The sequence below is a fragment of the Porites lutea genome, chromosome 1 (assembly GCF_958299795.1).
Source record: "Porites lutea chromosome 1, jaPorLute2.1, whole genome shotgun sequence".
Taxonomy (NCBI): Eukaryota; Metazoa; Cnidaria; class Anthozoa; order Scleractinia; family Poritidae; genus Porites; species Porites lutea.
In genome coordinates, this window is record NC_133201.1 from 8752801 (window position 1) to 8820216 (window position 67416).

General features: G+C 38.3%; 3 protein-coding genes across 3 annotated transcripts; all 3 read left to right on the forward strand.

Annotated features, from left to right (window-relative positions):
• Positions 1-16072: 16072 nt before the first annotated feature.
• LOC140942590 (melatonin receptor type 1A-like) lies at positions 16073-17176 on the forward strand. Its single transcript, XM_073391550.1, has one exon. The coding sequence runs from the start codon at positions 16073-16075 to the stop codon at positions 17174-17176; it is 1104 nt and encodes a 367-aa protein (XP_073247651.1).
• Positions 17177-20041: 2865 nt separating this feature from the next.
• On the forward strand, positions 20042-31417 carry LOC140942675 (uncharacterized). Its single transcript, XM_073391670.1, has 8 exons — positions 20042-20132; positions 21309-21562; positions 22492-22606; positions 23058-23132; positions 23295-23369; positions 23534-23608; positions 25948-26022; positions 30763-31417. Exons 1-8 carry the CDS (start codon positions 20042-20044, stop codon positions 31242-31244), a joined length of 1242 nt encoding a protein of 413 aa, XP_073247771.1. The 3' UTR covers positions 31245-31417.
• A 3490-nt stretch (positions 31418-34907) lies between these two features.
• Positions 34908-37632, forward strand: LOC140942758 (uncharacterized). The gene is made up of 4 exons (XM_073391785.1): positions 34908-34971; positions 35365-35618; positions 36034-36163; positions 36948-37632. Exons 1-4 carry the CDS (start codon positions 34908-34910, stop codon positions 37436-37438), a joined length of 939 nt encoding a protein of 312 aa, XP_073247886.1. The 3' UTR covers positions 37439-37632.
• The last annotated feature ends 29784 nt before the right edge of the window (positions 37633-67416 follow it).

The window sequence follows — 67416 nt, forward strand, 5'->3', positions numbered from 1 at the left end:
TGACGCGACATGGTGTTGGTCAAACATTTATTGTTTATTGCAGAAAAGGAACTCCGTTACAACAAAAATCTAATTTAAATTATCTAGTACTGGTGTAAAGGAGAAAAAACAAGCTGATGAAGTTCTCTTTGTTTTTAAACTTTATTTTTCACCAGCTATTAATTACGTACAACTCAATTACAAATTTCTATCCAGCATTTAGCACTCCTTTCCGAATTCCAGGTTGGTGGCGCCATGCGTTTCTTCAAGAACGCATCGAAAAAAGTAATCCAAGGGCAGGAAAAAAAGCGTGTGCGATCTTGGGAGGGCGCGCCCAAAAAGATGTATTCTCATTCACTCGAGAAAAAAATGGAGGTAGAGTCCAAAAGAATAAAAAATAATGATTTTGGACCTACTATTAACTGAAATGAAAAATTAGTTATTTGTGTGTTTGTAGTAAAACACACTGATGTGACATAGTGCCAGTTAATGTGCGTAATTTTGTAAAAGACACCACACTCACAACTCAGTGTTTTTTGGTTTGCTTTATTATCATTGGTCTTATTACCACAAGTATTTTGTGAGATGCCTGCAAATCAAATCATCATTAGTACTTATAACTAATTACTCTATAGTCAACGTGCGTAATTGTGAAAAAGACACCACACTCACAACTCTGTCAGTGTTTTTTTGTTTGTTTTATTTTCATTGGTCTTATTACAACAAGTATTTTGTAAGATACCTGCAAATCAAATCATCATTAGTACTTATAACTAATTACTCTATAGTCAACGCGCGTAATTGTGTAAAAGACACCACACTTAGAACTCAGTGTTTTTTGTTTGTTTGTTTTATTTTCATTGGTCTTATTACAACAAGTATCTTGTAAGATAGCTGCAAATCAAATCATCATTGGTACTTATAACTAATTACTCTATAGTCAACGGGTGTAATTGTGTAAAAGACACCACTCTCACAACTCAGCGTATTTTTTCTTTTTATTTTCATTGGTCTTATTACAACAAGTATCTTGTAAGATAGCTGCAAATCAAACCATCATTAGTACTTATAACTAATTACTCTATAGTCAACGTGCGTAATTGTTTAAAAGACACCACACTCACAACTCAGCGTATTTTTTTTGTTTTATTTTCATTGGTCTTATTACAACAAGTATTTTGTAAGACACCTGCAAATCAAATTATCATTAGTACTTATAACTAATTACTCTATAATCTAGTATTAAAAATATCACACAGACAACGCATTAGGTGAAGTGTTTTTATTGAATTGAGTCAGCTCTTTACAGAAATTAAGTAGTTTATTGGGTGCGCTCCTACAAGAATTTAGCGTCCGGGTTCGCTAGACCGAGGAGTGTGACATGTGTCCATAAACCTTGACACCTCGAATGAAACACACCAGGGTCCCCCGGACGGTACGCAGGGATATTTGGCGGCTTGCTATCGAAACATTGTCGATACCAAGCCTTCACATTTTTTCGAAGCCGAATCCGGAATCAGATCGCTAGTCGAATCGAAAGCCGGAAAAAGAGGAACGGACCGAACCGAAAATTAAATCGCCTAACAAAGAAAAAAAATCCACATACCTTGTGCCACATTGAATAATTGCTTGGGCTGATTGATGTGGTGCAAGGTTTGCATAAGCTACGAACCTTCTTGTAAGAATAACGGTGCCGCCGAAATTCAATATGCCATACGTTATTTCAGACCAAACGAGTCTGCTTTACGCAAACGTTGTACCAACATTAATCAGCCCTACCTTATATGGGCTGCAGCTGTTCTCTGCCGTCATGTTCCTCCAACAAAGGACCAAGGATACTAGGACCAACAATCCACAGTGAATCCAATAGACCAACGCGTAGATATGTATAGTCCATGTTGTTGTTGTTGTTGTAGATGACTTGTAGTTGTTCCGAAGATGAAGTCCGGCCGGCCAATTAAAATTACAATCATTTATTATTAGTAGCAGCTGTCTCAACTAACATTGTGCTATGCCGCAACAAGAAAAACAATTGCCGAACATGGGATCCGAGATAAGATGGAATTAAACTTCTGGGCTCGTGAAAAGTTTTCAAATTTGCCTTTTCAAATTGCTTGATTTTAAGAAAAAAAAAAGATAGATTCGTTGAAAAATCGTTCAAATTCGTTCCCACATGGAAAGAGGGGAGAAATATAGGGCCTTAATTATGGAAATCTCAACTTTAATCAAGACAGCTCTTTAAAGTTATTACTCTATGCTGTCTCCTCGAACTCTACCTTGCCTACCTAATAATGAAGTCGTTTACACTTGGATATCGTCTGCTTCTGTTTTCATAGAAGCAAAATGACGTCCTAGTGTACACGATCATCATCATTATATGGTCATCGTCATCATCATTATCATCATCATCGACATTATTCTGTTTGATCCGATGAGATTCTTCTTCTCCGTTAGTTGCTGCAAAGGAAGCTAAGACCCCTACTTAGGTAACTGGACTACTAGACTATCTTTCTAAGGCTCTCGAAGTTTTTTGGTCTTCTTTCTTCGGCCGGCCTCTTCCCTTGATGTAGCGCTGGACTCACAACACAATATGAAACAATGTAATAAAATGCATTTTATTCACATATCCAAAATTTTGTTACAAGATTCAGAAATACGTCGAGGAAACAATGTGCTGCATAGGATTTGGTCCCAGTCATGACGTACTTCAAGAGCTGTTGGAGGTAGAACAATGCTGACGACGTCTGGAGGACGAAGAAACCAATAACCACGAACTGTCGGCGTGAGGACTACGTACGCCTACCATTTGTAGACGATCTGTGCCTGCGTTGTGCAATGCAGGACTTCCTAAGAAGAAAACCCTCCAGCAAGGCAATATTAACAAGAAAACAAGTCAAATCGTCTTAGTGTCAACGATGCCATTACTAGAGTATCCTCTCCTGCTACTTACTGACGGACTATCTATAACCAGCGAGGTTTTCACCCGAATGCCATTCAGGGGCACGCATATCAAGGTATGGTGGGCCTTCATATGTGTGTCCCCGAAATATGCGGCCCAATAGCATTCTCGTGATCACTTCGCAGGATAATATCTTGTTGGTGCTCCTCCAGCGATGAATCTGCGTCGTAGATTAGTCTCGAAGACTTCCTACGCTTACGATTTGTAAACGATCTAGCCTATAGTGTGTGGATTGTCCCATGTTGCCCTAGTAACTGCAACAAGGCGTTGAACCTTCGCGGGAAGAAACGCCTGGTCGCATGTTACCTTTCATGTACGACTAAACCTGTTAACTGATCTACCATCACAAGCTCGAGGTCTGCAAATGCGCATCAAAAAATTTCACTTCGCGTACACTTGCTCTGTTTTACATTATAAGCCAAATTTGTAGGAGCAGACCCGATTTTGCGAGGCTATAATAACTATCTACCTGTAACCAGAGAGACCACTAAGCTTGTAAGCAGTGACCAAATGAGGTCCTCTCACCGTAGCTGAATGATCTGAAGTCTCTAGTTTACTAAGTTATGTTTTACAATAATCATTGTCTGGTTGAACCTTGCGGATGAAAGCTTCACTTGACCAGCGCATAGACTGTCAAGTGAAGTGTGATTGATCAATTCAAATTTGGCGCAACTAAGCGGGAGGCTGAAGTAAAGACGACGACGACGACAAAGGCGGCGGTGGAGAAGTCCATCTGAAAAAGGCGCAAAAAGATGCAGCCGAGCCGTTTCCTAGATGTCGAACCGAATCCAAAAAGCCGAACCTATTGCTAAAAGCCGAAATCGTATTGCTGACCGAACACCTGCAAAGGAACCCATCTTAAGAAAAACGGAAGGGGAGGCCCTTACCAGCCCAGGGAACCCACTAGCTAATCTAACTACAATTAACTTAAGCCGAAAAAGAGTCCGAAAACTTCCGGCCGAACGTGTGTGGAAAGTATGCTTTGCAAGGTTCATCCAGAGCTCTATATACCACCCTCGACCCAACCCATAAAGAATGCACCTGACCTGTACCATTTCGAGAGGTTGGGTATGCTGTGCTGATTGGAAGCTGAGTAGTCAAGGATGGTGTCCTGTGGTCTGGTGGGGTGATCTGAACTGGTGGTCTGGATTGGCGGTGGTGGTGTGATCTGATGGTCTAATTGGGTGGTCGGGTCGGGACGATGGTCTGTTGTGGTATTCGTATGTGGTGGTCTGATCTGGTTTGTGATCTGATTGTCTGGTGTGGTGGTCTGGTAGACTGGTTTCTTGGTGTAATCTGAAGGTGTGCTTGAGGAAGATGATCTGGTCTGACGGCTGAAAATTGAAAAGATAAAAAGCTGAGTTAATAGTAGTAAAACATGGCTCAATGAAGCGTCAGAGAGCTACGTAAAGACTCAAGAGAGACTGATAAAAAAAAATACGAAAATTATTTATTGTTAAATCCAGTTGCAACTTTGAAAAGCCAGCGGCTTCAAACTGAAAAAGGTTTGCAAACAGGGCTCTATTAACGATGACTGCCATGCTTTAAAATGATACCGATGTCAAACATCTTGGTAACCATACAGACTCTACTACAATCTATTTACGCGAGAGATCACGCGATAGGTCGCGTGCGATGTAGTTATATCATACGAAATGCGGCTCTGATGACGATCTCTGCCAATCTGTTCCATTCTTAATAAGTATCATTAATTTGCAATGCCCAAAATCATAGTAACTACTGATCAGGCTCTATCGCAATTTATTCAAGCGAGAGGTCACGAGTGATGTAGTTATATCATATAAATGTGTCTCTGGTGACAATCTTTGCGAATTTTTGTAAATATTTTTGCCCCATTGTAATTGTATTATTGTATATGTATAGGTAATAGTATGATTTGTAGTGATATTTGGCATAAATACCACGAGTGATATTTCGAAATTGTTATTTGAGACAATCATTGAAATATCACGAGTGGTATTCATACCAAATATTACGTACAAATCATGCTATTATTTCTTTATACTGCCACGCGCAGAAGGTTTGTAATTTTCACATGTAGGTATTTCAAATTAAGCTGAAATACCACTGCTCTAAGCCAATCAGATTGCAGAAATTTCTCATGTAGTAGTATAATTGTTATTATTGTATATTACTGCAGAATAGCCCCATAAAGAGGAGTCGTGAAAAAGTGTATGTTAGATTATGTTATGAATTTTTTCGGAAAAATTTCCGTATAACCCCATACATTAATTATGCATTCTGTGTCATTAATAATGCATCCGCCTTATTGTCTTCTAAGACAATGGTGAATTCCCCAGAGTATTGCATATATACATCGGTAATGAATACTTACTGCGTTAGTAAAAAAGGATTTCAATTTTCGTCTTCTTTTATCTTTTTCCACCCCTCTCTTTCTCTTTTTTCCCCTCTCATTCACCTACCACTCTCTCCAGTGCCCCCCGGTTTCCTTTTTCCCTTTTTTTCTCGGTAGTCGGCGAGATTTGAACCAACGCTTCCCTGTAGCTCCGACGTACCTGTCTCTCTGCCATACCACTAGACCACGACGATTTGTTGAGATTCCCTGGTCAAAAAATTGATATCTTTTTGCGTGCTCAAGTTCAAATATACATAACAAAAGAACTGAAATGTGTATTCATGTAAATTATTCACGCTTTTGCTTGTAACATATCCACGAAAACATGCATCTCTTCAGGCAATAACAAACACGCACAAGCTTCACAAACACTCCTCTCTTGTATTACACTTGTCAGGGACTTGGTCAACTTTCATGCTTAGTATGGCTCAACTAAACTTTTGAAAGGCTCTCCAGAATACTGGTAGATCATGACCGCGACCGGTACATAGAGTGGTGTAAGGAAAACATAAGCTGCCCTCACAACTTCTGTTAAATGTGCAAGAGCTCTGGGGGAGGACTTAAATGAAAGCTGATTGACTCAGTTTCCTAACCCTAATAACTAAACTTCAAGGTTATTCGGCGTTTTTCAAAAATACCCCGGCCGTTGTCCAAGAAGAGCAGGAATAACGCAACTCAGTTTGGCCATCATTCGTGCTCAAATTTTGGAGGTTTACAGACGTGATGAGCGACGAGTATGGGTCTTATAAATATCTACGAGAGGAGGGCTAGGAACAGCCCAAGCTTTGTAAAATACACCTAGCTGACACAGGTGCCGACACGCAGCGCATCGAAAATAGATGGAGGGGCAAAGCATGGTTTGCCCTGTACAGGAACATTCAAAGAACTATTCCGCAAAAGCAACTACTGGCAGGAGTTTTAAATATGTGGCGTAGGCATTACGGTGAAGTTCTCTTTGGAAGCATGATAGTAAAGCATATCGTCGAACTTTACAATGACATTGCGAACGGCGCCTAAAGGGCTAAATAAAACAGGCAGATCAGACGTAGGAGGAGAAGGTGGAAACTCGAAAATATAGTTCAGGAAAAAAAGGAAACTCTGAGGAATAAGGTAGACTTTTTTTTACTTTAATTGTTTATTAAACCCTGTGTTACGATCGATGGATAGTTTACTCAACGCCACTAATTACATTGATTATCACTATATATCTCTGGGGTCATTATAAAGTTAGGTTTCGGAAAGCGAAGATAGTCCGAAATTTGTTCCAAAAAGTTTTTATTTTAGTTCAAAAAGCGCCAAATTTAGCGCGTTTCAAAAAAGACTTAGAAAAAAAATTAAAAATTTCTAAAACAATAGCTGAACTTAGTATTGTTCTGTCTTTTGTTTTCTTTAAACAATGAATGTATGCATAATTAATGTATGGGGTTATACGGAAATCTTGCCATTTTTTCCATTCATAATAAGTATCGAAAATGACAATGTTCGATATCATAAGTAACTATACAGGCTCAGATGCAATCTATTCACGCGAGATTTCGCGCAAGAGGTCGCGCTTGAGTTTCTTTTGTCACACGAATGTAAATAAACGTTTGATTGCAAATATGGTTAGTTGTTTGTTTCACAGCAATTTATCCGAAATCTGGCCAAGAATAATCGATAGAAAACGGATCAATAATTTACTACTATATGGTAATTAAGTCACTCTTGGATTCAACATCAATCTAATAATTAATTTGTCAATGGTCTAGATATTAATCTTGACTGTTTATAATCACTTTGGTTGGATTCATTTGCAACATACGCGTATGGCTGTCGCAGTTGCCTGCTGAAATTTTTTATTATTTTACAAAAAAGTTGTTCGAAATTGCGATGCTCTATTAACACTTTGACAGCCACGGCCTTCTTACATCTCCCATCTTCAACACTTCAGTTTAGGTATATGGTACTTTTTATGTATTCTGTTGAAAATAAACTGCTTTTAAATAAATAGAAATTCAAGAAAAACATCTTTTGCAATTTACGTCGAGGCTTTTCGTAATAGCAAAGGTCCATCTTTATTATTTTAAAGGTGCGGTAGCCTCATTTTATGATATTATCTCCGTCAAAATCTCGCTGTTGTTCACCGAGAAAAAAATGAATCAAATTTGTCATTTCTGCAAATTCATTTCTTAGTAACCAATATATATTTGGAGGAAAAGAAAGACTTAAGTTGGTGGGCCCCTCTTTATGGACATTGAGGTCTCCACTGAGTGTTGCGTGTATTTTAGTAACAGCCACGTGTGCGACCTTGTAACGAAGGGCTTTCAAAATCATGGACTAATTTTGCTTGAGCATTTGCTAACATTTCTACTCGCTATTTCTCCTCTGAGGACAAATGAATTAACTTCAAAATAAGAACATTGGACAACGAAATAACTTATTTTGAAGTTGGACTTGACGGAATACAAATGTCAACCGAATTGACATAACTTTAACAAGTAATTTACCTCAGGCGCTGGTTTTAACATCCCAGAATGCTTCCACCGTTAGTTTTCTTCTAGTGAAGCCAAGAAAGACGGATAGTCAGTTTATGTGAGAGCGTCTCAATTGTTTCTCTTTCTTGAGCAACTTTCGTCAGCTTTCTCAACCGAAGCCATCATGCTTTGAATGCGGCGTGGAGCAACGTTCTGATTTGAATAATAATTCCTGATTGGATTTTCTTAGTGCACGTGCCTATGTACTGCGCAAAAACAAGGGTTGTTTACCACATACACTTTAGGGCATTTGGGACTTGTAAGGTTAATTAACACTTGAAATAAATTCTTTGAAAAGATCTTGGGCGAGTGAACCATTTGTGAGGCAGAAAAACTAGTCATTAAATTTGCCGAAAAAGGAAAACGTAAAGAAAAAACTAGCAAAGTCGTAAAACTTTGCTCCCGCAAACGAAAAACGTTTGCTTTACACATAAAAATTGTAAAGCCTGATTTCTCTTTCACAGGATTATGCCCTTTTAATAACAAATGCAGCTTAACGATAAACTGTACCCAGGGTTTTTTAAATTCTTATTATCAATGTGGGAAGTCTCAAGATTGAACGCATTGATTCAACAGAGACAACTATGAGCTAACCACACACAGTCTCTTCGTTCCGTTCAAAATACGTTTTGTTTTTAACAGAGAAGGCCTTCCCTTCTTGCCTTTGGGCTACTTCTCAATTTTTTTTTTCATAAATTCTACCCTTAATCTTTGCCTAGGAGTGATAGCCTGCATAACAGGCGTTATTTTTTGGCGTTTTTCAGGCGAACGAGGGTAAGCGCAAAGCGAGCGAGGAGCGCTTCCCCCGTCGCTTGTGTCTCTCTCTAATAAATAATAACAACATTAATAATAATAATAATAATAATAATAATAATAATAATAATAATAATAATAATAATCTTTATTTAAAGAGGGTAGCACGGAATAGTTACAGAAACTAGTATACTCGTGGCCCTCTATCTACATTAAAATTACAACAAACATAAGATTCCGAATATACAAGTCTAAATGAAACTAAGGAAATAAAGAAGTTCTACATCAATATAAATGAGTATAAGAGCTAACTACATGGCTAGTGAAATATATAAATGAATACGATAAAACTATGAAATGGTGTAATTCCTGCTGACTTAGCTGGCCTAAAAAACCCGAATATGCAGGCTACAGCTGGGAGTAAAAGAGATTGCGCTGATTTTGCTGGTATCTAAGAGACCCAAGAAGGATAATTGGCGGACGTTTGGGCGTGGCACTGCTGCAAAGGGTTTGAAACCTTGAGGGCTTGCCAAGGGGGAAAAACTCCTAAGATACCTCCCTTGTCACTCCCCACCTACCCCTCCTCTTATCCGACATTAACAATCACGTTGGGGCAAAATGTTGGCTAAAGGGAGGGGTAGGTAGATCGTGTCCCCATAGCGGACTATGGGCCAAGAAATTGTTCCTTAAGATCTGAATCTTCCGATGTAATAATTAACTTTTTTGATGATTTTTTGCAGAAAACTCGATCGATTAAGAACTAAGTCACTTTTGAAATTCCTAATAAATTCACTTGAAGGACCGAAAACCATTTTTCAAACCCATCTCAAAGTGAAATCTGTAACACGTACGAAAAACTCTTGGAAGGTCTAATGTTAGGAAGATATGCATCGGCTGAAAAAGGATCCGTTTATGCGGAGAAAGGTTGTCCCGGGTACCGGCTACTCTAGCTACCCTGGGCGAACCAACATTTCGTACATTTCCTTACAAAACGTGGCGAACCGTCAACCATTCTCGTCCCCAGAGCATCCTGGAGGCCAGAGTACGAGGACCAGGAGGCTCTGGGACACAGGATTTGAATTCCTAGAGTCACTAAGTCTTATTACAAAAGAGTGAACTAATCTCTCCAGGCACTCTTAAACATTAGAGTAATAATACTCTTTCTGATGCAATGACTGTTCAGATATCAAGATTCTCCCACATAAGTCAAGCGCAAGTCTGAGCATTAGTTTTACTGAGCTGCTCTAACGCTTAATGAAAGTAAAAACCCGGGAGGATCAATTACTCTCTAGTTTGAATTTTGATGACGTCACGTGAAAACCAGCAAAACCAAAAATGACTCCAAGTACAGATGTATAGTCGACTTCCGATAACTCGAACCTTCATGGAAAATCGAAAAAATGCTCGAGTTATGGGGAGTTCGAGTTACCGGGAGTTCGAAGAAAAAAGCCGAGAGTAAGGTAAAAAACAGTTTTTACTGCACAGTGAACATTTTAATCACATTTAATTGTAGAAATGTAAAGTGAAAATTAAAAGATACTTTTAGATTATAATAAATCAGAACGTAACGTAACAAAACGTAGCCTAAATAGAGCATGCATTTTACTCTTTTGAGAAGAAAATCCGCTTCACGTTAGCCTATGACAATCAACATTAGCCTCCACTAGTACTGAACTATACTCCTACAACACGTCAATAGGAAAGCAATATTTCAATGTTTCGGACGCCAGCTGACGGCTTTTTTCCCGACTTTTTAAGGGCTCAAAACATGGTTCGAGTTATCGAGGGTAAAATTATATAGAAAATGACCTGAAGGGAAACGATAATTGGTTCGAGTTAGCGGGAGTTCGATTTATCGAGGGTTCGAGTTACCGAGGGTAAGATTACAGTGAATGTATGACGGAAATCCAGGGGAAATCGATTTTGGTTCGAGTTAGCGCGAGGTTCGAGTAAGCGAGGGTTCGAATTATCGTATTTTAAAATGACTGGAAGTGTCAAGATCGGCGTATGTATTCGGTAGTCAGCCTGAGCATCAGTCGGAAAACAGAGTATTTAACCCATTCGCCCCTGAACCGCCTGTAACCGCCCGTGCGGATCCAGGTCCTTTCTACCCTTTTTGACGTCATCAGTTTTAACGGTCAAGGACAACTTTCTTCGCTAACTTGTGCAGAGTGAAGAGATCTTTCAAACCATACCAGAATGAGCACAATTCAGTCAAGGACACCGGAGAAAGAAGCAAAAAACCACCTGACAAGGACCTGAAAATCTCCATGAAAATCTTGTTCCATTACTCACCTACCTTTCCTTTCACCTAATCCTAAGATCCTAAAAGCTTTCCCAAAAACTCCTCCCACCAAAATGAAGCCTACTAAATGCCCAGCAAGAGAAAAAAAAAATGAGGCAAGAAAAGCGAAAAAAGAAGGAAGGAGAGAAAGCGAAAAGTAAAAGTCAAGACTGCTGTGTCACTTTTAAACCCAATAACTGTCGAAATTTTGCTTTCTGCGCATGCCCGAACTTCGCAAGCTCATATTTTGCATCTGGATCAGAAGGCTGCCAAGTGTACGACCTGTAAACCGGTTTGTGGTAAGTTTTAGCTCTTTATAGCACGACAGTGACCAGAAAACCACTCGACTAGCTTCAAAACGCGGTTTTCGTCAAAATCTCCAGGAGCGAATGGGTTAAAGGCTCGCTCACTTAATTCTGGCCTCTTTAGCTCTAGAATTTCCCGGCTTCAGCCGGAAATTGGCAAGTGTTTATTATGTCTTCCTTGCGCCTCCATGTTTGGTTATTCTTTTGTTCGAGGACTTCCGTCGATCTTAATCCTAAACTCTGATTCATCTTATTGACAGATTAACCCTGTAAGTCCCACTATCAACATACAAATTCTCCAAACTGATCTCCATTCATTTCCTTTAAAAATTAGTTGAGACAATTTCATAAAAGATCAGGGCATTTCTTTTAGGTGATCATTGTATTATCGGTTGACAATGTATGGATATTGTTAGGAGGAAATTGATGTTTGTCACTATTGGGACTAAATAACGGGTTAAGTATATAATGCGTGTACGTCGACACAAATCTCGCCGGAGTTGTTCTCTTCCACGCGATCCATATAGTCCTGGCTGAACCCATATCTGGAAACTGTCATTTACTGCAACGGCAAGTGGAATGTCAAAAGGCTCAAACGACAGTGCTGATGAATTAAGACCAACTCCGTGGATGCTGTAAGACGGATTGCAGGAATCACTGCTTACTGAGGCAGGTAGGAGACGGGTTTTATTTTTGAAGGTCACCAGGGTAGTTAGCTTGTCATTGCCTCATCCTGAGTGTTCACATCCCCAGAAAGAAGATGGTAAAATGTCAGAACAACTCAGGGAGCCATTGATATGCGTTCACAGTGATAATCGTTGCATTGGTGATCTGGAACACACGAAGCTCTGTTTAAGCAAGGACGTGTCACACGAGGGCTCTGTACGTAAAAGAAAATGCATCCCGGCATTATATAAAGAAATAAACATTATTTAACCTCTGCAGCGTTAAAACCCCTACTGTAACAAATTTCACATACTATATATTTTTCAAGTTAAAAAAAATAGCTACAATTTCCAGCTCTCAATTTTCCTTAAGGTCCTGAAAAAGCATCGAACTTACCCAGGGGCCCCAATGGTGAAAAGTGGCATTTGCTCGAAGTTCCTTCGCATTTCTGTATTCGTCAGCGATCAACAAATCACATAGGTAAAGACCATTGGAGTCTGGATTCGTCGCAATATTAAAGGAATAACACTGTGGCTCACTAATACAATTGAATGCACAGTCATCTTCATTTTCCGTGAGGACCGATTGAACTTTCACTGCAGATAGATAATGATGCAAAACTTGTAGGAAGTTTCCGTAGGCGAGACCGAAGCCATATTTTTGAAAAGCACCTCTTCTTGACCATCAAACCTGTCTCAGCGAAAAATTGAAACCGCCGATGAGCATTAAAATATAAAACATAATCTTAACATACAAGCCGAGAAGACAATGGGAAAGTGGTGCCGCGCAAGCTTGTCAAACTTATCAAGTATTTATACCTCACTTTAACGAATAATTGTAATGTCAAAACTCCAGTCACATCCTAATAAAGCAGTCGATGCTTATTCCATGTGAGAATCATGCACCAAAGGAGGCTTTTTTCTGGTTTACATTTTCTTTTCTTCTGTCCTAAACCTGCACTACATACAGTGTACAACATTACAAGAAATGATTTGATCGAAAGAATAACAAAAAAAGGAGTAAATTACGCTAACCAAATTCACGATTGAAAGACCGCAAGTTATTAACAATTAATATACCTATATCAAAATTCAATTCAAAGCACAAATAACCCTCAAACAAACCCCTAATCCAGGTTTACCCAGCATTCATTTTAACCATATGCATAACTTTTGGTACTGCATCTCGCTTCAAGTTAAGTTTTGATGAGAAAGCTGACCAAGTTTTCGTAATCTTCCATACCGTTGTAAATTTAAATTTAACGTTTTATTTGGGCATAGTTATTATTAGTGGAATTGTTATACCTGTTTTACGCCTTTGTTATGCTTTTGTTAGCTTTTTGGATCTGACCGTGCACAACGGTCAATAGCATTCCTGTCATTTTTAACTTGCTGACCAATAGAAACATCGCATTAACTTATTCAGTCACGTGAACAGAAAACAAAGGATTGTGCACCGTTGTTTTCAAAGGTAATGTTTGCCTGCTTTCATAACCAGGCTCGTCTACTGACTATAATTTGGCGTTGCATGCGTAGTCTAGTACCTATCGCATATGCGCTCTCAGTAATCACTCTTCGAGCATAATTTTAGCGCAAGCACTGTACGAGTCCCAATAAGTCGAGTCCCAATAAATTCAATTATTAATCAAATCCAGAAAAAAAGGTAAAGTTCTGGTACCATTAAAAAATCCAACAAGCAGGGTCAGGTGTTCAAAGCTGGTTTCATATAACCTAGGGTTAGTGCGAAATTTCAACTCTGATACTGAGGCCTAAAAAAACAAATTCAGTTTGATTCTTTTCGTCCACAATTCGATGATTAGATGCGCTAAGGAAAAAAGACCTTTTTACAGTTGTTGTGGGCTTATTACCTTAGCCTTCGATTGAATGTGAGGCTGAGGTTGACATTGTTTTAGATCAATTTGGGTTTCTGGTAAACTGCCCACCTACCCCATGGTCAATACGGTAAACTCCAGCCTCGTTTCCATCTATAACTGTTTAACGGCCCATAAAAATTTTCCGAGTAAATACTTTTGAACCACAGGAAAAGAAACTCGGATTAAGATTTAGCCACGGGTCAGCGCTAATCGTCCTTCGAACAACTGGGCCCTTCTTGGGTACCTTGACTGGCACGCCAACAGAGCGTTGAATCCACCTTTAATAAGGGTGTCGTCGTCTCTGCCGTGGCCCGTTACTTCATGGTCGTCACGGCTGCTTAGCTTAGGCACCTTTCATCAATTTTGATCTAAACCTTAAAAGGTTTTGTAAAAAAACAACCCCACATAAACTTCGTTATTTAGCAGAGTATACTAACAGAGTAGAAATGTTTGACACTTTAACAACAGTAACAGGAAAGGTCGCTTCCGTTGGTTAATTAATTCGAAACTGAGGACAGGCTTTTATTGCCAAAAAGGACTTTTTGAAATGATTTAGACGATCTCTTGGAAATGAAACAAAGACAAAAAAAATAAAAAATAAAAATAAAATAATAATAATAATAATAATAATAATAATAATAATAATAATAATAATAATAATAATAATAATAATAATAAATAAAGAAAAAAAGTTGAATATATTATATTTATTTTTTTCTAGAAAGGTATTTCAGTCTCCTTCATACCTAGTAGGGATATTCCAAACAATAGTCAAATCACGGCTTTAAAGCTCTTTTTAGAGTTTCGCGACTACGTGTCCTGTAACTGCTAATCCGCGATGAAATTCACCTAGATTTTAAGCTGGCCATACAATCATAAACTGAGCAAGATGCATGCTTCGAAAATATCAATCAAAAGCTTTTATGACCACTAGCAATTCAAGACACTAAGAATTTACTGCAGCCAATTGAAATCATTGAATGATTTAAAAAAAAAGGAACAAATAAAATTGTCTATTTTATCCCTTAAAATGCAGCCTATTTGGCTCTCATAATCAGGTGAATACAGTCCAACTACGTGGACGTGGGCTTAAGGGAAACTTAACGAGCAGGTTCGCGTAACAAGTATTTTGCTCTGTTTTTGTTCATATTGTGCTCAAATAGTTCCACAAGACGCTGAATCGGACTTGCGCGGCTAAATTGTGTTTTACTTGCAGTCTTTGGGTTATCTTTGTATCGCTGTTATCTTTATTGCGGCGCTGTACAGTGTAGATTATCCCTAGTCTACTAAAAAGCCAGAGTATTAGGGAACGGACCACTACGACCCGTCCGATTGGCTTCCGAGAACCGTTGTTTCAGCCTATTTCTACACATTCATATTTTGCAAATACTCCTCTAGTACACAAGAAACGATGAGTAAAATCCTTGTTGTACTTCCGCAGCTTAAGTTTTGTCCAGTCCAGCAAGTTTCCATTCATTTCCAGTTTTTTTATGAAGCAAAAGTAACAATACAGTACTTAATTTAAAAAATGTTTGACTTTTGGGAATTTGCGCAAACAAGCATAATTGATTCAGGTGTAACTCAGTGAAATTAATACAGTTTCCTAAGAGTAATTAGATTGACCAGTGTAAATAGCAATCATCTTGCTGATTACTTATTTCGTTGTGTTCTGTTTTTTTGTGTTGTTGTTATTGTTTTCGGTTGAATTGTGCCGCGACTCATGTTACGTTTTGTGAGAGTTCGTATTCATCTGTCCTTTTTTCAAGTTATCTCCTCGATCCAAACACAACAAAGAGAACGGAAAGAAGAAGAAGAAGAAGAACAAAAAAAACTCGTTTGCTTTTCATCTTAATTTCAAAACAAAAAAAGATATTTACAGAGGATTACATTTCGTTTAAATATATAATCAGCTGCTTCTTAAAATGGAAGTCTTTATTAAAATGAAAACCTTGATATCGTTACAAAAATATGTTTCTAAGATTTTTGACTAATAAAGCTTATTTTGATAAAACGACAAAAACATGATATTTTTAATTAAAATAAGGCCATTTTAAGGAAATGCACATTCTGTAAGTGAACGGGAAAAGGACAAGATGAAAATATCTTAATTTGTTAAATTCAATGTACAAAATCCATGAAAAAGTCGAAGTTCTATGAGACAAAAAGTGCTCAATGATGTAAGTGTCGACACTTTGGTGGAGATTTAACCTAGGTGAACATTATAATGTAGGTGTCGTTTTAATTAGCATTTATGCAATTTGTATAATATTCTTGAATGTAGCTTCGTAGGTGAAATATTATTTAATACTTTTGCCGTGCGGTTTAACTTTGATGTTCAGAAAGCTCTTATTCCCGTCATTGAAATGGAGGTCAAAACCTTAGCCCTTCTTATTACAAAAACGATTTTTGTAATTATTGTGATGCTTTTATCAATCATTGGAAATTCTCTTGTGTTAGCCGTTGTGCGTCGAAATCCACGTCTTCGAACCATCACAAACGCGTACGTCATTAATCTGGCAATTGCTGATATCCTTATGGCTCTCTTCTGTATGCCTTTGACGGTAATCTCTCTGATAACTGTTCAGTGGTCCCTGGGAGAGTTCATGTGCAAGTTCCAAGCCATCCTTGGAGTATCAATGTCTTTTCTCTCCTTGCAAATAATGACTTTGATGGCTGTGAATCGATACTTTCGAATTGTTCACCCAAGGAAATTTCCATCCATATTTACCAAGCGGTCTACAATAGTGATGATATGCACAATATGGATTTTCGGACTTTGTTTTGGTGAAATATATGTTTGGGCGGGCGGCGGAGAGATAGCCTACATCACTAAAGCAGGGACCTGTTTCCCACGTTTCATCCCACTGGCTGTCGCCATAATCGGCTACGTTGTTCCTTCAGGTCTGATGGTTTTGTGTTATTTTCTAGTTTATAGAGTTGTGCGCAAACACTCTATGACAGTAACATGTTCGCTGCAGCGCGGGAACCTGCAGTCTGCAGGCCCAAGCTGCGAAGAACTCAGGACCACTAAAATACTCTTTGTTGTCATGCTTGGATTCATTCTCTGCTGGGTTCCAACGCAAGTCATTGGTATACTTCTTGGTAAATTAATGAAGACTCTCCCACCCGAGTATCCAACGATCTGTTTTACCCTAATCTACCTCTCATCTGCGATTAATCCTATAATTTACGGAGTCATGAATCATAAATTTCGAAAAGAGTTCAAGAACTTACTTTTGTCTCTCAAGGATGGGGTGGCAAGAATGTGCCCTATTTCACTGAGAAGATGGTTCAAAACGAGTACGGAAAACCATGGCAATCAAGAGCTTTTGGTTTTAAGAGCTATTTGTGTGAGCCCCTTGCCTCCTTCTTGCCAATTGCAAAATACAGATGGTCAACTATCGAAAAACTCCATATGGCGAAGATTTAGAAACAAACAGTACAAGATGCAAGAGAGTGTTGCATGATGTTGATGATGAAAATTGATTATGACACATTTCTATCAGCGTTTTTAAGGTGGCTGACGATTTTGCAATTCAAGGACATCATTTTCCCCTTTAGTTCACGAGAGGCAGCTTGAAATTATTCTAGTAGTGGTCGCTTTTACGTTAAGTCAAAACACAAACTCTGAAAAAATAAATTTAACGACAATAAAGCTATAACTAATGCAGAAAAGAGCTTGCATTCTGTTGGTTCGTCCACAATAAACCTTTGATTCCCTGCTAACATCTAAAGAGAGAATGATGCTACCGTCAGTAATATTATCCATTTTCCTTTGTTTGGTCTTGTCTTTTTTTCTTTTCTTTTTTTTTCACTTACTTACTTACTTACTTACTTACTTTTACTTACTAACTCTCCCTTAATTACTTTTTCTAACAACATACGGCAGTAACAAACCATTCAGAATATTATTTTAAGCTAAAAGACTCCGAACAAAACTAAACAAACGGAACAAACAAAAAGACCCCTCGAGAGAATTTTTGTTAAAACAACTCAAAGAATTGTAATAAAAAAGACTGAGGGCCCCTTCATATGAGCCCGGTTGACCGGGCTGGCCCGGTTTCCGAGATCTCGCCTCACCCCTAAATCCTTTGTAAAATTTTCGATGTGTTCATATGAGAGGGCGGGCTGGCTCGGTTCCCGAGATCTCGGTAAGCGGGCTGGAAATTTTGCCATATGAACACTTCATCCCGGTTACCGGGATGAACGGCGGGATGAATTCTGGCGGTCCGGATGACATCGTCTTGCATTGCCTGCTGTATTTTCCACATCAGAAGCATCCCATTTAACTGCAGTGAAACAGCTTTAAGAGTTACCGACGCTAAGATAGGCCCGAAAGTTAAATTTTTTGTGTTTCGCTATGTTTGCTTTCTTTCCTAAATTTGGCGCCAGAACTCGTCCCCAGGATCTTTGACCTTTTCTCATCTCGGAAACCGGGCTGAAATTTCTCATATGAACCCAAGGCAAAATTCATCCCGGTAATCGAGCCAGCCCGGTCAACCGGGCTCATATGAAGAGGCCCTGAGTTCATTTACACGAGGATCAACAAGAGCGCTAGTTAAGCAATGAGCTGTTAAAATTTTATTTCTTTAATGATTTGATTCTTTTTTCCTCGTTTTCCTCCTCTCGATTGTTTCTGATGAAATGTTGTCACGGGCACGCCAGAATTAAATTGAAAGAGGTATATTATCGAAAAAAAAATGGACATAATCAACTGAAGGTTTGTTTTGCAAACCGAAATATAAAATTCACCATTTTATTTATTTTTTTTGCTTTCTTTCTTCATTTTTTCTGTCACTCTTCCTTCCGTAAGGATCAGTTTACCGTTTTTTTATTGCCACCTTGTACTCGGCTTGACTCCTGGCCTCTTTACTCAACATGGCTGTTGTGGGTGCATGGATTCAAACACCCAAAGAACACGCTTGCAATGCACGCTAGTTGGGGAGTGGTCACTCGACATGACAAAATTAATTGTTAGTTTCAACTGACCCCTTTTAATTGAGTTTTTGCCATTACACGTTAGAAGTTGGCCAAATAAAAAGCCTGCGATGCACTTCTGAAGATGATGAAAAAAAAAAATGCATTTAAAGCCGCTACGGAGGACTCTAGTGACAAATTCAGTAGTTGCCATATTGACCGCTATTTCATATTTCATTTACATTTCATTAAAATTTTAGATTTCCGTTATGTCGAAAGAGACAGTTTTCTACCCCCAGTTTGAGTTCTCAAATATATTTCAATTAAACATTTTTAAACTTCTGTACTTAGCTCAAAAATAGTTTTAGAACTCATGTCGTTTATCACGCAATGTCCATGGCGAACTACGCCACCAATTTTTTTGCAAACTAGCTGTGTGGTGCTGTTTCTAAGCCATAAAATGAAAGCTATTTAAAACAGTCCTGTAAAGGAGCTCTCTAATCCTCTTTTTTTCACTGAGAATCAAAAGTCGAAAATAGGGTGATAACTCCAGTACCGCAGTACTGAGCGTGCGTGCTTGCACATTTTTAGTTACAGTCATTAGGAGTGTATATTAGCTATCCGTTGACATAACACAAAAACCCACAAATTTAGGCCACTTAGCAATATCACAGATATACATGATCATAGCGGAAATATTTTGAAACTTGCAATATTACTTCTAGTAGTAAACAGACTTTCCGGCAAAAACGGCCAGAAATTGGCTCTGTCAGTTAATCATCTTCAATTCAAGCAACTGTAGATTTCCCCTGCTTCCCTACATGGCCATAGATAATATATTCTACTTTCACTAACGATGTCAATAGCAATATGATGTTGATGCAGTGACAGGTGGCAAACGGTTCAACCAATGGTTTTCAAATAATGAGTAAACCTATAAAAAACGGAGCTTACTTTGCGGTTCTCTCCTTTAGTAGTACTTTAAAGTAAAAAAAGAGGCACACTTAACCAGCAATTGTAGTGTATGACAACAACAGCAAATAAACAAACTAAGTCATCCGAGCTTGAATCCTCTTCCCAGTCGTAGATGCAGAAAAGCAGGTTGGCAAAATATTCACAAAATGTTGAATAAATTTTCGGTTAAATTTGGTACCTTTTCAGCTTAGGTATATTGCAACAAAAAGACTATTCTATTGCACAAGTAATTCGAATTTATGCCTCAATAACATACAGTTATTGCTTAGGCGATGACTAGGTGTAACTTCCACAGAGATAATTATTGAAAAAGAGTATTATATTTCACTGAGATAATGCACCAAGCATGTATTTTTAAAGCAATATCAGATCTCACTTTGATCGAATTTCAAAACTGCACATTCAAACAGATTGGTTAAATTCGGCTTGGCACCAACAGCATGAATAAGCTGCAACTCTTTCGACTCCATGTTCTCTCGCTTTCGGCATTATGGCTTTGCAAGAACTTCGCAAGAGTGCATGGAAATACAGGTGAGATGCCAATTAAATTAGGTCAACATTTTCCAGCGAGAAACTTTCGAAACTAGATTGCTCATTGTCGATTTCTGTTGATTCCCATAGCAGAATCGTTGATTCGCGGCAAAGTCTCGTTTCAGTATGCCAGCAAAGACAGAATTTTTTATTTCTCTGATGGAGGGTGGGGGAAGGAATCTTTAATCTAAACGAGCATTCTTTGCATCGTGGATGGATACGCCCTCAGTTAGATGCGCGGCATTTTGTTTTTTCGCTACCTTTCTAGCTTTTAAAAAAGAACAGTAAACGAATGTCCATTGACACCACTGCTAGAAATAGCGTCTTAAAATAAGGTAGCTTTCCAAGTTGAAAGGCGATACATTCAACTTTACTGATTTTCGAGGGTTCTTCCCTGTTAATTAAGCTCAGTGTGTCTTTTGTTTATCTAAAATTATTGTGGTGGCCAACTCGAAAGCAAATGCTACTATGGCCACCACACAAATTCAATATACCGATAACTCTATCGATCGTGTAATCCTATATTAAAAGAACTGAAGTGGTCACCTATAAGAAAACAGCTATATCTTAGAAAGCTATCCTGGTCTTCAAATGTGTAATCGGTATAGCCCTAAGGTACTTAAGACGATCTAGTCAACGCTAAACTAGGAGTTTTCAGATACTGGATATTCCGCACATTGAAAAAACAACCACTGGTCAACGTTCATTTTATTATAATATTACCAAAAGCTCAAACTTTGCAAAAACGTTAGCACTTTTAAGTTTGCACTGCGAAAAAAGTTGCTTGAGAAATTACTTAGTAATTAACATGATATATTTTCGGCCATTTTATGCTATCACAGAATTACAATAATAATCATCTGGATACGATAATAGAGATTAGGTTATAAATATTCCAATGTCATTTATATATAATTTTAACCTAGCTTTGTAATATGTGTGCATGTACTTCTGAAAACCCCTGATAACGGATGGAGTATAATAAAGTATGCACTATGTAATACATATGTCTTATTGTATGAACTAACGTCAAAAGGTATTAAAAGCAAAAGAAAATTGTACTGTATATTCACTTGTATTTATTATGAAATTTTGGTATTAAAAAAAAATAACTTTTTTTCTAAATTAATCTTATTTAATAAAATAAATTTAAATTTTTGGTGTATTTTTATGAAGGTGTATGTAGAATACTTGAGTTCACTGCGCCGCAGGACGGAGACGCCCTTATTAATCACGTGTCCAAGACCATTCATCTTCACAGACAAGACGCGTGCCGGGTGGCGTGTTACCTTGACAACAACTGCTTGTCTTACAACTTTGGCCGACACGATCCCGACGGAGATTTCGTTTGCCAATTAAGCGACTCTGACCACCTGCAACATCCTGGTGATCTGAAAAAGAGGAGGGGTTTTATTTACAGAGGAACCAAGGTACACTAAACAGTCTTAAAATTAGCTGCCTTCGCACGCCGACCGAAAAAAAAACGGTGCTTTTGATTACAAATGGTTTAAGGCACACTATTCTTTGTTAAGATTAGCCTGAATTAGTACCTGTCTTTGCAGACTAATCCCTGCCATTGGCTGGTGATTATAGGCCAGCAACGTCCAGTGGTGGCTCAAAGTTGCTTCTATAGTAAAGAGCGCTAGGGTATGCAGCTAGAAAAAATCTAAGTGTCTAAGGGTCCTTCATGAGAAACTTTTAAAAGGGATCGTTAGGGCAGGAGTTCTCTTTAATTCTATTTCCTTTATTCTCAATTGAGTAGTTTGTTCGGTTGCTTGTGATTCTCGAAGAAAATAATTAAATTGATTGAGTCATTGAGGCTGAGTCTCTATACCTTTATGTACTCTACAAGAAGAAATAGCAAAACGTACTGGTCAATATGGCGTTTGAATCTTACTGGAAGAAAGAATTACATGTCAGGGTCGGCCAGGGTTTTTGGGTATACGGTATACAGGGGCTTTTTAAATCGGGTATACGGTATATTGCAGCTTAAATACGGGTATTCGGTATATCACTTTCAGGTATAAAGTATACCTGGGTATAATTTTGGGTATTTTTGAGTATTTTGGCGAATTTTTTTCGGGTATACTGGTATACCACTACCCGCCCTGGCCGACCGTGACATGTTAACTGAATTACCCTTTATGAAACCATCATCTTGTAACGGTATCGACCGTTTTATATTACACGTTTCAACAAAATTTGTCTAGCTTCTGAAGAAAATAGGTTCTCTGATAACACAATTCTCTAGTTAATTTTTCCATCATTTAAATTACTCGTCCTTTTCTTGATTTGGGCGTCTTCTAATAAACTTAAATTACTGACATGACTTTCTAACACTAAAATTATATTTCTGCAGAATGCCTGCGCTAAGAATCAGTGCTCCAAACATGGCAAGTGCAAGATTGACCCCAAATATAACACCTACTACTGCAAATGTGACCACGGCTTTGTAGGAAAGTATTGCGATGAAGGTATATTGAAATAAAATGTTTGTTACGTTTACCTATTCCCACCCCCAAAAGATACGTTTCTCAAGGAATCTGCCACATGTTTGACGATTAATATTTCCAAAAAAATGATACTGAGCTCTTTGGGACCAAACGAAAGCCAAAACAGGCCTGATTATCGGGCATTAACTATGTGATATAGCGCAAAAACCCGAGAATTTAGCGCGAGGCTAAGGAGAGGTATGGGTCCAAGAACGTTGTTTTAACTTTCCCATAGAAGTTCTATTACAGTACGTTATGTTTACCGTAAAAAGGGTGTTGAATTTTAGTCACTGAGTAAACTGACAAACTGTATGGCATTCTAAGCTATAAGAAAGCTGCAAATTGCACTAACTTTTTTTGAAACAGTTTTCGCTCCTTATTGTAATTAATTAATTAATCCATTCGTTCATTTTTATTATCATTATTTTTTCAGCCATAACACCTACAGAAACTTCGTCTCCGGCACAAACGTCTCACCCAATAACAGCACCAACTCAGCCACTACCAGGTAAATATACTGAGATAGTACGCACGTTCTGATTGGTCAAAAGCCTATGGTTTATTAGGTTTATTACAATTAATACCGGTAAACCCATAGACAGTTTTCGCTCCTAATTATAATTAATTAATTAATTGATCCATTCTTTCATTTATTTCATTTTTTTTTCAGCCATAACACCTACAGAAACTTCGTCTCCGGCACAAACGTCTCAACCAATAACAGCACCAACTCAGCCACTACCAGGTAAGTATACTGAGATAGTACGCACGTTCTGATTGGTCAAAAACCTATGGTTTATTAGGTTTATTACAATTAATACCGGTAAACCCATAGACAGTTTTCGCTCCTAATTATAATTAATTAATTAATTGATCCATTCGTTCACTTATTTCATTTTTTTTTTTCAGCCATAACACCCACAGAAACTTCGTCTCCGGAACAAACGTCTCAACCAATAACAGCACCAACTCAGCCACTACCAGGTAAATATACTGAGATAGTACGCACGTTCTGATTGGTCAAAAACCTATGGTTTATTAGGTTTATTACAATTAATACCGGTTAACCCATAGACAGTTTTCGCTCCTAATTATAATTAATTAATTAATTAATCCATTCGTTCATTTATTTCATTTTTTAAACAGAACAATTTACTTACTCAGCCCCTAAAAAGCGTTAGTTTTCACGTTGTATTACTGAGTTCCACTTTTCGCTACTACCATAGTCATTAAGTGTTATCAAATACAAAGCTGGAAAGCAGTTTAATTCATATTTCGCGACGACGCGAAATTGCAAAGAAAACAACTGTGTGAATTTCTTGTCTAGAAAGTTTCGAGAAAAAAGAAAAAAAAAAAAACAATGTACCAACCAGCAACAAATTTAAACTGTTAGTTCAAGCATTCTTGAAGTTTTTCTCTGCTGAAGTCAGTAATTGGAAACTTCACACGACACTACATCACCACGGTTTTGGTGGAAACTTACCTTCTTGGTTTGATTCCCACCTTCACAACCGTTTTCAGAGGGTAACCGCCCTGGGATTTTCATCGAAGGCACTCCCTGTTACATAAGGAGTGCCCCAAGGCTCGATTATAGGTCCTATGCTGTTTCTTTTATACGCGAATTGGCTGCCTAGCGTTGTGAAATCAAGCCAGGAAACACGTAGGAAAGTATTGCGATGAAGGTATATTGAAATAAAATGTTTGTTACGTTTATCTCTTCCCACCCCCAAAAAGATACATTTCTCAAGGAATCTGCCACATGTTTGACGATTAATATTTCCAAAAAAATGATACTGAGCTCTTTCTGACCAAACGAAAGCCAAAACAGGCCTGATTATCGGGCATTTCACTATGAGATATAGCGCAAAAACCCGAGAATTTAGCGCGAGACCAAGGAGAGGTATGGGTCTAAGAACGTTGTTTTAACTTTCTCATAGAAGTTCTATTACAGTACGTTATGTTTACCGTTAAAAGGATGTCGAATTTAGTCATTGAGTAAACTGACAAACTGTAGGGCATTAACATAAGCTATAAGAAAGCTGTAAATCGCACTAACTTTTTTTGAAACAGTTTTCGCTCCTAATTATAATTGATTAATTAATTAAAGGCCCATGTTCACCCAAACGGCTTTGCGCGCTTGTGTTTTTGTTTTGAAATGATTCTTTTGTCAAATGCAGTGTTTTGATTGGCTTCCACTTTTGAAGAGCGTTGCGTGACGATACTAAAAACGACTGCGAGAGAGACTAGCTTTTTTCACGCATAACCCAGACTTAACCGAAGCTTAAAGAGACAGTATCAAAGAGGCCAGTTAAGACTTTAATTCTTTTCCAAATGGAGGAAGATATATCGCCGACTTCGTTAAATGTGGCCGCAGAAAGCAGTTCAAAATTTAAACTGGTAGTGAATGCGTATGGATGCTTTGTTGAGTCCGATGAATACAATGAAGCTCATAAAATTACAAAACGTCTAAGCACCAGGTGAGATTTTCCTGAAGCGCCGATTCGACTGTGAAATGTTTTGATTCCTCAATCTATTATTTTGTGTTAATTGTGAGGAAGCTTAGGTATGTATTCTCGAAAGAATAAGCGAGAAGTTGTGTTTGCAAAGCGTCGAATCAGCACTACATACAGTCTTGTCACTGTAATCGCTGTGTTACACTTTCTTTAGGTTTTGCTAAGGATTGGTTTGCTAATAATAGCTCTCGTTACTTTAGAGCTTTAATCGTGATACGCCAGACGATAAGTTTATGTTAGGGATATCACTCGCTTCATAGGTTAAATCAAATAAAGCATTGTTCATGTTCGATTGTCTAGCTTGTTTTACTTTCAACTGATTTCATCGGGACCTTAGTTTGTTTACAATTGAACATTCGATGTAGAAGGAACTCGGCAAACACGCTGTCTGTAGAACTTACAGCCAAGAGCTTCATTCCCATCTCTTCAGAGATTTAAAAAACGGATTCACGGAGACGAATGTACTTCGGTGACCCCCGTCGACGCGGACTTCCAACCGTACGTTTCGATGGCGCCGCCATCGAAAGTGCTGTAGTGAAAACAAACACTCACAGAAACAAAAAGGCTCGATACCACACCAAAATATCCAAAAAGATGTAAAGAAAAATACGAAAAGAACCTGTTTAGACTTTCTTTTAAACCAGATTTAGCGAACTGTGGAAGATTATCAAAGATTGACTTTACACAATGAAGGCAGCGATTTTCAACTACGCGAAATGTTTTTACTGGAGTACAAGGCGCGCAATGCATCTAGGGTGAACATGGGCCTTTAATCCATTCGTTCTTTTTTTTTTTCATTTTTTTTTTCAGCCATAACACCTACAGAAACTTCGTCTCCGGCACAAACGTCTCAACCAATAACAGCACCAACTCAGCCACTACCAGGTAAATATACTGAGATAGTACGCAAGTTCTGATTGGTCAAAAACCTATGGTTTAGTAGGTTTATTGTAATTAATATCGGTAAACCCATTGAAAAAGGCATCCAGACCCCGAGCAATACAAACCGCAACCAAAAATTTGGAATAGCTCAAAAACAGAACAATTTACTTACTCAGCCCCTAAAAAGCGTTAGTTTTCACGTTGTATTACTGAGTTCCACTTTTCGCTACTCCCATAGTCATTAAGTGTTATCAAGTACAAAGCTAGAAAACTGTTTAATTCATATTTCGCGACGAAGTGAAATTGCAAAGAAAACTGTGTGAATTTTTTGTCTAGAAAGTTTCGAGAGAAAAAAAAAAAACAAACAAAAAAAAACAATGTACCAACCAGCAACAAATTTAAACTTTTAGTTCAAGCATTCTTGAAGTTTTTCTCTGCTGAAGTCAGTAATTGGAAACTTCACACGACACTGCATCACCACGGTTTTGGTGGGAGCTTACCTTCTTGGTTTGATTTCCACCTTCACAACTGCTTTCAGAGGGAAACTGCACTGGGATTGCCACCGAAAGCACTCCCTGTGATCAGGAGTACCCCAAGGCTAGATTTTAGGCCCTTTGCTGTTTCTTTTATACGCGAATTAGCTACCTGGCGTTGTAAAATCAAGCCAGGTCGCCGCCTTTGCCGATGACATTAAGATCTTCAAAACTATAGTTACTCAAGAGGAGTCCTTGGTACTTTGGGCTGACCTAAGGAATCTCGCCTCCTGGTCGTCTTCCGTTGGCCTAGCCTTTAATAACTCTAAAGGTGAAGTGCAACGAATTATCAGAAAGCTCAAACCTGTAACTGCCAGCTATCAATTGAATGAACATGCCCTCGGATCCTACACCGCGGAAAAGGAGTGGGTGTTGTCATTTTTGTCAGCCTCTCATGGGACAGACAGGTTTGTGCGGTCTGTTCAAAGTCCAACAAGATGTTAGGATTTGTCCGGCGTAACACCAGGATTATTAAGATTATTATTTATCTAACGCCGTCAGTGCGGGCCATCCTTGGGTACGCAACAGAAGTGTGGGCTCCCTAATTGATCCAACTGATTTGTAAAATGGGGTGGATTTAGCGACGGGCTTCAAAATACATCCTTAATCTACCATTTTATTGTCAGCAGTTATATAACGATAGGCTTATTCAATTAAAATCTGCTATCCCTAACATACTGACAAGAATATCTTAACACGGTCTTTTTTAAGGCTGTAATCAATCCATCTGTTATTCGTCACATACGCGCTCTAACAATTTGCAAGAGCTACTAGATACACTAGCAATCCGCATATCACTTTATTTTTAATCAGGAACTGTTAAACGACATATTTCTAAAGATCGATTTTTTTTAACAGAACTGGTAGTATATGGAAAGCTCTTACCGCACCCTTGGACCATCTGTTGCTTGTTCTTTCAGCTAATTTAAAGTTCTTGTTTACCGTTATTATAAACAAGCTCTTTTTACTTCTAGCCTGTGTAGCAAGCGTTTCCAATGGAGTTATTGCGCGAAAGTTAGAGCGGGAGCAAAAAAAAAAAAGGAAAAAAAAGGTGGATTCCCCTCCTCTCCCCCGTCATTCCAAATTTAAAAAAAAAAAAAACTCTCGTCCCAACTTTCTCGTCGAACTCGCGAGGAAACGCTTGATACGCAGGCTACGTTGCTTCTTACAACCCTAATGACCCTCTCTCGTTTAAATCTATGTGCTTGACTTGTAACGTAGCCCATAATTTAGGAAAGAACATTACTTGTTGTTTTTAGATAATATTTTATTTTTAAAATATACAGGGTGTTTCAAAAGTTCGTTCCGATTTTTTCTTCGCTCAAATTTCACTGATTATTAAAAATACCTTTTTGTAAAACTTGACTTAGTATGTTATTCATTATTCATTTAACATTGAATAAGCGAAATATCGCCAACCAGAATGTCTTTCTTTGTGTTTTCTTGGATTTTCTAAGTGGTGAGGTATAGAATGTACGGGCTACCAAAGTGTGTCTAAAGACACATTTTTTCAGGCGAAGCATAGTCACTGCCTTAGCTCGTCCAGTTATTTGGGGGCTAGTTCTTTGTATGTTTTCTCGTCAACGATAATCCAGATGGTCTCCAGAGGTTCACATCACGTGAGTTTGCTAGACGGTCGCCCTTTGCTATCAAGTTTCAAATCCTTCTGACACCATGTCTGCATGTGCGTCGCCTTTTTCTCTTCTAGGCTTTCCAACATTTCCTGGTCATATATCTTCATACCGTTGTGCTCGAAACTTTGACATTCTGAAGTTGAAGTTTTTTTTACCTTTCTGTCTTGTAGATTTATTGCGCATATACTTTCAGCTTTGCCGATAACATTTCTCAATTTAAAAAAAGAGGGCCATACACTCCTTGGTTTGTCTTCTAAAGTCTTTACTTTCGACCACTTGTTCACTTATATCATTCAGACTTTAGTCAACAGTCAGACGACGATCGAATAGTATCCCATGATGCACCTCGATTCATGTTATATTATCACTGCGTACGTGACACATCATGATCAGTAATCTTCAGCACGCGCGAAGTGAACATCGATGGCAGTGCTCGATGTGGATGGTTTCCAAACATGTTTCGGTTCAGCAGCTTCTGCTTTTGAGATTATCGAGTTGGCTTATATTCACTGTGCGTTAAAGGAGAATTTCAGCGTTGCTTTGACTGAGAAGGGTTTTACATGTATTTCACTGATCTGTCGAGAAATACTTGTGCCGCGCTCGGTCGCACTGTAAACACAAATTATAAGACTCGCAATTGATAAGCTTCGCTAGGTTCACTAGGAGAACCCGGGCCAGAGGAGAACCAAAACTATGACTGATCTATAAAGTGGTTCCAACAAAACATCCGCTACGCTGTGAAGCTAATTACCAAAGGAGAATTTATTACAGCATCGCGCTCAAAGGAGCTGAAGTTTACAATGGCAGTTACAAATAAAATTTAACCTATCGATGCGACAAACAATTCGCTGAAGCACAGTCTACCTGGTACTGACTCAAGCAATCTTCAAGGAAATTTCCTGGCCAGAATACTGATCTGTTCTTTTGAATAAATAAAGTTTCTGATGTTTCTTTTTCAAATTCTGAGCAGGCTTCAGTTTACGTTGTGCCGGCTTGCATGCTGCGTGGTACCTTTCTTTGGGTTCTTTTCACACTGAAACACACCGTTATACACGCTCCTTCTTCGAATTGAAATAATTATAGTCAAATTCCTTTTAAAAATAACCTCTTTGAAAATACAAAGTGATTGCTTCGGCATAAAGCGCTCTCAAAAGCGCCCAACAGATTGTAGCCTTCATCAGGCTTTACACCGTGATATTATGACACATGGCGTTGAAATGTGATAAAAGATTCGAAATTTCAGCCATCTTTGGTCGACAAAAAAGTCTTCAAAATGTGGGTACTTCTGGGTACTTCTTGGCCTGTACAATATTCAGGACTTCATTTTGCTGGCGTGAGGTCCACATTTGGAAGATTTCAACATATATTCCAAAAAATCTCAAATATTCATGACCTGGTTGTGGGTCACTGAACACTTTGTGATGGGAAGACTAATTGAAACCGTGAAAATAAATGTTTCTAAGTGGAAACTTCGCTCTTAAGCCATTGCAAATCGGAGAAATCATGTCAAAGAACGAAATAATGCAATTCTTTTACTTTTACTGGAAATCGAGTGAGAAAAAAGCCGACGAGAAAACGACCTTATTTCAAGATGGAATCTGCTATGACTGCGATATTGCGTGATGCTTCTGGAAAAATGCATCATGGGATACTATTCGATCCTCCTCTGGTCAACAGTTTAACAATTTCTCTGACTGAATGGCCAGAGAACCAAAGAAATAGATGCCTCATCTTTAGCGCAAACAGTGTAGGCCTTTATTTTAGTGACAGAGTGGAGAAAATTAAAGAAAACGGAAAAAAGACGAAAACAGAAAACCTACAAAATGGGCAGGAAAAATATGGCGGAAAAAAACTCGCGTACGTGCACATTTGGGCCAAAACTTCAAAAATATTATAATTTCTTCAAATTTTAGTTTGAAATTTCTTCGAACGGTTATTTAGATAAATTTCTTACCTGAATCAGTTTACATTTGCCTAAAGAAGCATTAAATGCCTTATGCTCTCTGTTGCGGTGTCCCCGCCTGTATTTATGCGTGTTTATGTATGCTTTAATTTATTCTAGTTTAATTTTTAGAGTGTCACATATCTTTTTGTTTATGTTATTGTTCTGGGTAAGTTAGTTAAAAAAGTGAAATAAAATGAGTCTTGTGCATAAAAGTAAATTATGACAGGAAGGCTTTTACAGTCAAAACTTAAAGTCACTTAATTTTGTGGGTACGGTAAAGAAGTACCGAAGTACCGTAAAATTCCGAAAATAAGCCCCTCCAAATATAAGCCCCCCAAACTCGTAACGCAGAAAGCCCTCCGTTAAATCGCCCCTTCAAATATAAGCCCCCCCCGGGGGGGGGCTTGAACTTGGAAATTGCCCTTAAATACAAAATAAAACAAAGCAAAAACGGTAAATTTCCTTCCAACTATAAGGCTAGGTCAACTGATTTTGTAACGCAAATTTCCCTCCGTAGATAAGCCCCTCCGAATATGAGCCTTTGAAAAAGATGAGCTTCGGGGCTTATTTCCGGAATTCTAGGGTATATCAATATTTAATGATATTTCCTTTTTGTTGTTGAATTATTTAGTTCTTTGGGTCAAGATAAACAACGATCGTGTCTGCTTTGGCTCCAAGGATAACAATTACGGCTCCTTCAACATTTCAAAAGCAGGGTTTCTTGGAGCTTTGAAACTTGTACACCTTTCTGGTACTCTGGTTTGTTTTTCCCGAAAGCTTCCCTCCTATTGGGGTTGTAGACATTCCCAATATGGTGACAAGACATTGATGACATTCCTTTCATACCCAAATCAACGAAGGATACTTCTACCGAGACCAAACATAACCCAAATGGGCGGCCCTTGGCCATGGTGTAAGAACGGCTTCACCTACAAACTAGACGGATTTCATGATACCTCTTCTGAAATCATTTTCAACACAACATCGGCTCCGTTGCAAGTGTCGCTGAATCAGCAGTTCTGGATCTGGTTTGGTCAGGACATGGCGGATTGCACTGAGAAGAACAATAGTGGCGAGAGTTGTGTGGATGTATATGGCTGGTATATATCGTAAAGTTCCAAGCATAAGCCTTATTTGCATTAAAGATAGCTAAAAGCTCAGTTAAGAAGCCAGTGAACATATATTAATCATTTCCAGGTTGTCCAAGCAGCGAGTAAAGAAAATCAATGTCAACTAAATAATATATCATAACCCAACTTAATAGAGATTATTTCACCGCAGTAATCAAGCACTCACAATGAAACAACGAGAAGGCGTTTGCATACACGGTGGACAACTTCATACAAACCACTTACCTCGTACCTAGTGGGATCTTCCATAGTCAGGTAGAAGGACTGCACAAGAGTAGGAAACTAAAATTAACAAATCGCTATATTTTGATAACTGGTGCCGGTTAACAGGAATATGAGGATAACGTTTTTAATCTATACATTGCATTGGACACAAAACTAGTCAATCGGTAAAATAAAAAAAAAGAAGCTGGGGAAGATTTTAATACAGGCAGTGCAAAATAGAACGTAGCTAAAAAAGTGCATCGGTTTTTATCGAAAATCTACGACTTTACAGTTTTCTTTTACATTAAAGAATCACTCCAAATTTTTTTTGGATTGTACTATGAAATACCATTGTAATCCATTGTCTTCTCTTGTTTTGGGAGCAATGAGGGTTTTTATAATGTTTTAGAAATACCCTATTGTAGGAAATTAGCGCGACTTAAATTGAACGCGAATTTAAGGGAAAACGCCGACTTTCGAATAAAGGAAAATTAACTCGAAAGTGAGGGTGACATTTCAAATGATGTAAATTAACAAGACGTTCCAAAAAAATAAAACTTGTCTAGAAAGCAGGAACACGCATAATCCGAAATATAAATGTTGTTTCTGGTACTTTCCCGAAACAAGGAGTACAATCTCCACCCTGGTAAAATACTCTTCTTTCTTAGGTGTCAACAATTTCAAAACTGCATCCAGAATTTTGGGGGCCAAAATGGACATTAAGGTCGCGGACTTAAACACTACGCTTTATTAATGGCGCGGAGATTAACGTGTACTAATAAAGGCGAATTTCAAAACTTCGCGTTAATTTCTTGAGGCGATAATTAACTTTTATAAGGTACTGTGTGAACCTGAATATTTGTCCCAAATAAAATAATTTTAGGATAATAATTTTAAAAATGACCAAACCTCTTGATCCCATGTTTCTCCGACGTGGGATCTTGCAGCCACAGCACCTACACTGTTCAATCATCAAATTTTAGCTAATTTTTACAAAATAAGATAAGATTAGAAGTACAATTTGTAAATGTAGAACCAGGCAAAGAGAGAAGACTCCGACTCCAACTCAAGGGTTACAAAACATACATAAAGGAATAATCGAACAAAAAGAACCCAACTTAGTCACTCAGGAACACTGTGGGACAACTAGGCGCAGATACAGAGAGGAAATTGGAATACGACTGAGCCTGTGCTCTAATTGATTGCGCTGACCGCGTGTTGTGTTGAATAAATTCGTCGTTTTTCGCTTGTTTCTATTCATTTTTGTTTACCTTCTCCTATTCCTTGGGAGCTAGATAGTATAAAATGGTTATTCAACCGAAAAAACGTAACAAAAACTGCCATTTTGATATTTATAGTTGTTTTCTCCAGCCATGTAATTATCTTGTTATTCTCTTCTTTACGGAATAAACCTACAAATAGCTTGATAAAGCAGGCGCAATATTCTGGATCTCAGCAACTGCAGCGTTGGTGCATCTGTTTTTGATTCTATTTACAATAAAAAATTAGTAGTCAGTTGGGTACAAAAGCGACAAATGTACTCCAAGTCCTCACAACTCCCCAAAGAGAAATTGAAAACAATGATTATGCAAAATTTTGTTGGGACAACAAAAATATCATTTTCCAATATCTCCGAGGATGTCCCATGAATATAGCCTAACAACAGCCCCCTTGCGGACGCGCCCTTATTACAATAGGCTTCTCTTATTCAATCCAGCTTGAATCACTGGCAGTTTGAAGTGCTTCGCGATCATGGCGAGATCAACTTATGTTGAACAACAGGGCCGAAGACGGAAGAAACTGCCTTGACACCAGTAAGTTACTGCTTGTATCTTTATCTTTTGGTCACTAGTGTTTCTGGGTATTTCAATGGTCGGTTCAACCTGAATTGAGCCTCTCCAACGGAGAGTTCTCTTGTCCGCCACTCGATCGATCCGAGGCTTGTGGGATGAAAAGGGAAAAAAACTCTCACGTTCTTTTGGTAGTTTCTTGTTGTTGCGGTTGGTACGAATACTAAATGACGTACTATAAAGGATTGAAAAGGCACTGAATAATAATAATAATAATAATAATAATAATAATAATATATACTTATATAGCGCATTTCTTTTGGTGATACACAGCGCTTTACAATTTTGCTTCGTTAAGTGATAGTTTCATGTATCATTTTCAGAATTATTGAAACTTTGATCTTGAATAATGCAAACACGGCAAACATAAATCAGCTTTCCGCGCCCGAAAAGTTACCGCGAGGAACAGGCCTCTGGAACGAAGAATTCTTGGGGGTCTAGGACAGTTGGAAATTCCGAAAATTGTCAAACGATCGGATCACTTGCCATTAATGATATCCGATCAGCTTCCGCGTATTGCCCGTTTCCAGATCCATCACCATCCGGCGGACTATTTCAAAATGGTCCTCGCAAAGAAAAAAATATTAAATAATAATTTGAAAACACCAAATAAAACGTTTTTTGTTTATTTATTGCTATGTTATCGAGTGCAAGGGCCCTTCTGTGACTGCCTAAGAAGCGTGTTGTGGATGTTTTGTTGATTTTCTTTAGGAAAAGAGAAGCCAAAAACTAAAATATGGTGACGCTGGGTTGCAAACGAACCTCTCAAAAATTTTAAATTTTGCTAAATAAACATTTTTCTTTGTAAATCGCAATGAATTCTTTACAAAATTTTGAGTTAAACAATTTACTTAGTTTGTCAGTTGTAAGTAAACATATGCTATTTTATGTAAATACCCAAGAAAAATACCTTATGAAGATCAGCTAGTACGAAACTGAATCAAATTAAATACGTTTAACCTATCATTTTAATATATCAGTAAGGTTAACGTAGAACTGGAACAAATTATTTAAAAGACAGTTGAGTAAATCATAAAAACAGTTAGGTGTTTATATCATATTAATTTGCAAGATGGTGCACGTAAGCAATTCATTTTTGGGTACACGGTCGTGGCACACGGCCGTGGTTGTAGTCCCTTTAAGCCTATATGTATTCATATGTATTCAATTTTTCTGCCCTTTTTTTAAGTGAATGATCAGTAGTAAATTCGAGATGCGCAAAATGGAATGAGAAAAATTTTGTCCGCTAAAAAAAAAACATTAATATTCAAATAAAGGCAGAAACCGAGCAATCTGATTAGAAATGACAATACGCAATAAACACACCACCGGTAGTCAAGCTACAGAACCGAAGGCGATTCGTTACGTATATAGTTAGGACTGAAAGTTAATTTCATTCTTCTTACTTAATAATTAATCGTCACCAATTGTAAGCTCTATGCAGCAGTGGTAAAACTCACAGTTAAGTACCACATCTCTAGGTGTAATGGCTTAACGACTCCGACACGAGGGCGTTTAACTCTATCCTAGTAAATCAGTGGACTAGCCTTGAGTTGCAGGTTTGGAGCGAGATGATACACAAGAAATTCGAAATGGTGTGTTTGATATTGGCCGTTGCAGTCTCTGTTCAACCCAAGTGCGCTTATGAAAATGAAGGTAAACGCTAGCTCTTGCACTTAAAATAACATCCTGGCTTTACAGATCACAATATGAGGCACTCTTAAAACGTCAACTACGACAAAAAAACGGGGGATTCTCTCAGAATAAAAAAAAAATAATAATAAAATAAACATAGTGCAACTGAGTTCCCGATTCGGGTTACCTTTGACTGTTAATATAATCATTTGCAAAATAATCACTTTTTTATCATATTTTAAGTTAAGAAATATGCGAAACGTAAACTACAATTTTAAAAAAATGCCTCTAATCCTTCTTTTAAACTTTTGACCGTACATGTAGGTGGCACGACGACGAGAAAAGGAGGAATGAATGAGTGCTTTCCTCTAATAGGCGTTCTTTAAATTTTATTTTGTACTTACTTATTAACAGGTATGTGCAGAAAAGTCGAGTTTAACCAACAACTACAAGGCCGTGCTCTCATAGGTCACGTTTTCAAGTCAATTTTTGTGGAAGACGAGGAAAACTGCAAGTTAAACTGCTATTTAGAGAACGACTGCGTCTCTTATAACTTTGCTTACAGTTTGGTGACCAATAAACACCTTTGTGAGCTAAGTGATTCAGATCACAGAGAACATCCTCAAGATCTTCAGGAAGAAACTGATTTTGTATATGGTGCCAGCAAAGTAAGAAACACACTAGCTAAACTAAGGGCTTACATAATTAAAGACACAAAATGCATTTAAATATATTTTTTTTTTAGGAGTCCAAGTGTCAATTGTAATTAGCACGACTGGTCGGTTTATTTGATATTCATGTTCATATCATAAATGTCACCAAAACAAGATACAGTCTAAGTTGAAGTAACCCAAAAAATCAATTCCCTAGATAGGGAAGGATTGTAGTGATAAAACTATATCTTAAGTGATTCTTCACATTTTAAAACTGCTTTAACACCTTTTCCTCATTATTCAGACAGTGATGTTATCACACTGCCAATACGCCAGGTTCTCGCCAAAAGCCCCAAATTTTTCAAAAGGATTATATTTAAGAGATTTGTATCAAACGTTTACTATTTTAAATTAATATATTCTTCCTCAGCAAAATCCGTGTTCCCAATCACCGTGTCCGCCAAATCGGCATTGCCAGAATGGCTTCACTGATCTAGGCTATCGCTGCATATGCCAGGCAGGATTTTCTGGAAATAACTGTCACAAAGGTCATTCAAAAGGTTCAGTTGTTATTATTTCCTACTTCTCATTAGGTTAATAGCCAACCATGTGGCGCTACATTATTCATTATGTCCTCTCTTATTCTTTCCCCAAAAAGAGAGAAAGACGGGGGACGTGCGCGAGAGAGCGGCCCTGGAAACGAAGTTACCATGTGCAAAGAGATTATACCCCAACCGTCTCCTACGAGGGTAGCAACCTTCCCTAGTGATTATGATTATGTGCTATGGTATTTATTGTGATGTGTTCTGCAAGATGATGAAAAATTAATATACACAAGTACTATGTTATATAACATTAGAGCTACCGTGGAAGATATGACCTTACTTGGCTTTTTGCAATAGTTATTTGCGTTATCAACTTTCTGTAAACACGGAAAAACTATTTTACTAGTCATTTTGAAAAGGGCCACCGAAACCATATGGATTTGCGCATTTTGCGGAGTGGGAAAAGTAATTCTTGCCACCCAGTCACGCGGTTGAGTTGTTTTCTATGACAGCCCGTTTCGTCTTTAAATGCATCTTTAACTGCGAAGATATTCTTTGCATTTAATTCTTCATTCCAACATATGAAATTCATATACTTATTATCTGATACAAATTCAGTTTTAAATTTTGAAAGTTTCAAACTGCCTTATAAAATCATCCCTCTAGGCATTTCGAGGCTCAAATTTTCTTTTTCTTCATAACAGAAGATTTCAGCTCCCGAGCTCAGTTCCAATTTACTCTTCAATCATAAAAAGGTCAACTCATAATTAATCAATAGTTAACTTGATATATTTTACAGTATCGTGGATCAAGGTGAACACCATGCCGGTGTGTTTTGGAACACGAGATGACAAATACGGCAGCTTCACTATCACTCAAGCTGGTGAAATTTTGGTTTTGAAGCTTACTCATCTCTTTGGCACACTCGTTTGCTTTAATGGAAGTTCTCCCTCTTTTTGGGGTTGTCAAAGTGAACGTTATGGTGACAAGACACTGATGACATATATTTCACACGCCAACGAAAGAAGAGTTATTCTACCAAGGACAGCCGGAGTCGAAGTGGGAGGTCCATGGCGATCAGTGGGAAAATGCAAGCACGAAATGTATACCTACAAGATCAGCGGTGTCAATGACACTTCGCCTGAAATCATATTCGATACGACCTCTGAACCATTACGCGTGTCACACAACCAGCAATTCTGGATCTGGTTTGGACAGGACATTGCTGATTGTAGCGAGGAAAACAATGAAGGCGAAAGCTGTGTTGACGTGTATGGCTGGTATAACTAGCAAAAAAAATTACTTTCAAGAGGACTTCATGTTCATTCACGTTCAAAGTAGATTATCTTGTAACTGCAGTTAACCTAACTATAAACTAACAAATACACGCCATAGACGCCTGTCCTCCTTTACTGGTCTGCCTCTAAAGATGCGTTTTAAGGAAATCCAGGTACACCTGTTAAATCTTAAATTTCAGATTATGAATCTCAATAATCTCTTCTCTGAGTGGATTCATTGGAGGCAGAACCAAATCGAATTTTGAAAAAAAAAATTCATGGGACATCCCTTTTCTGGAGAACGAGTTGGCTAAAGTCTCCTGAGAAACGGTTTTCCTAAGTTTAGTTAAGACAACGCAACGCAATGAGAACGCAAAAGTACGCGGAAGAGACTAGACACGAATTCTGGTGCGCAGTCTGGTCCGTGGTATTTAGATACGCGCGCGGCCGTTACCAATGTTTGCAATATCTGCCAAAGGTCATTTCGTTCTTGCAGCCGGTTGGCGACAAACTTATTGCTGTTACGCTAACGAATCCGGATCTCTCGTTTTTTTTCGCGCTATTTAATCCGAGAAATCTGATTATGAGATTTAAAGAATCTACACTTGGATTTTCCCAAAAGAAACGCGAAGGGGTTTAACAGGTGATGGTGTTATCGAGTCATTACAAGTCCCAAAATATATCTAACATTAATAAGTGATGTCAATCAGCAATACTTTTGACAATGATTGACACTTCAGTTTTTTTTTGATTGGAAGTGTAGGAATAATTGCAATGAAAAAAGTTAGATATATAAAACTGAGATAAATAGCAACCGCAGGGATTCAAGGTAAATACTAAAAATTAATTCCATCCACTGCTTTTTAATAAATAATGACATTTGAGTTAAATCATGGTGGGCAGGACCGTTTGCTCCTAGCCATCAAATTGTATAAGAATACGACATGATGTTTATATGCGAACCAGATTTCGCTGACAAATGATGAAGTCTCATACAACTCATTGCCCAGCTACATGTCGATGTTAAATGAGCGTAATAGGATGACACTTTACATTTAGAGACTGTCAATTAATACTGCAATATACATTTTGAAGTTAATAATTAACAACTACCAATTTCCAGTTCAATACAGCACTAGTGCGCTCGTTATAATCAAATGAATCATTAACTTAAGGTGCGAGTTGTACGTATTAAGGTGTAGAAGTAACGAATAGAAAGCCAGGTTGTTGACGAAGAAATCACATACTGTAGTTTTTATCCTTGTTTAACATAAAGGAATAGAAACAGGCCGAGGCTGGGGATTTTCGTAATGGTATATTTTCTGGTCGTCGTAGGAATCTCGTTTTTCTCTACCTGCGCCTATGGAAATGAAGGTAAACTTTTGTATTTCGAAAAAGAAAATGACTAGATAGCAAATTACAAGTACATGAAATTAGTTAGGAAAAAGGGGCATAGATAGATGGCTAACGATTGAAGTAAAACAAAAACAAAAAACTCAGTCATAGTTCTTCAAATCATCTCTATTTGTTACACTGTTATCTTTACAACTGATAAGGATTAAGCTAAGCTAGATTAAGCACGTTTCAATGTACTAATAACCCTTAATTCTTTACAATTTTTTTAAGTGCGCCATTTGGGAGTTTTAGTGTTTCATTAGTTAAATGAGTGAGGTAGACTTTGGACTATTCAAAGCCTGCGTAGCTGACGGGATTGGCGGGTGAATGTTGTTGTTGCTGTTTTTTCTTTTTTCGTTTGTTTGTTGGTGGCTGAGCCGCAAGAAGTTTGGCTCCGCCACCCAGCTTGCGAGCAAGCTCTTCTATGTGGCGAGCAAGCTCTACTATGGGGCAAGCGAAGCGAGCCACGCTAGGAAGCGCGAGCTAAGAGAGAACCCCGCGCAGAAAGAAGATGCTCGGCGCATAACAATTCCACTAGCTACGCAGGCTAAGACTTCCAGTTGAGTATTTTATGCCTTTTTAAAATTCAGCTCCAACTCTAGAAACTTTCATGTTTTGTTTTCAGAAATGTGCAGAAAAACTGAGTTCAACCATCATTTAAAGGACCGTGCTCTTAGAGGCCATGTCTTCAAGGCAATTTTTGTTGAAGACGAAGAACTCTGTAGGTTAAACTGCTACCTGGAGAACATCTGCATCTCCTACAACTTCGTCAAAAACAAGAACTTTTGTGAATTGAGCGTTTCAGATCACAGGCAACATCCAGAAGATCTACAGCTAATGAATGGTTTCATATATGGTGCAAGCAAGGTAAAATATATTTCTACTGATTTGTTGTGCTCCTTGTTATTCAAAGGCGCCTAAGCTGCTCAATAACAAAGATCCAGTTAAATTTTCTACTTGTTCCACTTGTTCTGCCAGCTGTTCATCGCACTAGGTAAGGGAATCTTGATTCCAGAATCCAGGAAAATTTTGCTTGTGGAATCCGGAATACAGCTCAAAGAATCCGGAATCCCACTAACGATTGGAATCCAGAATCCAAGTTCCACTGACAAAGACTGCAATCCAGCTCCTGGAATCTGGAATTCAAGGCCTAGAAACCAGAATCCAAGACTGTCTTCGATTCCCTTACATAAGGCGATAATCAGTGTCTCATTCGAAGATGAAATGAAGAAAAAGTAGCCACACGTTCGAATACTAGAGGCGAAAACCTATACGCAAAACCGCATTCACTCTTACCCTGGCCTGTCACCACATCACAGTGGATGTCCTCAAACATAGACTCTAACAAACGGTAGAGCGATAACCTACGAACAGAGCTGTCTCTCATCGCTCCTCTTAGCTAAAGACGTTTCGCTGCAATGGAGCGAGGAGAGACGGCTCTATTCCCAGGCTATTCTTGGATAAGCGAGAGACCTTAAATTCTCCTCAAGTAAAGACAAGCGAGCAAGCCGTAGATAAACCATTTCGATCACTTCTAGCCCAACATCTGTCAGTTGATGTCGATGTAATTTTTTGAAACGGAAAATATCGCCTGCGAGAAAGAGAACGGAAAAGTAGTCGATGTGGTTTAGTTTTCCTGCAAAAAGAAGTTTATGTGTCAAACCGAGTTTGGGCCAAGTGCATTGGCCCATGAAAGGGTATCCGGATTCCGGATATCCGGGAAATTTTTCTCTTGTGGAAACTGGAATCCACGTAATTGTTCTTGTGTTATACTACAATTTGATTGCCTTAGAGCAATGGTATTTCAGCATAATTTGAAATACCTACATGTGAAAATTACAAAACTATTGCGGGTGGTTGTATAAACAAATAATAGCGTGATTTGCACATGATATTTGGCATACATACCACTCGTGACATCTCAAAATTGTCTCAAATTTCACTCACCTAACGGCTCGTGAAATTAGGTTTAACAATTTCGAAATATCACTGGTGGTATTTTTGCCAAATATCACTACAAATCATGCTGTTATCTGTACAAATCCGGAATCCTGGGCTTTGGAATCCGTAATAAAGTTCAAAGAATCCGAGTCCCACTAACGACTGGAATCTGAAATGCAAGTTCCACTGACAAAGAATCCGGAATCCAGTACCTGGAATTGATAATCCACCGCGTGGAATTCAGAATTCAAGATTGTCTTGAACTTTCTTAGATGGGCGAAAGAAAAATTGTGGTGCTTCAGCTACCATCAACGCGTCAAAGCACAGATAGCCGAGACGTATTGCATTTATCTGTATGACAATAAGAATACGATGCGGATAACAGATCGGCAAGAGTGGATTGGAACTGTAGTTGACTAAACTCGACTTAAGAGGAGTCAAAATATATCTTTTGTAGAACTTCCAAATAAATGTTTTATGCTATTATATCGTTGTCTGCCCAATTGTCCTTGTTTAATTTCCATTGAAATTTACTGTTTTACATCGAATTCGACCCTTTCATGAGCCGCTTCATTCTAACCTTTAACGATTATTAATACAGGACGAAACTTTTAGCCTAAAATTAAAATTAAAATTTTCAATATTACAGAGCAAAGCTCGTATACCTTTAGCTGCAGTGATATCTTCTAGTGAGCCCTGGCTTGTCTAATGAGGCAGTATTTTTCTGCGTTTTGCACTCGGGGCAGCATCCACTGATTACAATTAGAGGCTGGCTTGAGGCTTCGATCCCGTGTATCAAAGCACAATAATTCCTCAAATAATGAACAAAACTACGCAAATTGAAATCTTCTAAACCATATGCAACATGTGTGCTCCTTTGTCTCGGCCATTGGCTCCAAAATCCATAGCAACTGCACGATATTTGCCCATTTGACTTCTTCGATTCGCAATGATCCGTTTGCAACCCGCTTGAATACCTTCGAGCTTAGGAACCGCGTCCGAACGACAAAATACCACTTGCTAAGGGAGGGACGGTATTGTCCCCTGACTGCCTCTCTGCTTGACCGTTCAGTTCTGACAGTTCTTTATCTTTTTTTTTATTCAGGCGAACAAATGTTCGACAGCCCAATGTCCACCTCATAGCTACTGTCAGAATGGATTTGGAGAAAAAGGCTTTCGATGTGAATGCCACTTCGGATTCACCGGAAAGGCTTGCGACCGGAGTAAGTGAAATCATTTATTGTATTTATTTCATAGTTTCATTTATTTTATTTATCTTTTATTACTCTCTTGTAAATTATGATAATAAATGTCTATTTTAGGTGTTAATTTTTAATTTATTTAATTAATTATTGCCTACCACTTATGAGTAATCTTAACTATGTCGACTTTTCCTCAAAACTATAATTAATATAATATATTAAAGCAAAAAGAAGAGGAAGTGGCCTCTTGTTAATTTCAGCGCCCGTTTTTTTTTTTTTTTTTTTTTTCCTCTCTTTTACCAAAAGATCGATGATGAAATCTCTTTTTTTTGTCTTATTTAGTTGCGTGGGTTAAGTTGAACGTCGATCCTGTGTGTTTTGGAGGACGAGATGACAGCTACGGTGTTTTCAATGTCACTCAAGGGGGATACATTGGTGCATTGAAGCTCGTTCACCTATATGGTGTTCTGAGGTGCTACCCAGGAAGTCCCATCTCCTACTGGGGATGTATAAGTTCCCATTATGGTGACAAGACACTGATGACATTCATTTCACATCCAGACGAACGAAGCATACTTCTCCCGCGACCAAACACAACTCAAATGGGTGGCCCTTGGGGAGGCTGTGATAACGACTTCACCTACAAGCTTGACAGGTTTAATGATGTTTCTCCCGAAATCATCTTTAACACAACATCGGACCCATTGCAAGTGTCTCTGAATCAGCAGTTTTGGATTTGGTTTGGTCAGGACTTCGCGGATTGCAGTGAAGGCAATAACCGTGGAGAGAGCTGCGTGGATGTGTTCGGCTGGTATATAGGATGAACAACTATCACCCTGCTTCCAAACGCTATCGCAACGCACAAGGAATTGGCGATAAACTAAGGCGTATGTTCGCACTACACCGTATAGCTAATAGTGGCCCATCCACATAAGAAAGGGGAGGGGGGGGAGGGGCGGTCACAGTTTAGTCTAAAAATAAGGTGGCGGGGGTGGGGCATCTCCCCTGGGTCCGCCACTATCCAGTATCGTATGAAGATCCATGCTACCCGATATGTGAAGGCTCCTCTTTAGAGATCGGCGTGGCGCAACTTTGCACCGTTACAGAAATCGCACCGAAATCACCATTCTTATCTGTGAAGAGAAGCCATATCCGGTAAAGTTGTCGTGTAGGCGCTAAAGCTATCCGCTATAGTGTCAACATAGCCTAAAATAACCGAATATCAGTATTTCAAGGGTAGATTTATTTATTGATTTAAGCAAATACGAAAATTTATAAAAAGGAAAACTCGCCTCGATTGAAATAGTTAACAATTAATGAATGAGGCTGAGTACCTTATGAAGAATTATGGAGATCGAGGAGGGTGTTATTCGTCAAGGCCGTAGGCCGAGGCGGATAACACCCTCCGAGATCTTCATAATTCTTCATATGATACGAAAGCCGAATTCAATAATTGTTTTATTATTCATTCAAAATAATTCCTACTTTAAAAACATGGCTAAAACATGCTAACCTCCATCGATCCATCGATGTTAAGTTCATCTTCGATAGTGCACGTTTAGGTTTGTCCAGCTCCGCAAATATTCTCCAAATAGCAGATGCCGCCCTTCGAGTTGTCTTCTTGCTGTTCTTGCCATGTTTTTAGCTATGTTTTCGCCTAGTTCTTACTCTTGAAACGAGTGAAATGTCCGCCATTTTTCAAGTTCACAATCAAAACAACTCAACCTCGTTCCCAGGTCTTCTCGGTTAACGGTGCCTTAACCTGCGAAAACGCTGCATTTTTGACGTCATTTCCTCGTTAAACACAAAATTCTTCCAAATTTGGTCATCAGTAACTGGTTAGGATGAATCAAACGAGTGCTTTTAGCTAATCAGAATCGGGAAAATATTTTGAATGAATAATAAGGTATATTATCCGGATCAGCTAATTTCGACGGGTCAATTCCTAATAAGTCGTTTGCTTGCAGGTGTAAGTGGATCCTCGTTCATATTGTTTTGTCTCATTAGCATATGCTTATCATTATCTGATGAAGCCAATAAAACAAAATCTCTGTATATTGAAAGAGCATTAATAACAACTTCAGTCATTTTTGATAAATTGAGCCCGCATGTTACGTATACCATGTCCTATGCCCACCTTCTTGACTCAAGTGGTATCAGTAGGTGAGTTGTGCGATTGGTTGAAGAGGTGAAAAAGATACCTTTGAGTGGAATAAAGTGAAGTAAACAATTTCTCGCTGCATCTCATTAGACAAGTGAAGAGAGTGGGTCCTGTCAAGTGGTGCGACTCGTATGAGTCGTACAACTGGCGAAATAGCATCTCACTAGAGACACTTAGCATCTCATTAGAGACAACTTGCGAGCAAAGTTGTCAAGAGGGGGCCTTTCAAATACGACTCGTACGAGTCGTGTAACTAGCGAAGTAGCATCTCATTAAAGACACTAAGAAAGCCCGTGAGAACACATACACCACGAATATTCCTCATTCTATAAGCACTATACACGATAAACACTGGACGCATGAAACTGAAAAATGGCTCAAAAATATATAACCACACAAAAAGTCTACTTAACGCCTAAACAAAAACGTATATACCATGAATATTCCTCGTTCTACTTCCATCCTACATGTAAACGACAAACGTTTCATCGGCATGAAAGTTAACTTCTTGATTTTATCAAACACCTTACTATTTATTAAGTATTTTTGGCTTTACAAACTAATGTCTACTTTAAATAAGGATAATTTGAAATCTGTCAATAAATTCAACGAAATGACGTCATAATGACGAAAAATTACTCATTGCGTTAATCAAATTATGACCATAAGTTAGCAACACTGACTTAATTATTCTGTGTAATTTTCGTGGCTGCAGCATTAGTGCTTTTAAAGTTATAAGGGGGAAGCTCGAACCTACCCTTCTCATCCCCCCCCCCCTCCTCCCCATCTGGTCGCATGAAACAGTAAAACCCGCTCTGGATACGGTTAACTTAGAAAAGGCAAACTGTTAGCACGGTAGGGAGGTTGCAAGAAATGAAATTAAAAATAGAAAGAAGAAGCGAAACAAAACAAAATTGAAAAAGGTTAAGTCTATTTGTTCGATTTCTAAGATTGGAAAACGTACCATCTACAGATAGCATCAAAAGAGGGTAACGAACAGGAAACATATCCCAGAATAAATCTAAATGTTACCAGTAATTAGCCCTAAGAGTGATCGGCATCAAATGTCTCCTTATAATATCAATGCTTCGTAAAAAAGAGTAGTCATGAGAATTACAGACATGATCACACAACATGAATTTTCTTTATATTTTATCAACTTTTCCCCACTAGTTATGTAGGAAATAAATAGGGACAACAAATGAGAATTCAGTTTTGATCTTAGGGCCGGGTTTAACGGGTTAACTTAAACTCGTAAATAGTAGTTGCCGTGAGCTAATGTTGACAGCTGGTCTTCCTCTTTTAAATAAATAATAATGTTTTCGCCGTTATTACAGCGACAACTGGAACACTAGACGCAATATATACTGAAATCGAGAATCTTTTTTGAATTTAACCAGACCACCCAAACCGATTTCCAGCCCAATGTTAAAACACCAACGCACTCGTTTTGTTGCTGACGGGGGAGTACTGTGAACACTAAATTGGTTGGGCTTTCTGGTAAAGTAGTATTACCGTTCTACAATTTTTAGAAGTGTCAAACTTGAATTAGTTAGTGTTGTCCCAAAAGCTGGTGTACGTGATATATCCCCATGAATTAAACCGCTTTTGTCCTTCGCGTGGAAGCTTAATAATTGTCAAAAAGCAAGATGATACAACTGATATCCAAAATAGTGTGTTCCTTGGTTTTTGGGGGAATCTCGCTTCATCCCAAATACGCTTCTGGAAGTGAAGGTATTGTGTAAATATTTGAACCTACAACTTAGATGAAACGTGGGTCACAACATAACATTAAACCATAGGGCTTTAGAATATCATTCAAAATAAATAAAATGAACTAATTCCTTAGAATATTATCTTTCCTCAAAATTTTAAAAAAGTGGATATTTCCCGTGTTATTTTTGCAATCATGAACAAGATGTGGGATTATTTCAGTATTTGCCCTAGGAGTTTGCCTCTTTTTTGGATTTTACAACTAAACAAATTAATGAGATAATGCTAAAATTGAATTTATCATTTCTTCTCTCCAAAAGTTGCTTTTTTAATTCACAGTTTTTTGGAGATTTTTTTTGATGACATGGAGGATGAGATCAGAAGTCAAACCACTAGCTGTTTTTTTTTGCTCGAGTCTCTAGAAACGTACACCTGTTTGTTTGTTTTCATTTACAGTGTTTTAGTTCTTGTTTCATCTTTCAGATATGTGCCGAAAACTTGAATTTGAGCAACATTCACTTGGTCAAGCTCTTAAAGACCACGTTTTCAGGACAATTTTTGTCGTGGACGAAGAAATGTGCAGATTAAACTGCTACTTGGAGAGCAAGTGCATCTCTTATAATTTTGATCTCCGTTTGGTGGACAACAAACACCGCTGTGAACTGAGTGATTCAGATCACAGGCTTCATCCTGAAGATCTTCAGCCAGAGAATAACTCCATATACTGTACAAGCAAAGTAAGTGGTATCTGCATGTTGACTTAAAACACTCCCTTTTAAAAACTGCCCATTGGCTCTCCATAAATTTACATATGGTGTAATCCATGTATGTGAGAATGAAACTTTTGTTTGTTAAGAGTGTCGTTAAGTAGCTGTAAGTCGTGTTAAGTGGGTCCGTTCCGTTATACCAGACGGAAGTCTTAGACGTCAGCAATTGGACCATTCAAAATCATCTGCAAAACAAAAATTAACCCACGGACGTACACACAAAGTCATACCCCACTCGTGGTACAAGGTGGGGGAGGGGGTGGATGAGACCCCCCCCCCCCTCCCCTCTTGGGTTTTTGGTATGTTGCAATATTTCGAAACGATTTTTTGCCTTCAGTGGAAAGCATTTGATCTTCTCTACAAGATGAGGTATATTTTATGGGTGGTGGCGCTGCTCGAGGTGAAAAAAACCAGTGAGAATTAATGTAATATTGTAAACATGTAAAATAAAAAATAATAATTACTTCGCATCGTTTCACCCACAAGTTTTACTTTTATTGTTGAAAGAAATGGAAAAAAAAAAACATGCATTTTCACTCAAAAATGGCTTGACCACCTGCTACTTATGACTTCATATCTCATAACCATAGTAACTGACCATCACTAAACGTGTCTCAAAATGTGCACGAAGAATAAACGAACAGCTACAGAAAACTTCAGGTGCCGATGTTTTATCATCTAGGAAAAAAAAGGAAAAACCTTGGGGAGGGGGGGGCGGCAGGGGTCGGTCTGAGGGTTAAAAGATGAACTGGTCTTTATCTTTCCTTATTCAGGAAAATCAATGTTCCAAGAATCCATGCCCGCTTAACAACAACTGTCAGAATGGATTCGGCGATAAAGGCTATCGTTGTCAGTGCCAAACGGGATATATTGGAGAGGCCTGTGACCAATGTTTTCAAACTAATACGGATACTTGTGGACAGGGCCTAAGGGGTAATGTTTGGAACTAAATTTTTACATTTTTTAGGGGAAAATCGAGCAAAGCCAAGATTTGGAGCGATTGGGTTGAACACTGCCTTTGCCGTGTTACTAATAGCCTCAACCGGTTATTTCCTTTTGTAGGGGTTTATCACTCTTATAAAGGTGAAGTCTATATCAAGAGAGAGTTGACCATATTTACTAGCACTTTATTCATGTCCAAAAAAAATTAAATTCACTAAGAGAACTTTTAGACTTTTTCGTTGTGACAAAAAGGCAAGCTAGGGTGGAATGATCCTCCCTCCAAACCGCCACATGTAGTTTCTCTGTTATGTTTAGTAGGCGGAAGTAAATGAAATGTTCGCCAAGGGCGAGGCAGCTAAAAACTGGTCGGTCACATGATCAACTTTCTGTAAACACAAAAATAGTTCGCTTTTGGAAAATTAGAGCATAATAAACTTAGGTAACCTGTAAATTCTTAGCCTTATATCTCAAAAGAATCAGTTGTAAGGGCCGCCGAAAGTTAAAAGGATTTGTATGAAAAAAACAAAATAGTAATAATAACTCTTGCCATCCAATCACGCTTGAGTGGTCTTCCACACAAATTCTTGTAAATTCTGAGTTTTTTAACTCCCGTCAAATCTTTTCCTTGCGCATTGGTTGTCATGAATAAAAATGAAATTTGGGCCAATCAGTGCTTAAGTTCCTTCCTTGGTTTCTGACGCACGGGTCATACCAGGCATGAGCGACCATTGTCTTGTTCAATATTTGATCTAAACACAACAGGACCCGCCCCGCCCCTCCCACAAGGCATACAATGTGATAAGGCTCGCTGATTTCGACAAACTTTGTCAAGATGTCTCAAATTAAAAGATGCTTCAGAATTTTTCACTCGCTGTGCCTATGTAGTCACCTGGGGGACAACTGGACATTCTTCAAGAACGTATTGACTGTCCTCAAAAATGTCAACTTCAAGAATTTCGCTCCCCTACATTACAAGATCCATTAAGCGTCAAATGCGTAAACGGGACAACCTTCTTACAAAAGCAATAAGCACGAGTGACACGCTCACCAGCGTGGCTTGAATATCGCTGCCAAAGAAACAAAGTGGTGAAATTACTTAAGACCGCCCACAATGACTATTTTAATAACGTGACTGGGGGTAGGCTAGAGGAAACTCCCAAACGATTTTGGAGCTATATAAAGCGCTTGCCGTCTGCGAACTTTGGCATACCTTACGTCAAGTGCAAACCAGCAATAACAACTTTTAGCCTTAGAGCGTTTTCATTCAGGTGTCTAGCGTCTACGCAAATTTGTTGGAACAAATTAAAAGAAATCGTTTACATAATAAAAGGGTTCTACTCCCACAGGATTGGTTTGGAACACCAATATGGCCGCCGTGACTTCATGTTAAAACGTTCTATAGACCTATTACTCTGACGGTTTCCTAAATTTGAAGGCGTTTCGGTATCAAGGATGATTTTCCCCAGACTGGAAAAATAAAATTTACAGAAATAATAAATGCCTTGATAGGGGTTTGATATTTTATTTTACAAGGCGTTGACTTATTTAACAATATTCAATAATTTCTTCACTAATGCACTGCTCGTTGCAACACTCTTCGACGATAGTAGTAGCGGATTGTCTTTTCAATCGTAAACCGTGTAGATCTTTACTTTTCGACAAAGAGAAAAATTTTGAAGCTTCTTCCTTTTTAAGTCCAATATGGTGTCTGTGACCTACCCCTGTAAGATATAAAAGGCTTTGGTTTCAATATATTCTGCGAGCGATTATCATCTGAGATGTGTCACAGTATCTTTGTTGAACTGGTGATACAATCTTCGAAGTTTTTTTATGGAATATGCCGATCGCCGATCCATTTTCAGAGAAGAGAGACTTATTTCTTTCAAATTATTTCATTTGTTTACGAATTATTCCAAGGCTAAGCTGATATAGACCATTTTCATTCAGTCTCGATTTCATGTTAAAGGGAAAAAGAGCTGTAGTAGCCACCTTTCAAGCAACATTTTTCACGATATCACTGAAACTATGTGACATATTTTCTCATTCTACACTGTGAATTTACATTTCTTTCCGTTATAAAGTTTCAAATAAGACTAGAATGCGCGAGCGTGAATCGATCAAACGTTCTTTTCATTTGTAAGGCTTACTTTCCGGCAACTAAAATGAACTGAATGTAAAAAGAGAAAGAGAAATACCGGAAAATTCAACTTCTAATTAAATATTTTCTTATGGTTTAGAATAAACTATTCTCAAAACTGAGGATGTTTTGATCAAAGCTGTGTAAATCGAGCTGAAACTGTGCATGGAACCTTGCGTTTCCTGTATTTATCTCACCTATTGTATGAAAATCTTCATTATGAATTGGTATATTTCAAAGAGCTTCACAACGAGAAAGAATACTATTGACCGACAATATACAGAACGGGGGCAGCTGTTATGTCAACTATTACTAGTTTGTACTTGATATTTAGCATACGTACCACTCGTGACATCTCAAAATTGTCTCAAATTTCACTCGCCTAACGGCTCGTGAAATTACGTACAACAATTGCGAAATATCACTCGTGGTGTTTATGCCAAATATCACAACAAATCATGCTATTATCTGTACAAATCCGGAACCCTGGGCTTTGGAATCCGTAAGAAGGATCAAAGAATCCGAGTCCCACTAACGACTGGAATCTGAAATGCAAGTTCCACTGACAAAGAATCCGTTATCCACCGCGTGGAATCCAGAATTCAACTTGTCTTGAGTTCTCTTAGATGGGCGAAAGAAAAATTGTGGTGCTTCAGCTATCATCAACGTGTCAAAGTACAGACAGCCGAGACGTAACTGTATTTATGTGTATGACAATAACAATACGATACGGATAATGGATCGGCGAAAGTGGATTGGACCTGTAGTTGACTGAACTCGACTGAAGAGGAGTCAAAATATATCTTTTGTAGAACTTCCAAATAAATATTTTATGCTGTTATATCGTTGTCTGCCCATTTGTCCTTGTTTAATTTCCATTGAAATTTACTGTTTTGCATCGAATTCGACCCTTTCATGAGCCGCTTCATCCTAACCTTCAACGATTATTAATAGAGGACTAAATATTTAGGCTAAAATTAAATTAAAATTTTAAATATTACAGAGCAAAGCTCGCATACCTTTAGCTGTAGTGATATCTTCTAGTGAGTCCTGGCTTGGTTAATGAGGCAGCATTTTTCTGCGTTTTGCACTCGGGGCAGCATCCACTGATTACAACTAGAGGCTGGCTTGAGGGCCGATGTGCCATCTTCGATCCTGTGTATCAAAGCACAATAATTCCTCAAATAATGAACAAAACTATGCAAATTGAGATCATCTAAACCATGAGCAACATGTGTGCTCCTTTATCTCGGTCATTGGCTCCAAAATCCATAGCAACTGCACGATAATTGCTCATTTGACCTCTTCGATTCACCATCATCCGTTTGCAACCTGTTTGAATACATTCGAGCTTAGGAACCGCGTCCGAACGACAAAATACCACTTGCTAAGGGAGGGACGGTATTATCCCCTGACTGCCTCTCTCAGGGGGCTTGACAGTTCAGTTCTGACAGATCTCTATCTTTTCTTATTTAGGCGAACAAATGTTCGAAGGCCCAATGTCCACCTCATAGCTACTGTCAGAATGGATCTGGAGAAAAAGGCTTTCGATGTCAATGCCACTTCGGATTCACCGGAAAGGCTTGCAACCAGAGTAAGTGAAATCATTTATTGTATGTTATTTTCTTTTTTATTTCATTTATTTTATTTATCTTTTCTTACTTTCTCGTAGATTATGATTGTTAATGTCTATTTTAGGTGTTAATTTTTAATTTATGTAATTAAGTATGGCCTGCCACTTATGAGTAATCTTAACTATGTCGACTTTTCCTCAAAACTATAATTAATATAATATATTAAAGCAAAAAGCAGAGGAAGTGGCCTCTTGTTAATTTCCGCGCCCGTTTTTTTTTTTTTTTCTTTTTTCTTTTTTCCTCTCTTTTACCAAACGATCGATGATGAAATCTCCTTTTTTGTCTTTATTTAGTTGCGTGGGTTAAGTTGAACGTCGATCCTGTGTGTTTTGGAGCACGAGATGACAGCTATGGTGTTTTCAATGTCACTCAAGGGGGATACATTGGTGCATTGAAGCTCGTTCACCTATATGGTGTTCTGAGGTGCTACCCAGGAAGTCCCATCTCCTACTGGGGATGTATAAGTTCCTATTATGGTGACAAGACACTGATGACATTCATTTCGCATCCAGACGAACGAAGCATACTTCTCCCGCGACCAAACACAACTCAAATGGGTGGCCCTTGGGGAGGCTGTGACAACGACTTCATATACAAGCTTGACAGGTTTAATGATGTCTCTCCCGAAGTCATCTTTAACACAACATCGGACCCACTGCAAGTGTCTCTGGATCAGCAGTTTTGGATTTGGTTTGGTCAGGACTTCGCGGATTGCAGTGAAGGCAATAACCGTGGCGAGAGCTGCGTGGATGTGTTCGGCTGGTATATAGTATGAACAACTATCACCCTGCTTCCAAACGCTATTGCAACGCACAAGGAATTGGCGATAAACTAGGGCGTATGTTCGCACTACACCGTATAGCTAATAGTGGCCAATCCACATAAGAAAGGGGGGGGGGGGGGGGGGGAGGGGCGGTCACAGTTTAGTCTTAAAATAAGGTGGCGGGTGTGGTGCATCTCCCCTGGGCCCTGCCACTATCCAGTATCGTATGAAGATCCATGCTACCCGATATGTGAAGGCTCCTCTTTAGAGATCGGCGTGGCGCAACTTTGCACCGTTACAGAAATCGCACCGAAATCACCATTCTTATCTGTGAAGAGAAGCCATATCCGGTATAGTTTTCGTGTTAGGCACTAAAGCTATCCGCTATAGTGTCAACATAGCCTAAAATAAGCGAATATCAGTATTTCTACGGTAGATTTATTTATTGAGTTGAGCAAACACGAAAATTTATAAAAAGGAAAACCCACCTCGATTGAAATAAGGTATATTCTCCGGATCAGCTAGTTTTTATGGGTCAATTCCTAATAAGTCGTTTGCTTGGAGGTATATAAGTGGATACTTTTTTACATTGTTTTGTCTCATCAGCATATGCTTATCATTATCTCATGAAGCCAACAAAACAAAATCAATTTCAGTCATTTTTGATAAACTGGGCCCTGATGTTACGTATACCATGTCCTATGCCCACCACTTGACTCAAGTGGTAGGAGTAGTTAAGCCCGGGGGGGGACTCCGCATATGAAAGGGGTGGGGATGCTCGTAGGAAATTTTGAATTAAACCGCTAAAGGAGACCAATCTGGGCGTGGCCCAACCTTTTTTAAACCCCTAAAAGCGATCATTTTAAACTTTGATTACATGAATCGAGTAAATAAAACGAATTGAAAAAATATAATTTTTTAATATTTCTTCGACTGCAACCCTAAAAGAGACGTTTACGGCTAAATATAATAGTGTTTTGCCCCGAACACCCTAAGCGAGACCAAAATCCGAAATTTACACCCCTAAGCGAGACAACGAGCATCCCCACCCCTTTCATATACGGAGTCCCCCCCCCCCCCCCCCCCACCGTAGTTCAGTTGTGCGATTGGTTCAAGAGGTGAAAAAGATAACTTTGAGTGGAATAAAGTGAAGCACACAGTTTCTTGCTACATCTCATTAAACAAGTGAAAAGAGTGGGTCCTGTCAAGTGGTGCGACTCGCATGAGTCGTACAACTGGCGAAATAGCATCTCATTAGAGACACTTAATATTTGCGAGCAAAGTTGTCTAGTGGGGGCCTTTCGAATACGACTCATACGAGTCGTGTAACTGGCGAAGTAGCATCTCATTAAAGACACTAAGAAAGCCCGTGAGAACACATACACCATGAATACTCCTCATTCTATAACCACTCTACACGATAAACACTGGATGCATTAAACTGCAGAATGGCTCAAAAATATGTAACCACACAAAAAGTCCAGATGACGCCTAAACAAAAACGCATCTACCATGAATATTCCTCGTTCTACTTCCATCCTACATGTAAACGACCAACATTTCATGCATAAAAGTTAATTTGTTGATTGTATCAGACACCTTACTATTTATTAAGTATTTTTGGCTTTACAAACCAATGTCTACTTTAAATAAGGGTATAATTTGAAATCTGTCAATAAATTCAACAATATAATGTCATAATGACGAAAAATTACTCATTGCGTCAATCGAGTTATGCCCATAAGTTAGCAACAATGAATAAATTATTCTGTGTAATTTTCGTGGCTGCAGCATTAGTGAAGTTATAAGGGGGGAGATCGAACATAAAAACCGTCGTTGTCGTCATCGGGTGCCCCTGCTTAGGCTTATATTTCAGTCACGTCTGCCTCTTCTCTGCCTTGCTTGGATGTTCAGAGGGGTAGTTTGAATATGAATATTTCACCGATTCTTGTTTTTTAAGCTATTCCACTATATGCAACCGAATTGTCGTGCTTTCAATGAAGTAGAAACTCCCCATGAAATTTTAAAATACGAGTCATCGACAATCACCGACACCGGAAACCGTGACCTAGGTACGTAGGTGCGTAGCTAGAGTGATAATTTTAAATAGATCGTGGATGCTATCGCCCGAGTCGCGTCGCAATAATAAACTCCTTCAATTACCAAAAAATGTTCCGCAGCTTTTAAACAAGTATATCACCGCAGAAATTTGAAACACCCTGAAACACAAAAGTAACGCAAAACCAACACTTATCGGCGCAGTTGATAGTAGCCTGTTCCAGGCTCCGAGATGTTGGTGGAAAATCGTTCAGTAATAAGAGATGCGAAAAAAGCGCGGGGGCTGGGGACAGACCTCCGCCCCCTTTCCCAAGTCGTGCGCGTCTTATTTTCGCTTTGCTCGTTTTAATACGTTCCCACTATACTATCTGAGAGCCTGGCACAGGCTAAGTTGATGGCGGCAGTGGGATGACAGGAAGTCATGTGGCGAAATTAATTTTGTACACATCTTTATCCCTAGTGTGCGTTTCAAACAGACATCAGAAGTGTCTGCGCAAAAAAAACTTTCTTCACAACGGCTTCAGCGATTATTTCCTATTTTGCACGAAAAGGAGAGCTTTCATTCACGAACAGCGATCAGATCGAAGCAGACGATTATGTTAAGTTTCAATAAAATAACATGTTTCGTTTTTCATCGCCTTGATCTCATGAAGATGGGTTGGTCCGCCTAGCCAAAAACTGGGAAATGTTGGAAGGGTTAGGTTAGGGCCTAGCCTTTATCGCTAATTTAGCCGCATATCCTTTATTTGTTATTTTGTAATTCCTGCTTCCACAGGCGGCCAAGCTCATTTTGACAGTAATATATCAGTTTAATTATTTTTTTAAACTGTTTTTACTACATTTTTTACTACATGGTGGCTCGTCAACAGAGCAGAAGACGTCGAATTGCACGCATTTTGGGCATCGTACTTATGAACAGTTGGGACACGTAGATATATTTTTTAGCAACTACTATAATTTGCAGTCTGCCTACTTTGAATTTGAATACCAATGCTTCGTTAAAACATAGTTATTAGAGGAGACTGGTTATGAAAAGCGGAAAACATCAATGATAAAAACAACAGTGCTGCGGTTTATGTTGGAAGCACCCCGAAAGTGCACAACCCTTTGTCTTCTGTTGGCAAATTGTTACGGAATTAATTAATGCAACGTTTTTATTGGTCAATACAATCAAAATGATAGGAATTATTTTGAACGTTGTGCACTTTCAGGTCCACAAAAACATATAACAAAGGAGTCTGACGGGTTTCATAACCATTCCACTCAATTAACTATGGTTAAAAAGAGTGGTCATGAGAATTATAGACATGATCGCACAAGATGAATTTGCTTTATATTTTATCAACTTCTCCCACTAGTTCTGTAGGAAATGAATGGGGACAACAAATGAGAATTCAGTGTTGATCTCAGGGTTTAACGGGTTAACTTAAACTCGTAAATAGTAGTTGCCGTGAGCTGATGTTGACATGCTGGTCTTCCTCTTTTAAATAAATAATAATGTTTTGGCCCTTATCACAGCGACAGCTGGAACACAATATATACCGAAATCGAGAATCGTTTTTGAATTTAACCAGACCACCCAAACCGATTTCCAGCTCAACGTTAAAACACCAACGCACTCGTTTTGTTGCTGATGGAAGTACTGTGAACACTAAATTTGTTGGGCTTTCTGGTAAAGTAGTATTACCGTTCTACAATTTTTAAAAGTGTCAAATTTGAATTAGTTAGTGTTGTCTCAAAAGCTGTTGTACGTGATATATCCCCATCAATAAAACCGCTTTTGTCCTTCGCGTGGACGCTTAATAGTTGTCAAAAAGCAAGATGATACAACTGATATCCAAAATAGTGTGTTCCTTGGCTTTTGGGGAAATCTCGCTTCATCCCAAATACGCTTCTGGAAGTGAAGGTACTGTGTAAATATTTGAACTTACAACTTAGATGAAACGTGGATCACAACAAACATTTAACCATAGAATATTATTCAAAATGAATTAATAAACTAATTCCTTAGAAGGTTATTTTTCCTCAAAATTTAAAAAAGTGGATATTTTCCGGGTTATTTTTGCATTCATGAACAAGATGTGGGATTATTTCAGTATTTGCCCTAAGAGCCGTTTGCCTCTTTTTTGGATTTTACAAATAAACAAATTAATGAAAATTGAACTTATCATTTCTTCTCTCCAAAAGTTGCTTTTTTAATTCACATTTTTTTGAGATTTTTTTTGATGACATGGAGGATGAGATCAGAAGTCAAACCACTGTTTTCTTTTGCTCGAGTCTCTAGAAACGTACACCTGTTTGTTTGTTTTCATTTACAGTGTTTTAGTTCTTGTTTCATCTTTCAGATATGTGCCGAAAACTTGAATTTGAGCAACATTCACGTGGGCAAGGTCTTAAAGACCACGTTTTCAGGACAATTTTTGTCGTGGACGAAGAAATGTGCAGATTAAACTGCTACTTGGAGAGCAAGTGCATCTCTTATAATTTTGATCTCCGTTTGGTGGACAACAAACACCGCTGTGAACTGAGTGATTCAGATCACAGGCTTCATCCTGAAGATCTTCAGCCAGAGAATAACTTCATATACTGTACAAGCAAAGTAAGTGGTATCTGCATGTTGACTTAAAACACTCCCTTTTAAAAACTGCCCATTGGCTCTCCATAAATTTACTTATGGTGTAATCCATGTATGTGAGAATGAAACTTTTGTTTGTTAAGAGTGTCGTTAAGTAGCTGTAAGTCGTGTTAAGTGGGTCCGTTCCGTTGTACCAGACGGAAGTCTTAGACGTCAGCAATTGGACCATTCAAAATCATCTGCAAAACAAAAATTAACCCACGGACGTACACACAAAGTCATACCCCACTCGTGGTACAAGGTGGGGGAGGGGGTTGATGAGACCCCCCCCCCCCCTCCCCTCTTGGGTTTTTGGTATGTTGCAATATTTCGAAACGATTTTTTGCCTTCAGTGGAACGCATTTGACCTTCTCTACAAGATGAGGTATATTTTATGGGTGGTGGCGCTGCTCGAGGTGAAAAAAACAGTAAGAATTAATATTGTAAACATGTAAAATAAAAATAATTACTTCGCATCGTTTCACCCACAAGTTTTACTTTTATTGTTGAAAGAAATGGAAAAAAAAACATGCATTTTCACTCAAAAATGGCTTGACCACCTGCTACTTATGACTTCATATCTCATAACCATAGTAACTAACCATGAATAAACGTGTCTCAAAATGTGTGCGAAGAATAAACGAACAGCTACAGAAAACTTCAGGTGCCGATGTTTTATCATCTAGGAAAAAATAGGAAAAACCTTGGGGAAGGTGGGGGGGGGGGGTCGCTCTGAGGGTTAAAAGATGAACTGGTCTTTATCTTTCCTTATTCAGGAAAATCAATGTTCCAAGAATCCATGCCCGCTTAACAACAACTGTCAGAATGGATTCGGCGATAAAGGCTATCGTTGTCACTGCCACACGGGATATACTGGAGAGGCCTGTGACCAATGTAAGAAAAGGATTTTTACGTTAATTTGTTATGTTCCAGAGGGGCCGATGGGTAAATTATAACTTAATTTGCTCTAGCTTCTAAAAATATGACAGAAAAAAAAGGAAACGAGTATGAGTTCTATCGTTTTTTAGAATTCAGCTAGTGGAATTCAGAATCCGGGATTTTTCTTTCAAGGCTGAGTACCCCCGGAATCGCATTTACCACGATTGGAATCCGGAATTAAAAATCCCCTTTTTGGGAATATGGAATCCAGGACAATGAATCCGGAATCCACGGCGTGGAATCAAGAATCACACTAGAGCTTGAACAAGCCTTAAAAGGTGTTAAGTCAAACTCGCTTTCAAATTGTTTTCTTTTAAGAAAAGCCGTTTACTGCATTTTTTTTATGGGAAAGTTAGCGTAATTAATTACCATGTTTAAGTTTATTTGAATTCTGTTAAAAAGACTGTGTTTTAGTTCTTAAAGTTACAGGCTTTATTTGGTGTGAATTGGACATCAGTTTATCTTCCACGCACAGAGCGAATTGTCGAATACATATGTTACTAGTGAAAAAAAAAAAAAAACATAAAAAAAAAGACTAGAACCATTTTATAAGACTCTTACATCGACAAACGTAGAATAACATAATGCTGATTTATCTTTCATTTAGTTGTGTGGGTAAAGTTGAACACCATCGATGCGTGTTTCCAAACAAAAAATGAAAAATATGGCGTTTTCAGTATTCCCCAAGCAGGAGTCATTGGAGCTTTTAAGCTTGTTCACTTATCGGGTACTCTGGTCTGTTTTGACGGAAGCCCTACCTCTTATTGGGGATGTCAGAGTTCCAACTATGGCAGCAAGACACTGATGACATTCATCTCGCACTCAGACCAAAAAAACATACTTCTGCCTCGACCGAGTTTAACTCAAATGGGCGGCCCATATTGCTACGACCACAGGGCTTACACCTACAAGCTCGACGGTTTTAATGACGTCTCTCCTGAAATCATCTTCAACACATCATCAGATCCGTTACAGGTGACACTGGATCAGCAGTTTTGGATCTGGTACGGCCAGGACATGGCGGATTGCAGTGAACATAACAATGGTGGCGAGAGTTGCGTTGATGTGTTTGGGTGGTATATATAGTGAAAGCCCTTTTCATGGCTCCACCTTTTAGGGCGAAGGTTGAAGAAGATACTTTACTGTTTTCTTCATTTGTGGAAAAAAAAGTAATCATATAAACAGTCAACTCTCCTAATAAGGCATTTTTGAGTTCCAAAAACTCTCACTTTCAAACGAGGCTAAGGCCCCTTCCGCACGTATCCAGATATTATAGAAAACGGGATACATTTTCACCCTTTTTTTTTCTTTTTAAATACGCTTCCACCCGTAGCGTATTCCAATCGTTTCCGCCCGTCTACAGGAAAACGATAAAACGATGAAAATACGATAGTATCCCTTACGGAGCACACGTAATGCTAGTATATGATGTATGACATAATCGTATTCTAAAATCTCCGTTTTCGTCCGTGCACACGAACATGAATAAGTAGCAGGCGTTTTCCACTCTGGATAGCGTTTTTAAAAAGTTACATTTTCACCGGATACGTGTGGACGGTAGACTAAATCAGAGCCGTGATCAAATTCTCCGTTTTCAAACTAAAATGAATACGTTCATGTGTGGTCGGAGCCTAAGTGCAAAACGTTTCTCGTGAAAATGAAATATCCATGAGATGGAAAAATACTCTCCTGTCAATAGATCCGTAGTTAGCCTTTCAAACAGAAGCTTTGTACAAACTCTGAAATGGTCTATTCCTGACCCTATTCAGGACAGCAATTTTAGTTCCCTAGAATCGAAGAATTAGAGATGTATTTATAAAATAAAGTTTGTATTAGCAGGGGTAAAAAGTATTTGCATTTACAACAGTTTCGAACAATGTATACTCAACAAAGAGAATAGTCAATCCAACAAGATAAAAACGCCTCGTCTTCTCAAGGCTAAGGTCCTGTCCACACGTATCCGTTTTTATTTGAAAACGCAACGTTTTCTTTACGGATACGGCGCTGTTTTTGCATGTGCGTGTGGACAGACGAAAACAAAACTTTTCGAAAAGACTGAGGACACACTATCAGTTCCAATCCACTTCACTCAGCGCAATATTAGAAACTTATTCAAGATGGCAGAGGGGCGCTCCCCTTTTTTGCCTTTTATACTTGGGCTTATTTCCAACCTAATTTTTTGTTTTCAAGCAAATTTGGCTTTGTTAATTCTTCCAGCTGATTCAGTTCAAAGAGGCGGAAGGTTGGATCTCCCTTTAGTATGACTTTGTTTTTGCCCTGATTTTGACATTTTAAACTGTTTCTGCGACTTTGAAAAACATCACAACAATATAAACCCACACCGAAGAAATTCAAGGATGGCGCCAATTTATTATTTCGCGGGTTCATAATAGCGAACACGTATGCGTCAAAAGTGCGCAGTCGGCCGAAGTTAACGTTTTTAAATCGATTTATCGTATACGTGTGGACGGGCGAAACCGATGCGAAAATGGTACGAGTGGACGCGAATTTTTTTGAAAACAGAGAAAGAAAGTTGCATTTTCAAACGAATACGGATACTTGTGGACAGGGGGCAATGTTTGGAACTAAATTTTTGCAATTCTTAGGAGGGGAAAATCAAGAAAAAAAATTAAATTCAGTAAGAGAACTTTTTTTTTTTTTCATTATGACAAAGAGGCAAGCTAGGGTGGAATGATCCTCCCTCTAAACCGCCACATGTAGTTTCTCTCACTAAAAGTTCTGTTTAGTAGGCGGAAGAAAATGAAATGTTCGCCAAGGGCGGGGCACCTAAAAACTGGTCGGTCAGGTGATCAACTTTCTGTAATTACAAAAATAGTTCGCTTTTGGAAAATTTGTCAGCAGGAACTGAAAGAGCGTACTAAACTTAGGTAACCTGTAAATTTTTAGCCTTATATCTCGAAAAAAACAGTTGTAAGGGCTGTCGAAAGTTATAAAGATTTGTATGAAAAAAAAAATAGTAATAACAACTCTTGCCACCCAATAACGCTTGAGTGGTCTTCCACAAAACATCCTTGTAAATTTTGAGCTTTTTAACTCCCGTCAAATCTTTTCCTTACGCGTTTAAGGGCTCATATTGGTTGTCATGAATAAAAGTGAGATTTGGGCCAATTAGTGCCTAAGTTCCTTCCCTGGTTTCTGACGTACGGATCATACCAGGAATGAGCGACCATGATATTGTTCAATATTTGATCTAAACACAACAGGACCCCCCGCCCTCCCCACAAGGCATAGCAATATGATAAGGCTGATTTCGACAAACTTTGTCAAGATGTCTCAAAAGATGCTTCAGAATTTTTCACTCGCTGTGCCCATGTAGTCACCTAGGAGACAACTGGACATTCTTTAAGAACGTATTGACTGTAGCAGTTGATAAGCATGTCCCCTCAAAAATTTTGACTTCAAGAATTTCGCTCCACTGGATTACACGATCAATTAAGCGTCAAATGCGTAAATGGGACAACCTTCTTAAAAAAGCAAGGAGCACGGGTGACACGCTCACCAGCGTGGCTTGAATATCGCTACCAAAGAAACAAAGTGGTGAAATTGCTTAAAACTGCCCACAATGACTATCTTAATAATGTGATTGGGGGTATCCTAGACGAAAATCCCAAACGATTTTCGAGCTATGTCAAGCGCTTGCCGTCTACGAACTTTGGCATACCGTGACGTCACGTGCCAACCAGCCTTTTAGCCATGATATAGAGCGTTTTCATTCAGGAGTACAGCGTCTATGCAAATTTGTGGGAACAAATTAAAAGAAATCGTTTACATAATAAAAGGGTTTTAACTCCCACAAAATTGGTTTGGAAAACCAACATGGCCGCTGTTTCATAGTTTTGGAACACACATATCAGTGGCCTCCGTAACGTCATGTGAAAATGTTCTATAGACCTATTATCATGACGGTTTCCTAAATTTGATGGCGTTTCGGGATCAAGGATGATTTCCCCCAGACTGGAAAAATAAAATCTACAGAAATAATAAATGCCTTGATAGAGGTTTGATATTTTATTTTACAAGGCGTTGACTTATTTAACAATATTCAATAATTTCTTCACTAATGCACTGCTCGTTGCAACACTCTTCAACGATAGTAGTAGCGGATTGTCTTTTCAATCGTAAACCGTGTAGATCTTTACTTTTCGAGAAAGTGAAAAATTTTGAAGCTTCTTCCTTTTTAAGTCCAATATGGTGTCGGTGACCTACCCCTGTAAGATATAAAAGGCTTTCGTTTCAATATATTCTGCGAGCGATTATCATCTGAGATGTGTCAGAGTATCTTTGTTCAAAGGATGATACAATCTTCAAAGTTTTTTGGATGGAATATGCCGATCGTTTTGCGTGTTTAACGATCCACTTTCAGAGAAGAGGAACTTATTTGTTTCAAATTCTTTCATTTGTTTACGAATTATTCGAGGGCTAAGCTGATATAAGGCCATTTTCATTCAGCCTCGATTTCATGTTAAAGGGGAAAAGAGCTGTTGGTAGGAGATTAAGGGAAGGTAGCAGCCACCTTTCAAGCAAAAATTTCACGATATCACTGAAACTATGTGGCAAATTTTCTGATACTACACTGTGATTTTCATTGTAAAGATGGCCTCATTTTTTTTTCTTACAGAGAATGTATCTGTAATGCTCAGAAGCCACCTGAGCGATGAAAATCACAGTGCAGTATCAGAAAATATGTCACATAGTTTCAGTGATATCGTGAAAAAAAGTTGGCTTGAAAGGTTGCTATTATCTTCCCTTAATCTCTCACCAACAACTCTTTGCCCCTTTAACATGAAATCGAGGCTGAATGAAAATGGCTATATATCAGCTTAGCACTGCCAGGGACTTTTTCGTAAACAAATGAAAGAATATGAAAGAAATAAGTTCTTTTTCTCTGAGAATAGATCGTTAAACACGAAAAAGGATCAGCATATTTCTTTAGAAAAAACTTTGAAGATTGTATCACCCGTTGAACAAAGATACTATGACACATCTCAGAAGATAACGGTATTTGTCATTTCACCCCTCCTAAAAACAGCGGTGGTTTGGTTAAAAGTACCTTGAAGAAGTCTAAAGAGAAGTATGAGAATGTTGGTTTTTCTTGTGCAGTGTATTTCTTAGAATTTATTTGGTTCCAACTTTCAGCCTCGCTTTCATGTTAAACTGTTGTCGACTGTAAATAATATAGCTAATTACTAAAAACGTATACCACAATTTGAAATTACGAACTACCTAACTAAAAAAAAAAGTTGCTTTAATTTATCAAAATTATTCCTCAAACCTTTTCTGTGTTCTGTTCTTCTGTCCTTAACTCCTGGACTATTAGTTAGCTAGTTATTTATTTAGTTAGTTAGTTAGTTAGTTAGTTAGTTAGTTAGTTAGTTAGTGAGTTAGTTAGTTAGCTAGTTCGTTCGTTCGTTAGTTAGTTTGTTTGTTTAACTGTAAACAAATAAAAGGATTTTAGCTCGTTGGGGGATTTTTTCATTTCAGGTATGCATGTTTGTGGGATATTTAAAATTTGAGTTTCTTAATCACCTAGGCCCCTCCCAGAAAAGGTAAATGTTACATGTAAATAGGGATTTGAAGATTTCTTTGTAAAAGCTTATTAGTCTTAAGTTAATGCCTCTATTTTTAGTACGTAAATGGAAGCTGCTTTTTTCAGCCGTGACTAAATCTTACATTGAGTGAATACGTGTGCCGTTCAAACAATCGAGAGCCCTAGATTGTCAAGAATACACTGCATGGGTTTCCTGCCATTTTCCAACCCTATTAGCTAACCAATTGTCCAATCATATGACGTTACGGCTGAAGTATTTTGTAAGCTACTGGTTCCGTAAAAAAATAAAAACGAAAGCAAAAACCAAACCAAACCAAACAAAACAAACAAATAAACAAAGTTGACAGAGAGCTGCGGTGTATTCAGTAAAGAGCCATCACCAAGTTTATCTTAAAAATAACCGTTTATAATAAAAACATAGACTTGGGTCAAATTTGTAACTCATAATGCTGGGAGTGTCTTCCATAAACACTTAAATTAAAGATCGAGGCAGGGAAAGGGGGTAGAAGACTTTGAGTTGGCTTCTATTACCTATTGGAATCATCGTCATTACTTTTTATCCAAAATTTAAAAATGACCTTACTACCTGATCTTTTCCTTTTATCCGCACAATAATGGTCATAAGCGGCTCTTATGTCATCACCACAAATTTCTTGGCAACCAGTTAAGGGAGGATTATTTTCTTCTTCCGTTTTACATCCACTGGGGGGCGTAGTAGTAGTAGTAGCTGTTGTAGAGACTGTTGTTGACGTTGTGCTTGCCTGTCCATTGATTGGTGAAGGAAACACGATGCAAATTGCAAAAATCAGGCAAATGAGTACCTTAAAGTGACCCATGAGCAATAGTTTGAGACTCTGTAAAAATAATTTAGTAAAGTGATCATTTTCGCGAAAGGAAGGCAAAGAGAGTACTGATGAAGTTCTATATAAGTTCTTGTTCTATATAACACTGCTTTTCATAGTAACGTTTCTATAATACTAATTTTCACAGTAACGTTGTTCGATGCCCTGAGTAGAGTTTAGCAAAGAAAATTGGGGAGCTCTTAAGCAAAGGCGCACGTCAATCGGAGTGGGATTTTTGCATTCTTAGGCAGTGGGTTTTCTCACTGAAAATTCGGGCATATCGACTCTAGAAGAATAAAAACAATTAGCAATACAAAATTTTGAAAAGACCTTATTTCTGATTGACGTGCGTCATTTAAAATTCTCTTGGCTTAAGCTTGCCAATGCCGCATCAAATGAGAACTCAAAAGTGCAAGGAAACACTGAGACTGCAACTAACTCCCGGTTTTCAGTTCTGCCATCGCTCATATCGATCGGTTTTTAGATCGTCCTCGTCAGACCTTCGTCGCTGTCGTCAGGCGGTTTTTTGTTCTGGTTAAATATGCCTTTTGGGTCTCGATCTGTTAAATAGTGACACAGTGGAGCCATTTATACGGTAAAAAATAAGACTCGTCCTGCATAAGACGCTTCTTAAATGAAATACGAACTGCATCATATATTTGTAAGAGGTGCATCTTAGCTAGTAAGACACAAATATTGATAATAACAACAACAACAATAATAATAATAATTATTATTATTATTATTATTATTATTATTATTATCATTATTATTATATTATTATCATTATTATTATTATCATCATCATCATTTAAGACCCGTCTTTTGTAAGACGCGTCTGATTTTTCCTTGTATAATTGGTCCTAATAATAACATTGTACAATTACTAGCCTGATTAAGTTGAATATAATAGATGCTGTGGCAATTGTGTATTTTTTTTTTGGCATTTTATGACGCGGTAGACTGGAAAAATGCTATTTGCACTAATTCGCATATAATGGCTTTTCCTCAGGAAACCCGGGTAAACGTGCGAAGACAATGAAATCCTTTTAATAGTAGGAGAATCCCAGGTTTGCTCGTGCTTTAAAGAGTATGACTCAAAGACGGACATATCATAGATAGCTTTTCTACTAAGCTGATCAAATTTAGAAAACTGCTGCAAATTCTGCAACGTCACCCGCAAAGGATTGTGGTAAAAAGGGCGATGCAAATAGAGTAGACCAACACCGTTCTAAACCTCTTATTTCACTGGTCCCCTTTAATCTGCACTTCCATTGTTTCCAGGGATAGGGGCATTGTTATGTGACAATCCCTATTGTTTTCCCAGCTAATCAAAAACAATCTTTCAAATAGGTGTGGGATCGCCCTTCACATATATTTCTTTTACTTGCTGGGGTATAAAGTTAAGTAAAGATTCGGCCACTTGGTGAGCCGCCCATGCGGCAATGAAAATAATGTCAGAGTTGTGCATTGTAGTGCTGTAGTCAGCGCGCTGAATTCGACGCATGCGCACTAGGTAGGCAGTGAAACGTTGAGTCATATATGTACGTATGTATACGGTCTTGGGTTTTTCTAATAAGTTAATACTAAACAGTTTATTATTCACTGCTTTGTGGCAAGTACATCTGTTTCTCAACTGGGAAGCTATAGAATCAACTGTTAGACTTGTACGGAATTGAATTAATTTTATGTTCGGATACTATATGCATTAATTATTTGTTTTGTCCGCCCGTTTGTCCATTTTTTTGTATCTTCGCTTTGTTTTAATTTTGTTTTATATTTCACACAGTTATTCCCTGTACAATGAAAATGTTATTGCAACAATAATTTTAATAAGTTCTCTGTATAGCACGAAAACATCTGAATTATTTAACAAGTCGTAGTCTACGATCTACCAAACTTCTTTTACCTTCAAATATTATCTGTTTAAAAATAGTCGCTCCATTACACAAATTGTCGATAACTTTAATGGGGTTAAAGATATTCGCACCACGAGATTACTTAAAATCGTTGTTACCGTTCATTTCAAAACAGGACAAAAAAATAATTCTCAGTGATGTCGTTTTAGGGCTAATTATCTGCTGTCATAGGGGAAATTGAATTCTTTTGTTGAGTTTAGTCAAAAGGTGACCTTCTCCACATGCCGATTCAACTTTGTACAGGAAGAGCACTATCACCAAAAATCCGTTTCCATAACAAAATATCGTAGACATTTTCGTTTTGTCTTTAAATTTATGATACTTTGAAAATACTTGGTGGAAAAAAATATATGAAAAGAAAGAAGAATTAGAAAGCAAGTTACTTTGACAATATTCCTTCTTTTCCCTCAATAATTGCCAAAAAAAGGTTCGCTCCTTATGAATAAGGTAGTTGCGTGCAGTATATTATAAACTGGTTTCTCTGGCTAGTTAAACTTTAAGAAGATACTATTTTCAAATCACTAAAAGTGGTAGCGTAAAACGTCCAACTTCTTGGGTGCTACTGTCAAAACATTTTACTGTTAAAAACATTAAACATGAATCACGAAACAACTTAGCCTTTGGATAATCTGAAAATAAGATAAACCTCTGAAACAGAATTGACTGGAGCAAATAGATATCATCCGCGAGACCAAGAAAATTACATGTTATAGATAGATAGTGCCTCCAGGCGGTGCTTTGTATTAAATATATAATGAAACGGGTATTTGGGCAAGCTTTCTTGAAGCAAGATACATACCTGTTAGAAGCAGGAATTTTCAGCTAGCTCTAGATTATTCTATTTTATGCTGGTTCTCTGTTGTAGGTTTGCTTCTCTTCGATTAATAAACCTTTTAAATCCAACAATGGATATGGGAGGTAAGCTTCCTGAAGGAAGCATTTGCTTGGTTTTTTGCCTAACCACACAATTAACCACAACCACCGATGTTTACATGCTCTTGTCTTTGTCACGTGACACACAAGCTGTGAGAGATAATATCTACTACCCAATGTCAAAGTCGGAAACCCCAATTTTCTAAACTTTCCTTTTTAGCGCATATCAGCAAGAGCCTAGCGGTGTCCCGTGTAGACCGCAGTTGGAAACGCTTTTGACCGGAGACGTGGGTGAATTGAGTTTGGAAATTTTGTTTGCAGGAAGGCATAAACATGCTCTAAAAAAAAGTAAATGTAGCCATTAAGATCAACCTCCTCCGCGATCATTTAAGTAAGGAGGGTAACAGGTGCATGCGAAAAACATAAAAATTCCGTTCCCTGGTCGGAAAACGTGGGCTTTATAAGAATAACGTTTAGTCATTTTTTTTTTGACATTATCCAAAGCCACTTGCAATGCCAAGA

What these genes read in the sequence shown, in the direction of transcription:
- LOC140942590 (XM_073391550.1), top strand. Translation starts at nt 16,073, where the DNA reads ATGGAGGTCAAAACCTTAGCCCTTCTTATTACAAAAACGATTTTTGTA.
- LOC140942675 (XM_073391670.1), top strand. Translation starts at nt 20,042, where the DNA reads ATGAATAAGCTGCAACTCTTTCGACTCCATGTTCTCTCGCTTTCGGCA. An exon ending in ACCAACTCAGCCACTACCAG is followed by an intron (nt 23,133 to 23,294) that starts GTAAATATACTG and finishes TTTTTTTTTCAG; the next exon opens with CCATAACACCTACAGAAACT. An exon ending in ACCAACTCAGCCACTACCAG is followed by an intron (nt 23,370 to 23,533) that starts GTAAGTATACTG and finishes TTTTTTTTTCAG; the next exon opens with CCATAACACCCACAGAAACT.
- LOC140942758 (XM_073391785.1), top strand. Translation starts at nt 34,908, where the DNA reads ATGGTGTGTTTGATATTGGCCGTTGCAGTCTCTGTTCAACCCAAGTGC. An exon ending in GTGCGCTTATGAAAATGAAG is followed by an intron (nt 34,972 to 35,364) that starts GTAAACGCTAGC and finishes ACTTATTAACAG; the next exon opens with GTATGTGCAGAAAAGTCGAG. An exon ending in TTGTATATGGTGCCAGCAAA is followed by an intron (nt 35,619 to 36,033) that starts GTAAGAAACACA and finishes ATTCTTCCTCAG; the next exon opens with CAAAATCCGTGTTCCCAATC.